Source organism: Mesoplodon bidens (assembly GCF_964165515.1).
Source record: "Mesoplodon bidens genome assembly, chromosome: 16".
Lineage (NCBI taxonomy): Eukaryota > Metazoa > Chordata > Mammalia > Artiodactyla > Ziphiidae > Mesoplodon > Mesoplodon bidens.
The window spans coordinates 44,078,983-44,151,071 of NC_138173.1; the positions used below are offsets into that span (position 1 = coordinate 44,078,983).

At 40.5% G+C, this 72,089-nt stretch overlaps 1 protein-coding gene across 1 annotated transcript; it reads right to left on the minus strand.

The window, feature by feature from the left end:
• Positions 1–20,442: 20,442 nt before the first annotated feature.
• YWHAZ (tyrosine 3-monooxygenase/tryptophan 5-monooxygenase activation protein zeta) lies at positions 20,443–53,887 on the minus strand. The gene is made up of 6 exons (XM_081258820.1): positions 53,531–53,887; positions 50,372–50,676; positions 27,486–27,609; positions 26,526–26,689; positions 26,351–26,446; positions 20,443–22,508 (listed from the first exon to the last, which is right to left on the minus strand). Exons 2-6 carry the CDS (start codon positions 50,663–50,665, stop codon positions 22,449–22,451), a joined length of 738 nt encoding a protein of 245 aa, XP_081114946.1. The 5' UTR covers positions 50,666–50,676; positions 53,531–53,887; the 3' UTR covers positions 20,443–22,448.
• Between the last annotated feature and the right edge of the window lie 18,202 nt (positions 53,888–72,089).

Genomic DNA, 72,089 nt, shown 5'->3' on the forward strand with positions numbered 1-72,089 from the left:
CTATGTAGTGAATCAAATTGATGGTGAAGACAAGAGCAATAGCCATCTATTGGCTCTTTATTGCATGTTGAACACTGTTCTGGGGCTTTACAAAATATAAACTCATTAAATCCTCACAAACAACCCTACAAAGTCAGTGCTATGATTATCATGCCCATTTTACAGGTGAGGAAACTGAGGCCCAGAGATGTGAAGTAATCTACCAAGATTGTACTGCTGGGATGCAGTAGAGCCAAGACTGCCTCCCAGGAAGTCTGCCCCAGACCTCACAGGATCATCAGGTCACAAATACTGCATAATCCACACTGGTTTTTCATTGTTCTTCCAGAAGACATCTCGCTGTTCAGTTGAGCATTGATTCTCAAGTCTGTCATAATCCAGGGTGAGGAATGTTGGAAACAACTTCCTTTGGGACTAATTTCCTCTTTGAAATGAATTGGGGAAGTTAGCTCCTCACACAGCCTCGCTTGCATTCCAATATTCTCTTCTGAGGAGGAAAGGGACTCCTACTGAGGGAGCAGAGAGAGTTCTAGCACTTGTGAGCCAGGCGGTGCCCTGCTTCCTGCCACAATGTGGGGGTGCAAGTGGGAGGGGTGTCAAAATCTGAACACACGACGGGAGGGCATCCTTCAGCTGGAGGTCTCCTACAGGGCTCAGAAGACCGAGTCTCAGAGATGTGGAAATAGATCAAGACTCTTAACCTTTGAGGGGTCAAGCACCCCCTTGAGAATCTAAAGAAAGCTGCAGCCTCTCTCCTCATAAAAATGCACAAGCACAACTCTAAATAAAATCCCATAAAATTTGGGGGAGGATGGATCTCCTGAAATGCATCACTGAACCTCAAGTTAAGAAGCTGTGCCACAGAAAATAGACTAGCCAGGCACTTTAATAATCATCCCTCCAAACTCATCTCGGCTTATTAATTTGTAATGTAACGCCCTGGAAATCTCTCTGTAATACTGAAATTCATTATGATCACTTATCTTGCTCTGCCCTTGAGACACTTGTGAAATTAGCTGCAGAGAACTATTCGGATGGGCAGGCACCGTTTCTCACCTGACCTGGCATTATATGAGGAGTTATGCCTCATATAATGTACTCCAGCCTTGCCAGTCTGGAGTACAGAATAAGGTTGTATCTCTTTGAAAATTCAAATACAATGACTCAGCCCTCATCTTGATTACGACAGAAACTCTGTTCTTATTATAAGCTTCTCCTCCCCTAAATAATTTCTGACAACCCTGAGACATGGTTACATAGTCTGTGATCAATCCTTCTGGCTGCTTCTGAAGACCACTCCACCATCCTTTGGGGTCGTTGCTGTGATGCTCAATACATGAAGTGTTCCACGCACCCGAACAAGTCAGCAGATCAATGAGTTCTCTTCAAACCCCTGCATTTGAGAAGTCACCAATGTCCCACCCTGCAGTGATGGCAGCAAGGCCAGCAGCAGTCTTGCTAAGGTTTCCACTGACCAGTTCTTCCAGCTAACACATTTCTTCATGCATTACTGAAGTGGTGGATAGTAAAGACATTCATTGCCTCGGGATTTACAGGAACGCAGTTGCTTATGAACTCTCTAGTTCGGTAACATACGTACACGTATAAACTCAATGTATTTACTTATGCATTAAACCATTCTAGTGATAAAGAAATGATCTGTAATAGATTTCAAGCCAGCAAACATTATATACATTCCCTCTAGCTCTTCCCAGCAGGACAATTCTAGCCCACAGATTAAGTAGAAAGAGATCAGGGGTCAAGACAGGAAAGGCTTGGTCCTAAGGTATCTCCCACTCTTCCCCAGGGCCTGAGTGTAACAAGTGTAGCACTAGTTAGATAATAGTCTCACTCTCCATTATGAATTTGTTGAACTATACAGCTATTTTCTCAAGGACTCACAGGTTACTCACAGCTGGAGCCTGGGAAGATTAATGGAGGATTGGGGGAGGAGTTTCCAAGCAAAGCTGGGGAAACATGGCAGGATGTTGTGGGTAGCCAGAGAGCAATGAATATCCAGGGAGTGACATTTCCATTAGACACGTATGTTGGAAAAAGGAGAGAGATAGGATGTCTAAGACAAACTTCACCTGAATTTTAATTAGACCCAAGGCCATTACTACATATCCCCACCCACCCAAGAGGTGCCTAAGCTAATGAATGCCTATTTCTCCATGGGTCAGATGAAGCTTCTTTCCCCACAGCTTGATGTCATTTAGATTCTGCCTGATTCCTTCTTCACACTGGACCTGTAATAAATTCCAATTTGCAAAGTCATTCTACAGTCCCTTGCAAAACAAACCACTCCAAAACTTAGTGGCTTAAAACAACAACCATAACTCTCTCAAAGTATTTGGGCCATATACCCTGAAGCTAGAGACAAAAGTTACCTGTAAACATTGAACACAGGTCAGTAGTTTTGTTTTGCTTTTTTTCTGCCGAGGTATGGTTTAACACTTTTGAAACGCCTTTCTATATATTCTAGGGTTAAGAAGATAAGACACTATGTCATGGATAATAGGACCCAGGTTTTTCACTGTTGGAAAAGGAAATTATCAGTATAGAAAGTGAGAGAGTTAGAATAAAGCCCTATGGTATTGGCTTAGAATGGGAGGTATCAGTATGAACGTGTGGTTTGAACTAATGGTTTTAAGATAGATAGATATAGATAGATAGATAGATAGATAGTTATAAAAGTGTGGAGATATATATCTCTATCTATCTATATATTTAAATATATATTTGTGCATGTGTATATGTACATATATTTCTGACTTCTTTCCACTAAGAAGGCCAAAAAGTGATGACACTCAGTAGCAATGAGCATGCTTAGCACCCAGATCATGGTTTCTAAATACCTTTCCCCACTAAAAAGCATTGGGGCTCCTTAGGAAAATGGTTGAATTCAAGGCTGGGGTAGGGATGGTACAAGATGAGCCTGGAACATTTTGTGCCAAAAAAGTATAGAAGGGCTCAAAAAATGATAGAACAGGGCTTCCCTGGTGGCGCAGTGGTTGGGAGTCCGCCTGCCGATGCAGGGGACACGGGTTCGTGCCCCGGTCCGGGAAGATCCCACATGCCGCGGAGCGGCTGGGCCCGTGAGCCATGGCCGCTGAGCCTGTGCGTCCGGAGCCTATGCTCCGCAACGGGAGAGGCCACAACAGTGAGAGGCCCGCGTACCGCAAAAAAAAAAAAAAAATGATAGAACATATGAAAGTGCATAGAGCCAGGTGAAGAGGCCCCTAAATGCCAAATCTTGGACAATTTAAGCATCAGAATAAATCATGATAATAACCAGTTATAACCCACTGAACCAAATGCAAATAAATTAGTGAAAACTGATATAAATAAATAAATGGGAGAGAAGAGCTCTTTGTTACGCTGGAATAAATTAAACACAGAAGGAATGATGAAAATAGACAATTGTCATTTGGCAATCATCATGGTAATAACTGATTCATCAATTCATCAATGGATACTAAAGCTAGTGGATCAAAGTATCGTGATAGGGCTTCCCTGGTGGCACAGTGGTTGAGAGTCCGCCTGCCAATGCAGGGGACACGGGCTCGTGCCCCGGTCTGGGAAGATCCCACATGCCGCGGAGCGGCTGGGCCCGTGAGCCATGGCCGCTGAGCCTGTGCGTCTGAAGCCTGTGCTCCGCAACGGGAGAGACCACAACAGTGAGAGAGGCCCGCGTACCGCAAAAAAAAAAATCAAAAAATAAACTCTCTTCCCCTGCTACAGTGATCTTGGAAGCACATATTGGTATAGAGGTGCCTTAAGACCAGCGCACCCTGGAAAGAAGAACCAACTCACGGAGAACAGCTGCCCTGGAGAATCACTGGACCCACAGTTCTACTATGGAATTGCTGGACTTTTTGCATGAGTGAGAAATAAACTGTAGTGGTATTAAGCAGCTGAGATTTGGGAGTCTTTGTTACTGCAGCATAAAATAGCCTATACTTTCTGATACAAGTAAATATTATTACCCTAATTTAGAGATAAAGAAATGGTAGAATTGACATGCAGTGATAAAAATGTAAAATTCAAAGATCCTTAAGGATTTTCATGTCTCCCTCCCATAACTTATAATGGCTGCTCTTTTTTCTTTTTCTTCTATCTCTTTTAAACCTTCTCAACATCCCAACTCCTACCAAAATTCCATCTCCTTCTTCCTCTGGTCCCCATTTTACTAGGATAAGATCTTTGCAGGCAGAGACTGTGTCTCACAATGTTGTGCACACAGCAGATGCTCAAAAAGATTAGTTTAATTGAATCACTTCCAATAATATCACGTGTGCATTATCTTTTGAGATACAAAACAACCCATTCTCTGATGATTTTCTTAAGTGGAAGCCAAACATTTTGAGAAAAATAAAATCTTTATTACACATTAAAAATTATTATTTATTAGCAAACATTTATTGGACGCCAGGCACTGTGTTATGCATTTTACATAAACTGTCTCATTTGACCCTGGTGTGGTAGATAGTCTCCAGAGGTGGTTGCCATCCAGTCCTCTCTTTCCTGTGTGCACATCAACTCCTCCCACCAAGAGGTGGAGTCCGTTTCCCCTCCCCTGACACCTGGGATGGCCATGTGACTTGCTTTGACCAATAAACTAATGTGGAAATGACACTGTGCTAGTTCTGGCTCTAACTTTTAAGAGAACTGGCAGCTTCCACTTTCACTCAGAAGAAACCAGGAACCACACTGCAAGGAAGCTCGGGCTAGAACACTGAACAATGAGAGACCATGTGGAGAGAGGCCACTGTGAGGAGCTCTGAGGCACCCCACATGTGAGTGAGGCCTTCTTGCACCTTCCAGCTGAGTCAAATGGCAAGCCAAAGGCAGCTGTGAGAGTGATCCCAACTGATGCCTTGAGAGCAGAAGAACCACCCAGCTGAGCCTCTCCCGAATTCCTTACCCACAGAATTATAAGAAAGAAATTGCTGTTCTAAGTCACTGTTTTGGGGAGGTTGCTATGCAACAGTGGTTAATGGTAACACATGATACTACCCTTAAAACATAAGTGCTATGGAGGCTGGGAAGGGTTAAGCCTCTTCCCCTGAGGTCACACATTTAATAAGTGGCAGAGCCAGGATGAGAACCCAGTTTCGTCTGACTCTAAAGCCCAAACTCCTAGCCATACCCTATATTGCCTCTAAAGTCAATTCATTAGTTTAGAAACTTAGAAATATATTATGTATAACTTGACATTTTCACTGACTCAACACAATTAGTAGACAAGGAAATTCAAACTTTCCACAAGTTATTATTTAGTGACCTCTTCTAGTGGTGACACATCAGAAACATCATGTTTGTCACCCTCTTCCTCATAGCCTTAAGAAAATGAAAGAATGCATCATGGCTGTCCTTTCCACCACTGATGGTGATGTGCTCCAAGGCCTCTGGGGTGAATAAGTCTGTCGGATTAAAGTGTGCTGTGTGACACAAGGCGTGCATATTGATTATAAAGACAACCATGATTTTTCTCAAGTTAATTTTAACTGCATGTTCACACAGTACATAGTTATTGAGTGTGGAAGGTTGAGTTTTCTGAAGTTGGCCAGATCATTCCACATGCTCTTCTGCAATGAGAACTTGCCATCCTTCATCAACTGGTAGAGTCTATTTCTCCACTCCTTTGGCCTGGAAAGACTCCATGCCTGTTTTGATCAATGTTATACAGTGGAAATGACCCAGTGCCAGTTCTTGTTGTAGCCCTTAATTGGCTTGGCATCTTCTACATCCTGCCTCTTGGAAGCCAGTTGCCATGTAAGAAATGCTGCTACCCCAAGACCACCATGCTGTAAGAAGGACCATGCATGCATAGGACCTGGAGGATGAGACACTACATGGGGAGAGAGAGACCAAGGAGTGTTGAACGGGCCAGACATGTGAGTGAAAAGCCCTTTCAGGAGTGGGTCCTCCAGCTGCCCAAGACGACATTGTGTGGAACAGAGATAAACCATTCAGTGAACCCACCCCGAATTCCTGACCTACAAAATCATGAGCAAAATAAAAATGATTGTTTTAAGCCATTAAATGTTGGGGCATTTTGGTTCCTAGCTATAGATCACCAGAACACTGAAGAATAAATGTTTGAAAGTGAAAGTGACCAACAATTGTTTCTTTAATCACCCTGTATTTAGGATATAAGTCGTATGTTGCAGACTTCTACAGACTATGAGTTCCAAAGAGATCAGATTAACGCCAATCTCCAAAATACAGTGGTCCTGAGCCCCCAGCTGCTTGACTGCAAGCCCACAGGCCTTGTCCCCGCCCTCACTCTGTTCAATTCTCCCAGTTACTTGTAGGAGCCCCTATGTGCCCTCAAACCAGACTGTCTGTTGGTGGCAGTCACCACGGACTGTCCAATGTTACTCCTCTTATGCTCCAAATCCCACTCATTTCTGTTCACTGCCTGAGATGCCACTGAAAGCTGTCTCACCATTGCCACTGTTGACTGGCCTTGTCACAGTTGCTGCCCCAGGTGCAGTCTTGGCCCCTGATCCCTGGTGTGAGATGAGCCCGGAGTCTCACGAGGTCTCTGGTGAAGCCAGTTCCTTCAGTGCTGGTCCTCGCCCCCTAACAAAGGCTCTGTCCTGCCAGGTGGGAAACAGCCGGCCCATGGTTGATCCCTTCCTCCTGGCCCTGCTCCTCTCCAGCGGCCGCTACACAGTCTACGCAACCCACTCCTCTTCTCCACCACTTATACAACCAGAGGCTCCCGGGCAATCAGGGTGTACAAAGGAGCCATCAGAAGGAAGCCTGTAGTCCTTCTTCCCAGCTGCCCGGCCAAGATGCCCTGTTTGTACAATTCACAAGGATCTTGGGGGAAAAGAAGAGCAACAAACAAGCAAAAACCTATAAATGTTCCTACACACAAAGGCTTTTTTTTTTTTTTTTTTTGCGGTACGCGGGCCTCTCACTGCTGTGGCCTCTCCCGTTGCAAAGCACAGGTTCCGGACGCGCAGGCTCAGCGGCCATGGCTCACGGGCCCAGCCGCTCCGCGGCATGTGGGATCTTCCCAGACCGGGGCACGAACCCGTGTGCCCTGCATCGGCAGGCGGACTCTCAACCACTGCGCCACCAGGGAAGCCCACACAAAGCCTTTTTAAGTGTGATGAAGAATTGGAAGAATTCTTAACTACATCTTTCCTCTTAGACTCTTGCATCTCTGCATGTGTAGGATGACAGCATATAGATGTGGAAAACTAAAAAATCTGAAAGGTGTCCACACCAGATGATGAGGAGCAGCCTCAGAGAAAGAGTAGAAAAAGAAAATGAAAATGAAAGGCTGAGAAAGGAAGGGAGGAGAAACGGGGTAGGCATCCAGGCTGGAGCTTAATAATGAATGGTGTTCGCTGGCTCCCCGGGGAAGCCCTGGAGCCTCTACTGCTGATATAATTGAATTATTAATAGGAAATATATGACGCTCTGGCCCAAGCTGACAGCTGGAAGACAAGCTGACAGCAATTTACATTGATTTTGCCCCCAATAAAGTGGAGGCTTTTTTTTTTTTTTTTTTCCGGTACGCAGTCCTCTCACTGTTGTGGCCTCTCCGGTTGCGGAGCACAGGCTCCAGACACACAGGCTCAGCGGCCATGGCTCACGGGCCTAGCCGCTCCGCGGCATGTGGGATCTTCCCAGACCGGGGCATGAACCCGTGTCCCCTGCATCGGCAGGCAGACTCTCAACCACTGCGCCACCAGGGAATCCCGTGGAGGCATTTCTGATCTTCAGAGATGCTCAAGGCCCCTGTGGGCAGAGATGGTGAGGAGATCCAGGTTTTCAAAGGATCTCTCTGAAGAGAGATTTTTGGCCACAAATTCTTTGACACTCCTCCCATAGTTGATGTCTGTGTCTAGTCCCCTCGAGTTCAGACAGGCTCCGTACATGCATACAATGGAAACTTATTCAGCTATAAAAAGTGAAGTACTGATATCTGCTGCAATGTGGATGAACCTTGAAAACATCATGCTAAGTGAAAGAAGCTTAGACAGAAAAAGCCACGTATGCTATGATTACATGAATATGAAGTGTCCAGGTTAGGTAAATCCATAGAGACAAAAAGCAGATTGGTGGTTGCCAGGGGCTAGAGGGAGAAGGAAATGGGGAGCAACTGCTTAATGGACACGCTATTTCCTTTTGGGGGTGATGAAAATTGTTTAGAACTAAATAGAGGTTAGAACTAAATCGAGGTGGTATTTGCACAACATTGTGAATGTACTAAATGCCACTGAACTGTTCACTATAAAATGATTAACATTGTGTTACGTGAATTTCACATAAATACAAAAAATAAAGGTAGTTGCTTTTGTGGAGCATAAAAAAGTATTTCTCATAATTTGGGGACTTTTCTCCCTCATTGTAGAGAGCTTCGAAGGATATTTTGCATTTGTCAAAAATCACACATACTGGCCTGCCACGGAGGACTGAGTGCAGAATAAGAGAATAAGCCTTTTTCTTGTGGGGGAGGGGGGGCTATTTATTTATTTATTTATTTGGCTGTGCTGGGTCTTAGTTGCAGCATGAGGGATATTCATTGCCGTGTGCAGGATCTTTTGTTATGGCATGTGGGATCTAGTTCCCTGACCAGGGATCAAACCCACGCCCCCTGCATTGGGAGCGTAGAGTCTTAGCCACTGGACCACCAGGGAAGTCCTGAGAATAAGCCATTTTCTTTGACAAACTTGGCAGCATTTCCAAAATGATAAAATGGTTTTAATCACATTACGAATTGGAATATACCCAGACTACTGCTTTAGTATGTATATTCCTAGTAGTGTAATATCTTATATGTAGGAAAAAATCCACTAATGTGAGCACTTAGAATTTGTAGACCCCACTTAAAATTCTGTAGAGAATTGTTCTCTTATCAGGAGCATATTGATTAAAGGGTAACATTTTGAGGACTAGACGTCCCACATGTTAATGCTGGGGGTGCGGGAAGGAGTGGCTAACAGAAGCAGGGAAGGATGAAGCTTGCTTCTGGGGCTGGAGTGTTTCCTTTAGCATTCCTGGTGGTACCAAGAAATGGTGAGTCGGGTGGGAATCACTGGGAATGCTTTGGCAGTACGATGGATGAGTGGAGGAGGAACTCTGGGGAATGGGGACAGCGTGGAGCTCAGAGGCCTGACTATTATGGTTTTGTGTGGGGTTACAGCCCGGGAGAGCAACCAGGGAGACAAGTGCTGCTTTGAGACGGCAGTGCCGCCCTAGTTCCTTGGGAGCTGATGTCCTTTAAAACCTTGCCCTAGATTCGCTGAGCAGTCAGTCCTTGGAGCAAGGTGAGGGCTCTCAGAGGTGGCATTTAAAAAGCCTTCTTCAAGGATCGACTTAGCATTTGGGGGGGGGGTCATCACAACCTATTTCATTAAGGTGGAGATAAATACAAGGATTCAGATTACGAGCACAGGAAATACCCCAATTCAGGGTCAGGAGACCCGACTTACGGTCTCAGTCATGTCACCAACTGCATGACGTCAGGCAGGTCACTGAACTTCTCTATTGCCCGCTTCTGTCAAGTGAGAGGCAGCCCCAGAAGCCCTCCCCAGCAGTCGGTTCTAAGTCGGTATCATTCTAGAAGAATACAAACATATAGTTACACTGACCAGCTCATCTCTAAGCTAGAAGCCTGGGGATGAATATGTTTTATAAACTATAAAAGCCATGCGAAGGTAAGGAATTTTTTTCTGGAGGCTGAAAACACTAAGGTATATTTAATTCTCTCAATCAACAATCATACATAGGGCAACAAATACTTAGTGAGCTCTGTGCTGGGTGCTGAGAATACAAGGAAATGTAGAACAAGCCCCTGACCTGGAGGAGCCTAGAGTCAAGAGAGGAGACAGCCAAGGGCAGTGACTGTTGGGACGGGGGTTTGGCGGGGGGGGGGGGGGGTCCTTGCACAAGGAGGCATTCAATCTGAGTCTCAAAGAATAATATTGTAGCCAGGGTGCATTTGTCTTCAAGGAATAGAAATCTCTTCAAATTAGGAATTGAGAGATCTCCTGGAACCTAAGCCAGGAAATGAGTTATGTAGCCCAGGGTCATTAATCTGGAACAGGACACGGGAAAGGGTAGAGGAGACACAGAGGCTCCCTGCCCCTCCCTTCCTCTCTCTCTCTCTTTCATTCCCCCTCTCTCTCTCTCATTCCTTCCCCCCCTCTCTCTCATTTCTGATTCCCTCTGTGTGTCTCTTCCTTTTTCTCTGTAGATCAGCTTCTCTGCTGGCTCATCAGTTTATAAGTGATCCCCAAATGGCTGCCATAGGCTCCAAGCCCAGAATCCAAATAAACTTCTAGTACCATTTTTTTAGTATATGTGCTGCTGAAGCGAGCACAGTACCATTTTTGATTTGCTTTGTTTTTGTTTATTTATCACTACCTGGCCACAGTGTACAGAAGCTGATTGATCCAGCTCAATTCTCCAATCCAGGACACCCAACTCACTAGCCAGCCAATGGTCAGCTGTTTGGGGCTCAGCTGACCATCTCTGGTCCAATCAACAGAGTGTGTACTATCGGGAACTCTCTCTTCCAAGGGCCAGGCAAGCTACAGCGGAGTAGATGGCTTGTTTGTTGATGTTGTTGAATCTGGTGGAGAAGAGGTAGGAAGAGAGATGGAAAGGGCAAGGGAGTAGCATGTGTGAAGGACCGTAGGTCCATCTTGGCATAATGAGGCATCTTGACAGGCTCCGTAAAGGACACCTCCATCCAGAGGTACTATTTGAACAACAACAGCTTAACTGGAAAGGCTTGGGCACCAGCCCATCAGAACGGGCAGCGGCTGCTGACAGCCAGAATGGCATTAACGGCTGAGTATCAGGCCTGCCTTTATGTATTATAAAAGCTTTTCAAGCATCTCCATTCTCACTAAGGGGTGTGGCCCTCTCTTATCAGGCTCCCCTGACCTCACTTTCTCTTTTATCAAATGGACAGTTCTCAGACCAGGGAGAAGAGTCAGCTCTGTGGGCTGGGTCCAGGCTGGGCTTCACTTCCAGGCCACCTGTGGAGTGGATGGCACAGTTGTCCCTTCTGCCTTGCTGCTTGGGTTTTAGGGGACTTGATCCGCCTGAGGGAGTTTAGGAGCTGCTTTTCCCTTTCTCAGCCTTTCTGAGGAGAAGGAGGAGGAAGCTAAATGTTTGAGCCCCATTGGAGGCTGCAGAGAATTCTGGAAGAGTGAATACTAAAAACAGGAGAAGTTTCTGAAAAGGGTTTCTCAGCCAGCAGTACTTTAGCCCTGGCTGGGGCGAGTCACTGCCATTCTGTGTGTACGAATGACTCATCTGAGTGACTCTCTCCCTTGCCAGAGGGGCCACTGGTACTTATGGAGCACCACCTATGTGCCAGACATTGAGCTACATGTGATGTGTATCATCTCATTCAATCATCCCCACACCTTGCAAGGATTCGATCCCAGACTGTCTCCACAGCCCACACTCAGATTCACTGCATGAACTTTTGCATCCCAACCATCCTTAGAGCCCACCTATTTCATATGAAGCTCTGGGTACTGTCAGAAAAAACAACCAACATTTGGAAATAAGGCAGATAAGGTGGACGGCACATCCTTTCCATATCATAGCAGGAAAAGACCACTCAAGAGTGTCTGGAATTACCCTGCCCAATGCAATAGCCACTAGCCATTGTGGCTAGTGAACTTCTGAGTGGTTGCCTCTGAATTGAAACATGCTGTAAGTGGAAAATCTACACTTGATTTCATAGACTCAGCATGGAAAAAAATTGTAACATAGCTTATTAATAATTTTCATGTTGATTACATGTTGAAGTGATAATATTTTAGATATATTGGGTTAAATAAAATTTATTATTAAAATTAATTTCACCTGCTTTTTTAATATGGCGACTCAAAAATTTAAAATTATGTATGTGGTTTGTATTTTATTTCTATTGTAAGCACTGGTCCAGTGAAATGTACTTAGTACATCTCATTGTTTCCTATTGATTAGAAGTCCCAGACTTAGTGAAGTTACTTGTTAATTTATAAATTTTGTCCAGAGGCTTCCCTGGTGGTGCAATGGTTGGTGGTGCAGTGATTAAGAATCCACCTGCCAACGCAGGGGACACGGGTTCGAGCCCTGGTCTGGGAAGATCCCACATGCCACGGAGCAACAAAGCCCATGCGCCACAACTACTGAGCCTCCACTCTACAGCCCGCGAGCCACGACTACTGAGCCTGTGTGCCACTACTACTGAAGCCCGTGCCTAGAGCCCGTGCTCCACAGCAAGAGAAGCCACCGCGATGAGAAGCCTGTGCACCGCAACAAAGAGTAGCCCCTGCTCGCCGCAACTAGAGAAAGCCCGCACGCAGCAACGAAGACCCAACGCAGCCAAATATAAATAAATAAATGAATTATAAATTTTGTCCAGTAAAGAGGCAGATAATTTCTGTTGAGTGGAATAACTCTTAAGGTTTAATTGGTTTTATATCTAACCCAGCCATTGTGTCCTAACATTTTGCTATTAAATTTCGTTGTTAAATCCTAACATCTTGGCTTCTCACATATTGCTTCCCTCATTAATTAATGAGTTTCAAAGAATCCTTGACACGTTCATGACACATTTGTTTGACAGTTGTGATTTTTACTTTTGAGACAAACACTGTCTAATAGAAATAGAATGCAAGCCACATATGTAATTTAAAATTTTCTAGTAGTCACATTAAAAAGTAAAATTAGGGCTTCCCTGGTGGCGCAGTGGCTGAGAGTCTGCCTGCCGATGCAGGGGACATGGGTTTGTGCCCTGGTCCAGGAAGATCCCACATGCCGTGAAGCGGCTGGGCCCATGAGCCATGGCTGCTGAGCCTGCGCGTCTGGAGCCTGTGCTCCACAACGGGAGAGGCCACAACAGTGAGAGGCCCGCATACCGCAAAAAAAAAAAAAGTAAAATTAATTTTTAAAATATATGCCTTTTAATTCTATATGCACCAAACATTATCATTTCTACCTATAATCAAGATAAAAACATCTTGATTGATAAAAACATTATCAATGAGATGTTTTACATTCTTTTTTCATACTAAGCCTCAGAAATCCAGCACAGCTCAGTCTGGACCAGACACATTTCAAGTTCTTCACAGTCACCTGTGGCGAGTGGCTCCTGCATTGGACAGTGCGGGTTTTGACTTTATCCTTAGAAGTAAAGAATATGACCAACAAATAAAGGCAGCTTGAGACATCTGGGGTCCATGTGTGAGCTGGAAGGCAGTTGTCTCTATAAAGACAACCAGAGGCCTGGGCGGAGCGGAGCTATACCTGAAAGTGTGTCCCAGTGCTCACATCACTTCAGTGGGACTCCTGAAAAAAGGGCACAACCTGAAACTAATGAGAAAACATCAGGGAAAAATAAAGGAAACAATAAAAAAAAGAAACATTCTATAAATTAATTGGTCTGTACTCTTCAAAATGCCATGAAGACAAAAACCGAGAAATTGTTCCAGATTAAAGGAAACTAAAGAGACATAACTAAATACATACAACTGAAGATCCTGGATTGGACCTGAGACCCAGACAAAAAGTTTCTTTCTTCTGCCACAAAGGTCATTTGTAGGATAACTGGTAGATTTGAATAAGGTCTGCAGATTAGATATTAGTATCACATCAGTGTAAATTTTCTGGTTTTGATAATTATATAGTTTCATATGAGACTATCTTTTTTTTTTTTTTTTTTGGCTGCACTGAGCACCTTGCAGTATCTTAGTTCCCGGACCAGGGACCCAGCAGTGAAAGTGCTGAGTCCTAACCACTGGACTGCTGGGGAATTCCTGAGACTATCTTTTTTTAAAGAAATAAACACTCAAGCATATAGAGGTAAAAAGGCATCATATCTCTCAAATTTACTCTCAAATGATTCAGAAAAAAATATTCAGGAAGAAAAATGTGGTAATATATTGACATTTGGAAAATCTAGGTGAAAGGTACAAAAAAATTCTTTGTACTATTTTTGCAACTTTTTTGTAAGTCTAAAATTTTAAAAAGACTATTTCACGTTTGCTACTCTAGTTAAGAATATGCAACCAAAAAAGGCCTTTAACTCCAAATCACCTGAAGTTCCACAATGTTGAGTCTATTTCTTTGATGAGAGGCCACTCTCAAGTTTTGCTAAATGATACAATCAAGATTTTAAAAATAAGATACAATATATAATATATAAATGTTTGTTTTCTTAATAAAAGACAAGACTTTATTCTCAGGAAAAAATAGTTGCTATTTTGTGTCATTAGGCAGAAAAGATTTTATTTCCTGGGAAAAGTAAAATTCCTCATTGTTAGTGTTTTGCTTTAAAGTTCCTTGAAAGAAAGAAAAAAAATGAAACAAAAATATCAAGTAGGAAATAGGAACATGTTTTCTTAGTTTACTGAGCTGGGTTTTAGTTCTAAATTAGATTAACAGCCAGATTACTCAATTACCTGTTCATTTTTTTCAGTGTCTTTTTAATTTTTTTCATTTTGGTTTCTATTCTTTCTTTCACCTTCTTAATATATCAAACACATTTTATAACTTCTTTCAGATGGCTCTTTCACTCAAGCTCTCGGTGTGCTAATCCTTTGTCTTTTGCAGACTCACCCTTGTCATTTTTCACTGAGCTGAGATTGTTTTGTAAGTGGTGATGAAGATCTAATTGCACTTCCTGTTAAAGCTCCTTTCCTTTGTGGTCCACTGCTGGAGGGACTTGTGGGCAGCTTCATTCTCCATGTCCTCACCTGGCCCACTCCTCCCTCAGCCACTGGCTGCACTGGCTCCACCGCGGTTGCCTTGGGTGGGGGGCGGAAAAGTCTCACAGGATGGAACCTGAAGGAAACTGGGCACTGCTCTCCTCTCACCATGACAGTTGTTACAGCCAACTTTCTTAGTCACTTGCGGATTCTTTGGAGACAAGTCACAGGTTACATCTTGAGCACTCTCCCCATCGGCTGCTGCTGCTCTGCCCCTCAGACTATGGTACAGGGATCCTATCCAGGCAGCCCTTTTAGGCCAAGTTCCTTGTCTTGATCCTGGCTTCCTGGAAACACGTCTACATTCTTCGCCTCCGCAAACCCTGAGAGAGCGGATGATTTCTTAATGCAGTTACTTCTCACGGCTCTGCCATCAGCATTGCCAGCTAGACACTATCTCGACTTGAGAATTTCCAATGAGCCTAGCTTCACTCTGTGTCATATATTAGACTCCAGAATAGTTAGTGAAGTGCCCCCCTCCTCTCCTCCACTGAGCAGGCAGGTGATGGTGGAGGGACATGCCCAGCACTCTAAAGCATTCTCCAAAGAAATTGTCTCATTTCCAATTTTTCTGGCTCTTCTACTTTGATCCTTCATAAGACCCTCCAAGTACGGACTGAAGTCACCAAAAATGACTTTCTGGACACCTCTCTTGCAAATCCTGGGAAAGAAAAGAAAATAAAGGACCAACAACCATGTCCATTTGACCTAGTACTGTTTATGGATCATATAAGTAGATTTTGTACTTTAAACTCAAGTCAGTAGACTTTCCCTACAGAAACCAATTAAGAACTCTTGAATCCAAGAGAAGATGAGGAAAAAATATTGAAAAATTTAAGACCTGGCTATACAAAGGGTATGATAGGAGATGCCTCAGTGATTCAGGACTGAATGCAGTATGTTTCCTCTAAAGGTTAAGAAGTGAGGAACCTTAGGCTGAATCTGCTGAAGTGGTTTGGCTGGTATGACAAAATTCCTCAGGCCTCACAAGGACGTACTCAGAACATGCTACCAGAAGTTCTTGAAGACTTTCCTCTTTCGAGACCCTTCACTTTTCACTTGCTTCAGTGTTTCCTAATACAGCCTTCCCAGCTCATTCATTCTTCTGCCTAAATCTCTGGTTCTTGCTTCCTGCTCCTGCGGAGTTAAATGGAAAGGATCGTAGGACAGTTTTAGGGTGTAATGTATGGGGTGGCAATTTTTAAGTCTCTATTGACAGTTTCACATGCTGTTTCATCAAACTTGCTATTTTTCATATTTTAAAACTGTGCCAATCTTTTTACCATTCAAGCAAGCCTTTGACTAATGAATTTATTGGCCTACTGTACTGTTTCCATTTAGTTCCTTTCCTTTCTGTGACTTCTCATGCCCAGAACTGGATTAATCATAATCCTTGTTTGACCCGTTCTTGAATGGATCTCTTTCTAATGAGTATTTGTGAACCCAACCGCCCTGCTCCCAAGCTGATAACTTACTTACCTTGTCTTCCTGTCCTAGCCTGCCCCCCTGCTTCTTCTCCAGTTAACCTCTATTCTAAATTTTGTACTTGTCATTCATATCCTTGGCAAAGGAAAGTTTTGTCACATATATGTATGCCTAAGCGTAAGATCTGCTCATTTTTGAACTTTATATTGTACTGTTTTATGTAGTTTACTGGGGCTATTTTTTCCCTCAATATTGTTATTAAAATTCAACCATGTTCCTGACTGGACTATAGTTGACTTATTTTCACAAATGAAGACGATGTCATCAGGAAAATATCCATTTCCTTTCAATGAACATTTGGATGTCTCCAATTTTTTCTAATTCAAATTGTGCAGCTCTGAATAATCTTTTTAAATTTCCTGAGGGCACACATGCAAGTATTTTAAATACTTAAAAAAGATATGCTCATCAGAGAATTGCTCAGTTGTAGGGATGTGGAATGTTCAACTTCACAATACCACATTGTTTTCCAAAGGGATGTACTAATTTAAACTCCCATCAGCAATGTATGAGAGATCTCCATCCACATCATCTCTAATGTCTGGTATGGCCAGACTTTCAAACTATACTAATCAAGATTAATTGTGGTCTTGGTTTGCATTTTCCTGGTTAAGCCTCTTTTCATTTATTTATTGATCAGATATCTCTTCTATAAAAATGCACTTTCAAAATCTTTGTCCATTTTTCTATTTTATTATAATTCTTTATATATTTAAACCAATTTTTTGTCCATTAGGTTTTTTCTCAGGTGCTTCTTTCCACTTCCAGATATAAAAATTTCTATGCAGTTGAATTTATATTAACGTTCATATATTAAGATTCTGAATTTACATCTAATTTTTCTAGTTAGGTTTTCTGTGTCCATCTTAAGAGATCTTTCCTTACAAACTTCAAGGTCAGCAAGTTATTCACTTACATCTTAACATTCTAAAGTTTGTTCTTAAATCTTTCATTTTTCTTAATTTGATTTTTCCCACGCCTCGTGACTTGCGGGATCTTAGTTCCCCAACCAGGGATTAAATCCGTGCCCTTGGCAGTGAGTCCTAACCACTTGACTGCCAGGGAATTCCCTGGATTTGATTTTTATGCATGGCAGGAGTTAAGGAAAATAGTAGAAATGGCATTCATTAAAAATACAGGGGCTTCCCTGGTGGCGCAGTGGTTGAGAATCTGCCTGCTAATGCAGGGGACACGGGTTCGAGCCCTGGTCTGGGAGGATCCCACATGCCGCGGAGCAACTAGGCCCGTGAGCCACAACTACTGAGCCTGCGCGTCTGGAGCCTGTGCTCCGCAACAAGAGGCCGCGATAGTGAGAGGCCCGTGCACCATGATGAAGAGTGGCCCCCGCTCGCTGCAACTAGAGAAAGCCCTTGCACAGAAACAAAGACCCAACACAGCAAAAAATAAATTTTAAAAATACAATCAAAACCCCCCATAAAATCATGTGTTACCTTTCTTCTCTTGACACACTAGAAGTTCTAAAGTACCTACCTGTTTCCAAACTAAACCAGGATCATTAATGTGAAAAACCTTTTGTGACAGGTAAAACTTTATCATTATCTCTGCTTGGGAAACATGATCTGCTGAGCAGATCCACAAACTTTAGTTTTGCAGACTGAAGTTCTCAAGTTTAGAAACAGCTTTTATTTTTGGGGGGTGGGGGCCGCCATGGTTTTACATGCCCTTGTTTTCCCAAACGTTACACATTCCCTCTCCTCCTACAGATTTCAGCAATGTGGACACTAAGTTATTACAGCTCATGAAGTAAACACATATCCCTGGGCTTTAGAAATTAGAATCCCAGAGACTGGGTGCTGGGAATAAGCACTTTAGCCCTGATTTGATCAAGAGCATTAAAAGTGAAAGCCACTTGCCTCTTACTTAGAAAGCAGAGCCTATTTCTTCTTCCTACACGCTCTCACAGAGTTCCTCACCTGTGAGCGCACGGAAGTCATCTTTAAATTCTCCTATCTTGATGCCTTGGTTCATACTCCATCGGATACCATCCATTCTGCAAGTCTGACTCAAACATAAATCTTCTCTGACAAGTCCTTCTTAATCACTCAGAACAGTGACTGGCCCTAACCAAACTCCGATAATAAAAAAAAAATGTAAGCCCCTACTGAAATACTGATAGGTTTCAGTTCTTGAATTGGAAATAAATTTACTACTGACAAGTCTTTGATTAACATTAGTTAAGTTTGGTCTTTCAGAAATTTTATGGAATGGACTTATGAGAAAAAAAGTACTCATCACCAACGGAGTCCCTGGCATCACCTAGGATTGATAATAGCTGTGCCTAAATATATGCATTCAATATATCCTTGGTTTCTGCATCCAAAAGACACATATGCTTGCTTAACCAGCAGGATGGTTGGATATTCTTACAAACTGAGTAATTATGGTACACAGGTCAGAAGCATATGTCTTCCAAATAGTTGGTCTACCATCAAGTTTTCAAATACTTGGGGGTTGACCGTCATACATAAAGTAGACTTCAAAGGATCCAGGTGAGTAGCATAACCAGACTTGGATGTACACAAGCAACATTTTTAAGGTTAGTTTTCAGACTTTTAAAGCAGATCTACCACTGTGATGGGTTCTTGAATACCATTTTGTCATCCAAGAATATCAGTTTCCTTAGAGGCCTGTTGTAAAGTTTCTAAAGAAACAAAAAACAAAAATCCTACAAAGACCCAGCAGTATCTTATGTTTAGGTCTCTAGTCTATTAAAAGGAACTAGAATTAATCGAGATTGGGATTGCTATAGGTCACACTAAAAATAACAGCAAAGTACTTTACAGATGCAATTTCACATTCAGAAAAGTATCCAAGTCCAGCCATTTTCCAAGGGCCCCGTCTAAGCCACCACCTTAAGACTGTAGATATTTCAATTCCACCACTGTAATTTCCTATATGGTATGTAACAAAATATAGTAAAGCAATTTATTTAGTGATTCCTTCACCTCTTCCCACAGGAAGGTATGTATCTCTGAGCACCAGTTAAAGTTCCTCACACACTGCAGGCTCTCGTGCAGTGACTATGATGTACTTGAATCCAAATAAACTGCCATTCTCTCCTAATGGAGAGATAAACCATTTAAATGATGCCACCACCGCTCGCTGAAAAGTGTCAAATTCTTAGATCTACATTCAGAGCCTACTGAAGATTTTTAAACATCTCACCATTGTTAGAGTTCCCAAATTATTCAATCAAGTTGAGACCTGACCTCAAATAATCTAAGATTGCAGATTACAAATTGGCTTTAACTAGTTTTAAAATATGCACTGGGCCATGGCAGGATTGGTGACTATTTTTAGGGAAGACAGGAAAAGAACTGAGCTCCTACAGTTACTAAACCACTTGACATTACATTCTTTTAATTCTTTTACTCCCCCACCCCTATTTCTATCTTCATCGCACAAAAAACTAACCGTTATTAACTGGAAAAGCCAAGACCATAGGCCAAAGTGGCAGCAAAATCCATCCTTTTAACTGATCACACTCCTGCCCACTCTCAAGGCACAACTCTGAAGTGGACATATACATTTAACAACTCCAATACTACACACACACACCAAATACATTACATTGCTGGAGTCTCCAAATTCCTGAAACTGTTGACAGAAACAGACATGAAGCCTGAATTTGGGGCAATTTAATAAATGTTATAAAAAATTTACTATTCAAATCTCAAGGCAAAAAAAAATCTCAGGTTGAAATCTTCCTTTATCTACTGGGCACTACTATGTAGAAACCTATTAACAGCTAATATTAATGAAGTATTATCACAATTTATTTCAGAATCAAACTAGTAGATGAGACTGAGGCACATAAATAGGCAAATGAGACAAGCTTTAGATTTTATTTATAATTTACTTGAATAAAACCCATCTCCTCAGTCTAACTTCATTCTCCGTAGCTATAAAATGATTATTTCATGTCCTTGGCCTGGGGGTCAGGAGAAACCAATAGAAAAAGAAAAGAGCTGTGCGTGAAGATGCATTATGATGTTGTCCCAAATGCATAAGAGATCTTTTTCTCCTTGAAAGAAAGACCCCAAGGCCTCCATTGCACTTTTATTTGAATGTAACATTTGGGACAATTGTCCCAAAGGGCTATTTCCCAATTTAATCTGAGGTCATAATAAAACAAGCAACAAAACAGTATTCGGGATTTCAGTTCTCACCCTTATCATCAAGACTCACTGCCTCCCATCATCAGTATTTATTGAGCATTTACAGTGTACTAGGCACAATAGAACATACAGAAAACATTGTCCCTGCTCTCGAGGAGCTTACATTCTAAAAGAAAAAAAAAATACACCTCTTTTAAAATGGTATTTTTGTTTGGTGTTTTCTGCAAGGTACTGAGGAAATAGCTTGTAGGGTGAGCTTTGGGTATAACTTAGCCCCATCATTATTCAAAGAGGGGAAGAGGAAGGATTTTAAAGGCAAAGACAATGACAGACCATTCAGGATAGGTAGGGTTTACAGGGAGATAAACACAATCTCATCAACTAGGGAGAGATTTGCTGCAGTGTATAGGATGAGGGAAATAGTTTGTGGGATGCAAGCAAAGGAAGCAGGGTATCCTTAGGCATTGAGTGGAGCCAGAAAGATCATGCGGCCTTTTCCCCAAGAACATGGCCACCAAGTAGGAACGGTTGGTGACAAGACACAAGGCTTAAAAAAGGTAATCCTGTGCACCTGACAAATAGAAAGAATAAAAGATCAAAATTGAAGGCAGGCTATAAGAGTATCAAGAAATTCTTAAAAACAAAAGTGATTTGGAAGCACGAAACTTACAGTTAATGCTACCCAATGTTATGATGGGCCAAGAACATTGCGGCTTCCTAAGTTAGAAAATGCCATATACCAAAATTTTAAATGGAACACATTACTTTTTTTTTTCATTCAATCCCCCTGTCTCTGGAAAAAAAAAATTTTTTTTTCGGGGTGGGGGAGTAGGGACATGGCTGGGAACAGTAGTAGTTATCTTAGTAGTATTTTGTTGTTATGATAAACTTTGTATTCAAACTTAGTAAAAGCCCATTAGCTGCCAAGAGGGAATAAGGAATAAATTTCCAAAAATGTACAATTTTCTTTAGAGAAGTTTCAGAACCAAAAGACTAATTTACATGAAAAGCTGTAGAGAAAGTAGTTGAAAAGTCCATTCATAAAACTTTTATTCCACTTACATGAACTTAATACACGTGTTCTTAACAATTATGCTTGGATTGTTCATGAAAATTTCATAAGACATTAAACAAAGCTAGCCATCATCTCAAGTTATTTCCCTGTTAACTATTTTTACAGCACATGCATGTTAGGCAAGTATCAAAAAAAAAAAAAAAAAAAAACCCAAAAAACAAAATAAAAACAAAACAAAAAAAACCCACAAAAGCAAAAAAAAAAAAAACCTAAAAAATGTTAAATACATGGGTTTTTTGTTTTACTGCTGTGCTTGATATACATGAAGTAATGAATATCAAGCAATTCATTTTTACTGCATCTTTACTTGTACATTTGTTCTTAGGTTGCCTAAAACATTTAAATACAAATAAAATGAGTGTAGCAAAAATAATGAAAGCAAACAGCAGTTAACTTTACAAATAATGGAATGTGAACCGTTTCTGCCCTTATCCAGAGTAAATTGGGTCACAACTAAAGGAACACTTCTGTAGCTGTAGTCAATGGTGTGCACATTGAGACTTGAGTATTCCACAGATAACACATGGTTTAACATGTAATATCTATGGGATATCTATTTCTACTATAGCCTTATAAGTGCTCCAAACCTTAAAGTACCCACAGCTACTACACCTGTGACTGGAACCAATTATCCCTTTTATTCCCCACCAGGACAAACCAATACAAGGCAGTTTTCCTTGCTTAGACATGGAAGCAGTTTTAACCCTGGCCCTTGTGAAGCCACAGTGTACCAAAAGTACTCTGCCAGACATTTATAACTTGTATAACAATTCCACATCCCCGTATTGGCCACCTCAGGATGAGAACAGGTAACTCCCTAAATGTCAACTGGCTCTACTCCCCTAACCTTAAACATAAAACCACATGGGAAATACAGAAATTCAAATAGAAGGAACATAAACCTGTCATAAGTCGTAAACAAAAAACTATGTGTGGGACAGCATGGATGACAAATGGTCTACTGTGTAAATTTTAGAATGAGGCAGACAAAAGTTGGAAGGCCTTTTAATTTTCCCCTCCTTCTCCTGCTTCAGCTTCGTCTCCTTGGGTATCCGATGTCCACAACTAGTTAAAAGAGGAGGGGGGGAGAGAGAAATTTTAGTGTATTTCAGTTTAAAAAAAACCTTAATATATATGCCAAAGTACCAGAATCTAAGCAGTTTTTGTTGGAAGGCTTTCTTTAAAAAATTGCAGCATTTAAGATAGCTTCAAGATGTAAAACGCCTCCAGGGAATTATATTCAATATCCTGTGATAAACCACAATGGAAAATAATATGAAAAAGAATGTATATGTGTATAACTGAATCCCTTTGCTCTATAGCAGAAATTAACACAACATTGTAAATCAACTATACTTCAATACAATAAATTTTTAAAAAGATATAAAAGACCTCAATATAATACATTTATTTCCTCCCTAATCATTCTGTAAGCATAGTAAGTACACAGCAGAGTTGTCTTCAAATAACAAAGTCAGATACAGGAAATTCTTGGTTATTCATAGAAGGTGAAGAAAAAGTAGAAAAAATCATAGAAATGCTACAGTTCTAAAAATATCAATAGCTATCAGAATAGTAGATTGTCCCAAATAGCCCCAGTGAGAGACGGATGTATAAGTTTAGTGCAACTGAACCAGAATCATCAAATTCAGCCCATGCTCAAGGAGCTCAGGCTGACTACTTTCCCCTGGTAGACTTAGACTTTAGACTGCCACTCTAAAGAGAATACCACACTCTATGAAATTCAAGAGTCAGGATCAAGTCAGAACTAAAATACAAATTTAACTAACATTTTTAGTTTACAAAAAAACAAAAAACTACCTTTGTGAATTTGTCTGATTCAAAATTAATAGATGAACACAAAACAGTATGGTCAGAACCAAATCTTCGAAGAGGTAAAAACTGAATTGTCCCATAGTAGTAGGCCTATGGTGTCTATTAATTTTTAGATTAATGTTACAGTTTTTCAGCAATTTCAAAAGATGATTTCAAAATTATCTCAGCTGTTTCAAATATTTTTTTACAAGTCTTAGCACTCTATAATGATTTTTAGAGGCAATTATAAAAGGATTGTTTCAAGATACCTTAAATTTTATATTGCTTACACACTGCAGAATGAAGGGGGGAAAAGCTCAATATTTTTCTATCCCCCAAATCACCCCTTAGTTTTATTTATTTATTAACCAAATATGTTACCGGCCTGGAAAGGAGACTTCTTTGAACATCATACAGTTAGCTGAATGACCTCTAGAAGTCTGTAAGCTTCTATTAAACTGGTGGTCTCGTAAGACAAGATGAAATTATTTTATCATCTCTTTCCAGTTCTTTCATGGATCCTTGTTTTTTCCATATAAACATTAAAAATTTGATGAAGGATATTTATATTTCTCTTCCTAGGGTTATGTGTTGACAACACTGGTCAACCAGATCCAGACTCAGATACTAGATAGTTTTGACAAAATTTCTTTACTTGACAGATAAGTGATCCAATCAACCTATAATGGTAACAGGCAATATGACAAGAGCTCAGAGAAGGCACATAGTAAATAGTGACGGAATCAGAATCAGAACCTTGGTTTTCTTCTTACTCAGCTGTTGTAATACGCTCTTCATGCTATACTGATACCAAGATTCAGCTGGAAGTGTATATTTCAGATCAGGCCTCCTCAAAAAGTGATGACAAAACAACTCAGTAGTGACTAGGTCTCAAGTTCTACCTTTTAGAACTATCTCATCATTTCAAACCAGAAAAATTTGAAAAATTCTTAATATTAAAATTAGCTAACAAACTGAAGTGCTTCTTTCATTTGATACACATAAAATGATTCACTCTTTAAGGAACTATACCTTATCCTCTTGACTAAAATAATCTCCAGAGTGTGTAGGTAGCCTCCAATTATACTTTCTAAAATAATTTTCAGTGTTTAATAATAAACAAGTACATAATAACGTTCAAAAAACTGCTGAGAATATAACTGGTTCAGAAAATTGGCAATGGGTTAGATAAAATAAAGCTGAGAAAAGTTAAATGTATACAATGATGATGTACAGTCCCCAAAACAAATGCCCCAAAGCTAATAAAAACCAGTAGCACTAAACTATAATCTTCATTCCTAGCTCTTTATCTGGCACACAGAAGATACTTGATACTTTTTTCATCCAAGCCTCAAAACTTCAAATTTAATATTTATGTGAAGGAGAAGAATGTGAAAACCTATGGGACCAAAGAGACATATCTACCAACTGCAATATGTAGACTATTGGGATCCCAGTGCAAATAAAAAACTGTTGGAAGAAAAAAAAAGACAATACAAAGAAACACAAAAAGACAACTGGAAATTGAATGCTAGAAATTTAATATTATTAAGGAATTAACTATATATTCTTTCAGTGTGATACTGGCATTGTGGTTTTTTTTTTTTTAAGTCTGCAGTATACCAAGGACAATCATGACCTGCCACAGTAAGTCTTTTTTTTTTTTTTTTAACTAAGAGACTAGGCAAAATAGATGTCCACTTGGACTCCGTAGAGTATCTGAAATTTTGTAATTAAAGTTATTAATGCCCTACCATAGCTACATAAATATAGAAGCAACTTTATGGTCACCATTTTTAATGGAATTTAAATATGAAGAGAGGGCTTCCCTGGTGGCGCAGTGGTTAAGAATCCTCCTGCCAATGGAGGGGACACGGGTTCAATCCCTGGTCTGGGAACATCCCATATGCCTTGGAGCAACTAAGCCTGAGCACCACAACTACTGAGCCTGCGCTCTAGAGCCCGCGAGCCACAACTACTGAGCCCGTGTGCTGTAACTACTGAAGCCCAAGTACCTAGAGCCCGTGCTCCGCAACAAGAGAAGCCACCGCAATGAGAAGCCCACGCACCGCAACTAAGAGTAGCCCCACTTGCTGCAACTAGAGAAAGCTCGCGCGCAGCAACGAAGACCCAATGCAGCCATAAATAAATAAATAAATAAGAAGAGAACTTAAGGGGCTTCCCTGGCGGTGCAGTGGTTAAGACTCCATGCTCCCAATGCAGGGCACCCAGGTTCGATCCCTAGTCAAGGAACTAGGTCCCACATGCATGCCACAACTAGGAGTTTGAGAGCCACAACTAAGGAGCCCGCCTGCTGCAACTAAGACTCAGAACAACCAAATAAATAAATAAAAATTATTTTTAAAAAAAGAACTTAAGTATGTTTTTGATATTAAAAGCAAAACTCTTCTGTGACTAAAATGGAAAAAAAAGAATCAACTATATTGAAATGAAAAATAAAATGGCTTATATAATTGAAAGTTCAAAACCATGAATTACAAAGTCATTTTAAAAACCAGAATTTTAACAATGGGTATATGTAACTAATGAAAGGATACATTTTTAGTCCTTAGTCTAATATTTCAGTTTCTGTAAGATGGTTTTCTTCAGAGTTTTAAAAGCAGATAGGCTCTTATATTAAAAAAAAAGAAAAAAAAGACCAAAAAAAAGGGAATATAAAAATAAACTGAGTCACACGAATTTTTTGTTTCCAGTGCATATAAGTTATGTTTACACCATACTGTAGTCTATTAAGTATGCAACAGCATTATGTCTTTAAAAAAAAAAATGTACATATCTTGTTAAAAAATACTTTATTGCTAAAAAATGCTAATCATCAACTGAGCCTTCAGCAGTGGAAATTTTTGCTGGTGTAGGGTTCGAAACACTGAAAATTACCAAAATATGAACTCAAGAGACATGAAATGAGCAAACACTTTTGAGAAAAACAGCACCCACAGACTTGCCCAACACAGGGTTGTAACAAACCTTCAATGTGTAAAACTCGTAGTATCTGCAAAGCACAATAAAACAGAGGTATGCCTATAATCTCTTCGCCATGTTAACCGCTCATGATGCTGGTATATACTTACTGTCAAGTTGTCTCTCAGTAACTGCATTATTAGTGTGCTGTCTTTGTATGACTCTTCACTTAATGTATCAAGTTCAGCAATGGCTTCATCAAATGCCTGTGATAAAAAAAATACATTTCAATGCTCAAATAATAATGATTACTAAATTTCCACATAACAGGTAAAAAATACATACTGTTTTTGCAAGAGAGCAGGCTTTCTCAGGGGAGTTCAGAATCTCATAATAGAACACAGAGAAGTTAAGGGCCAGACCCAATCTGATAGGATGTGTTGGCTGCATTTCCTTTTTGCTGATTTCAAAAGCTTCTTGGTATGCTTGCTGTGACTGATCCACAATCCCTGGATAATAAAATACACCAAAATGTATCAATAAAAGTTTGCACTTCACCTTCACCCCCCAAACCAAACCTTTACTATCCAATTATAAACTCTGAAATATTAAGCTGTAGCAACCTTAACTGATTAAGGCTCCTACATTTAAAAGAAAAAAAAAAAGAAAAGAAAAAAAAAAAGAAAAGCTTCTCCTGGAAAACTACACTAGCCATCGATCAATGTCAAGACAAAATAACTCTAACCATCTCAGTATTATTTTTAATAATTAGTTTGTACTGCTCTACAGTTATACTATAACCACTATTAAAATTGTGAGGAAACATTCCTATACATAAAATTGGCTTGTTAGCAAGCATACATTTCAGAATACCAATTATTCGGCAGTAGATATATAGTTGACCCTTGAACAACAAGGGGTTTAGGGATGCCAACTCTTCATGCAGTCGAAAATCTGAGTATAATTTTGTAGGCGGCCCTTCATGTCCAACCTTGGATCATGTAGTACTGTAGTATTTACAGAAAAAAATCTCTGTGTAAATGGACCTGTGCAGCTTAAATCTGTGTTCCTCAAGGGTCAACTGTTTAGTTGAAGGAAGGACGGGGTGGGGGAGGTAAGAGGGGAGGGGAGGGGAGGGAAGGAAGAAAGAAAGAGAGAGAGAGAGAGAGAGCGCAAAGTCCATTATTACTCTTCATTTAGTGCTCTGAGCAATTAAAAAACAACAAAACAATTCTCTACACTCCAGAAGGGACTCCTTCCGTACTGTCATTTTCTAAGCGTCCAGCTCAGGCTGAAGCAGCATACCTTTCTTGTCGTCACCAGCAGCAACCTCAGCCAAATAGCGGTAGTAGTCTCCTTTCATTTTCAAATAGAAGACTTTGCTCTCTGCTTGTGAAGCATTGGGAATCAAGAACTTTTCCAAAAGAGACTTGGGAAGAAAAGAAACAGTCACAATAAGACTAAAATGTTTACAAAACTAAAAGAATCTGCATTTTTTAAAAGCATACTATAGCCTAAGTTATAAAACTTTAATACCCAGTCATTGCCAACAATACAATTTTTGAATGCCGTAGGCTCGTAAATTTGTGGTTTAAGAGCAGAATGCTTTGGACAGCAATACTTAAAATCTGAAATTAGTGTTCAGCTTATTATTTAAGGATGATAATTTAAATATTGGCCTCTCCCCCACAGTGCTTTCAATTTACATGCTGATAAAGACTGCATGTTTCAATGAATGTGAAACCATGATAGCTCGTAATATTATATGTGTTATTACTATATTATTTAACAAAATGGCAAACTTCATTTTCAAGGTAGTCATGACACTAGAATGCAAAGAACATAAGAGATTAACTTTTTGGTACTATGGAGGAATATATGACTTAAGCAGAAACCGATAGTATAATAGACACTACCAGAGTCCATGACAGAGGAAGCAGAACAAAAGAACAAAACGTCATTTATAAGACTACAATTAAAGTAATACCTCACAACAGGTAAAAAGCTGTTCAAAGTAAAAGTTTTATTTATCCTAACTAAATTAAGACACTGGTAGGAGTATGAGAATTAAAGACCTGAAGAGTACACCTTTAGTTTCATTAAAGTGATTTTCAGCTAATAAGATACATATTTACCGATCACCCCAAATGGGTTAAACTTCATTCTACGTAATTCCGTTCAAAACTATAACAATCTGGGCTTCCCCGGTGGCGCAGTGGTTGAGAGTCCGCCTGCCAATGCAGGGGACATGGGTTCGTGCCCCGGTCCGGGAAGATCCCACATGCCGCGGAGCGGGCCCGTGAGCCATGGCCGCTAAGCCTGCGCGTCTGGAGCCTGTGCTCCACAACAGGAAAGGCCACAACAGTGAGAGGCCCGCATACCGCAAAAAGAAAAAAAAAAAAAACTATAACAATCTAACTAAGTAAATCCTAACATGCTAACAATTATATTCTACAATGGACTTCAAGAAAAACTTGATTTCACTGTATTAGGGGGATAAGGCACAATAAACTAGTAATTTTTTTTTAAGGGGGAGAAAGATAATATTCCAGTAGTAGAATTAGGCAATTTTTTTTTTTTTTTAATACTCCACTTCTTCCTACTAAATACACTCTAGGAATCAAGGTGAAAGTCAATTTTCAACTGGGCTTAGCCGGGCAAACAAGTCTCAATTTTTACAAGGAAAAAGGGTATCTAATTCTTGGTTTCTATTCTTCTGGTAGTAACCAAGTAGTTTAAATAGCACCTACTTATATGCCAAACAGGCTGAAAAATGCTTTTAAATAATAACTCTAACTTTGTAGGTCTACCTCATTATGTTCCAAATGGTGAGTGGGAGAGTAAGCTTTAACCTGGCTTCTCCCCCTTTCTGCAACTTAAGCATCAGATACTCAGATGAAGTGGGTAGTTCCAAGTTGGCAGTAGGAGCAGGTTGCAATGCATTACATACAGGAAAGGGTTGGAGATGAGAGAATTCAACTTGAAATAATGTTTCCTGTGATTATTAACTGATATTTGAAACCATTGGCCTGAAATCAGAAGACCACTTTGGTTAGAATACAAAATTCTTATTACACCACACCCAGATTTTCACATTCAAAGATCTCTCAGCTGCAAAAGTGTTTTGGAATTCATTCATTCACTGATTCATTTAAACTTTGAGGCAGCTTCTAGTGTGAAATCTCAACCAAACTATAAATAAAGGAACTCTCTGGGCTTGGAAGACCACTGCTTCCTCCGAAGAAGGAATGCCTATAACCTAAGACTTGGCAAAATTCAAACTTCCCATCATTTTGTCCTTTAAACACCATCATCCTCTTTGAGGCATGAACACTCTGTGAACACTATAGCTGCTCTTTGGGGATCTGCGGATCTGCCAAAACAGCAAAAGATAGTTCCATTTAGTATAGTAAGTGTTTTTTTTTTTTTTTAACTTAAGAAACAAATGACCGGGCTTTTTCAAGTTTTGTATCTTAATACAAAATGCATTATTCATTCCACTATGGGAGACGGTATAGCATAATGGCTTTGGATTCAGAAGTCTAGGTTTAACCTGTGGCACTCCACACTTGAAATTCCACTTCTGACTGGCTAGGCTAAAAGTAAGACTATGAAGTCTAACTAAGGAAAAAGTGTATTGAGATTAACCAGAATTCACAAATCACTTCAAATTAAATAGCGGGAAAAAATATATATAAATCTAAAGAAGGTTCCATATACAATTCGATTGTGAACTGCTCTCTGGCTCATTTATGTATATTTAAGATTGACAAAGAATATTTTCAAATGAAAGAAGTGACAACAAGTAAAAGCCTAACCATGAAATCAATTCTCTACCTAGGCATTTCTATTTCATATTTTACTGCTTCAACGTATTTTTTACATTCACTTATTCTTCAATACTTAAATGGTACTGTGCTAGGCACTGAGAATAGTGAGCAAGACAGTCTCTAAGTCTGAGGATAAAATGTCTAGCAGGGAGGACAACAGAAACAGAATAACACTACCTCGTCATGTCCTTCACTTTTCAATGACTTTTATCTAACCCACTGTATATATGTAAAGATGAGGGCCACAAACATGTGCAGTTAGTTAAGGGTGAATCACTTAAAATGTAAAACTTTAAAGTATACATCTGAAAACTTGCAGAAGTTATTTAGGCAAGGTGTCAATAAATGTCATAAGAAATTGTAACTCATCTTTTATGAGTAATAACTTCTATATCTCTAAAAACTGTTGTTTTACATTTGGGTAACTCACACTGAGAATTTTTAAATTAGCAATTAAGCACCTCTTCCCTCAAGGTGAACACTGAATTTAGCCATAACATCTGATTAAAACAATAACAACAGCAAAAACTACTTTAAAGCTATTAACCAGAACCTACAAGTAACAAGAAGGCAAGATACCAGTAGTCAGGCTGTTTATTGGCCTAATGATAGACTAGAAGTACCAAGGATCAACAGTGGCGAATGTTTCTGGTAAAATGCTGACTACAAGAAGTTGAAAAAGCAAACTCATCACATTGTACCCATTAAATAAATATGTGCAGTTCTTTGTATGTCAATTATACCTCAATAAAGCTGTTAAAAATAAAAAGTTGAGAAAGGATAAATGACAAACTTTTAAAATAAAAGAAGTTGAGAAAGGGATAAATGACAAACTTTTAAAATCTTCTGATGACATAAAGGTAAGAACCATTAAGATTTAAAAAACAAAAAGCAAGAAAGACTGGATTAAAGATTAAATTTGGTTCAAAAAGCTAACTATGAAAGAACAGAATGTCCTCCACCAATTCCCCTACCATCCCTGTTCATGTATGCCACTCCTCCTGTCAAGAGGTGGAATTCATTTCCTTTCTCCTGAGTCCGAGTTAACTTTGTTGTCTTGCTTTAACCAACAGAATGCGGTGAAAATGACTCCTGTTCCAGATCTAGGCCTAACCCTTAAGAGGACTAGCAACTTCCCCTTTTGCCCTCTTGGAGCCCTAAGACAGCATTAAAAAACAAAACAAAACAAAACTATCTTGCTGGAGAGAAAGGTCAAGTCAGCCCCAGTCGTGGAACATGTTTAGTGAAGCCATTTGGATATTTCAGCCCCAGCTAAAGACAGCAATGAGTGACCACAGCCAACACCATGTGAAAAACTGTCCAAAAGAATCCAGACAAGCCACAGAGTTACAAAAAAGAATAAATCAGTTTCAGTTTTGATCGGTTTGTTATGCAGCAATAGACAACTGAGAAAAATAATAAAAACATCATTTTCAATAATAAACATGCCATTTTTGACACTTAATCACTTTACATGGATTAATTTGATCCTTCCATAACCTTACCTATGAGGTACAAACTACAATTATTGCCATCTCATAGAAGACAAACAAATGGTGCCGAGCTCAAAAACCACAGCTCAGTTGTGAAGGTACAACTCCAACTAGGCAATCTGACCTGTTCTACAACATTATTCTACGTTTTCTCTATCTCAACAGGATGATATGCCTACTAAGAAGGAGAATATGATTCTAAGATATTAATTAGAAATCAAAATGAAGGATGATGATTCAGTTCTACACTGTGCTGAGGAAACCAAATCTAGAGTATATTGTTCCTTTAAAAATAGGGACTTCCCTGGCAGTCCAGTGGTTAAGACTCCGTGCTTCCACTGCAGGGGGGGCACGGGTTCAATCCCTGGTCAGGGAACTAAGATCCCACGTGCTGCATGGCTCACCGCCCCGAGCCCCCGCCAAAAGTATCAAGTTAGGCTTTGAAAAACTGGAGAGTATCCAGGAAAGCAAGCAAGAGTGTTGATGAAAACTGGAAACAGTCATGAAAACTGAAAGAATATGACATGAATGGCTCCAGAAGACAAGACTAGTTAAATTTGGGCAGAGGCATATTTCTGCACAGTATGAGAAAACTTACGAAACAAATTTGGAACAGGCCACCTCGTCAGACAGTAAGTTCTACTCTTCTTACAGAGATTTTCAGGAGAAATGAGAAAAATCACTATTTTTTAGAGGAGATTCACAAATAAGATGTAGTCTCATTCAACTCTAAGATATGGAGGACATAGAGTTCACTGAATTAAGTTAATTGTAACACTACAGAGGTGATTAAGTATGTTAATTTATCAAACTAACCAAAGAGAATTAAAAGTTCAATTTTCCGGATTTAAAAGTCAGAGGAGAAAGGCAAATGTAGGGAGAAGACCATGATGGAAATAAAAACAGAGGGGAAAAAAAGGAAGCAGCACTTATCAGAAAGCAGCAGTGACAAGGAAAACTGGAGAAGAGAAAATGAAGAGAGGAAAGAACTAATAGCTATTTTCAACATACAAAAACTTCAGAAAATACCCTGCGTGAAGTATATACAACTTCCTATATTTCATTCATGTGTAGTAGTAAAGTGAAGGTGATGACAACTGTGGGACATTGTGAGAATCTAAATTTAAAAGGAGACGTAGCATTCATATAAGGAAAGAAGCAAATGAGGTGTCACAATTTCTACTTATAAAACAATGGTTAGGCTGACTACTGATGAACCTTCCACTTGTAAAATTCTCCATATAACACTGACTTTCTAATCTAAATGTAATTTATAACAGAAAAGGATTTTCAGGTCAAACACAAACTTTAATAACATCTTACACTCAAGCACTTAACTGAGACTACAATGTTAATATTGAGCTGATCTCCATTTTAGCCAGTCAGAGAAAAAAATAACATAAAGGAGCATGTAGTCTAAAGTTAGTACCCACTGCCCGCATGTACATTCCATTGGTAAAAACAGTCACTTGCCTGCATTTAAGAGGGACACTGGGAAATCTGGTCCAGCTGTGTGCACAGGAATTAGAGGGGAGCCTCAGTTTTAGTAAACAGATAGCAGTTTCTGTCACACAACTGATGAAGCATTTTTTCTTAGTTACTGGTATTGATTATGAATTATTAATATGAAATTGAAAAGAACTAGTGAAAATGGAAAAATGGTGTGAATTTTTTGTAGAAAAAATTAAAAAGCTAAATCTTTTTATAATCACTACCTATATGATTTTAAAAAATTTTTCACATCAGCATTATATGCTAAATATGAATGTTAAAATGTTATCAAATAATAGGGAGTAGTTACTTGTCTGAAGAGCAGTTGTACTATATGTAGTGTCAAAACGGATCTTGCCGAAATAGATTTTGATTTAGAGATTCACAGTAGTTCCCCTCAAGCAGTTTTTAAAAATGTTTTTAATGACAGCTACTGTCTTTTAAAGATAACCATGGCCATTTAAAAATACCTAAAATTAATCTGCTGAATTCGAGTTAATGCACATTCTGACTTTATACAGTAGTCATCCCCACTTAACGTTATGTGGGATTGAAAGCATGAAGCCCACATCTGAAATGTCTCTGAAATGTTCCTTTAAAAATAGGGACTTCCCTGGCAGTCCAGTGGTTAAGACTCCGTGCTTCCACTGCAGGGGGGGGCATGGGTTCAATCCAGAGCTAAATACATGCTATAGTTCTGGAGAGGGTGCTGAACCTTAACCTAATCAATGGATAAATTATGTGGAGCTTGACATTTTAGAGTTAAAAGATTTTTTTTTTCCTCTACAGCACCATGTACAATTAACCTCTTAGGCTGTAAGAACACTTAAGATATGGGGTCAAGTAATGATTTTTTCCCCCAAGCCAGTCAATTTACCCAGGGCAGAATATATTAACAATAGTTTCTAGCACGTGCTTGATCCAAAGATGGTCTACATAACATCAATGCTTTGACTCTGGAGTGGATTAACATTAAGGAACCACACAAACTGACAGGTTACCTAGTTCTGACTGCCCCTCTTGAGGTAGGCTCAACCTGCCCCCACTAGGAATTTCAATAAACATTGAATTCTAACTGTGGTCAAATATTTCTAACAGAAAGTTTGTAAACTGAAAATCTATCTCTATTCTAGTGATATACCTCTCTCACTGTCCTTTAATATGATTACAGCTGGAAATTAAGAAGAGTATAAAATATCAAATCTGTAGGAACAATCAAGACTAGAAACTATCTAAAACACCAAAACTGCAGCCTGAGCTGGTGGCAAGGCCCTAATCTCTGGGCACCCAAGCATTTCTTGGAGCAACAGCTTGGTGTAATAGAAACAGTATAAACTAAAATCAGGCAGACCTTAAATCCCACTCTCATCAATTTTGAGATCTCAGGCAAGTTAATCTCTCAGAGCCTTAGTTTTCTCATCTATTAAAGAATTAAATGAAATTTTATTTTATAAAATGATTTTTTTTAATAAAAAATATTTACAAATGATTAAAATGAAAATCTACTTCAAAAGGCCACTACGACGAGGTCTAAATGAGAGTATAGTTTATATAAACAGGAAAGCACCAATCACAGCTCCTAAAAGAGTAGGTACTCTACTCAGTTAGATGCAAATGTAAGACATGGGGATCTTGACATCCAAAAAACCTGCTTTAGTGCACTTGTACTCTCAACTTTAGTACTTCAGTTCAGGTTCAGTAATCAAAAATTTGTGTATCTAATAAGAGTGGTGAAATAATGCACAAAAAACCTTTCATTTAAAAACACAGGATTAAAGAGGGCGGGGACATGCTGAGCTCTGGGCTTCCCCACCTGGTTTTGTGGCACCTCCTGAAGGTTCTGGTGAAGGAATAAACTGAAGTAATTACAGCAAAACAAAAACAAAAACAAAAACAAACCCACAGGATTAAATTATATCAAAGTACATAAGATAAAGGAAACATTTTCTGTTAGTACTTGTTCTTTTTACAGCAGACTTGTAAAAGGCACAAGCTTACACTGCTTACTACCTATGTTCAAATGCCAGTTCACTGCTTACTAGCTATGTCAACTTGACGAAGTTCTGAAATTTCTCTGGCCTCAGGTTTCTCATCTGTAAAAGAGACAGAAAATAGGTGTGACCTCATGAATCCCCCCCAGCAGGACTCCCAGGGGTCCACAGATCACTCTTAAGAACTGCTGACTGACTTAATCTGTACCATTCACCTTTCAATATACCCAGCTCTAACAATATGCTCTCCCTCAAGCCAATTCTCAAAAATATTCAGTTTAGTCTACATTTTCTGTACCTCCCAGGTCTGAAGAGCTTTCAACTGAAGGAAAAACAAAAGGAAATATCCTAATTTCTGTCAATATCAACAATGGACTAGCTAGATACATTGTTACACTCATCAAACACTATACCAACATTAAAAAGAATGCGGTACTGTACGTGTCAGTATGGAATGAAGCATAAGATATACATCAAAGTGTTGTGTGTGGGTTCAACTTACAGAATAGTTTGTATAAGATCCTACCTGTGTATATTCTTCAAGGACAGTTTGCGTGGGCACTGCAAGTTCCCAGGAGGATACAAAAAAGATTAGACATTACCTCTGAGGAAGTGGGATGACATCAGAAGAGTTTTGTTTTTTGAACTTTATATCCTATGCTCTGCAACATGTTATCCAGAGCAAGTGTAATTTAAAAGAATTATGATTTTGCACCTTTGACTTTTCACATATGTATTCTTAATCTACTTATAGGCTCCTTAAAGACAAACGTTTTGCACATATTAGGGACTCAAACATCAAATCCCCAGGCCGAATTTGTAGAGTAATTTGAAGAGCTTCATTTAAATGTAGCAGAGGAAACTTAGAACAATCTTAAAGGAGAAAAGCCTAACATCGAGAAGACTATCAAAAGTCCATCACCTTAACAAACTTCTAAATATATAGTTAAGATAAAATGTAGTAAAAATTATTGAGGTTGATATTGTAGGTTAGATAATGAATATTTTGCTCAAAAAGGAACAATGTTCTGCTTCTTTAAAGACCTAGAAATTGCTCAAAAATGACAGGTGTTTGGGTGCTGTACTAAGCACATATATTCAGAAACAGCAGCCAAAGGGCAGCCAAAGCATATCCTAATATGCTTTCAGGACCCTTGGATAAGCGCCAGGTACTATGTAATGCCTCTGGAGGGGGCAACTAAGGGAGACAAACAACTACAAAGCTTCACCAGAGATAGGGTGGGAGGACAGTTCGAAGCAGCAAGGTAGAGTAAATTTGTTTGCAAGTCAGGACACCTAGATTTTGGTACTACAACTCTGCCACCAAGAGGAGTGATGGGAGTTTCAAATACAAAATCATGACACCTCCTCATTCGATCTTCTTGTGTTTCACAGTAGCATTCATTTCAAAACCTTCCTTCCAAATTTCACCCCAGGAAAGCTTCTCTAACGCACTGAACATGTCCCGCCCCCCACCACTATTCCTCACTTGTCCTTTCCTTTTTTCTTTTCTTTCTTTTTTTTTGTTTTGTTTTGTTTTGGGTTTTTTTTGGGGGGGGGCGGTTTTTTGCGGTACGCGGGCCTCTCACTGTTGTGGCCTCTCCCATTGCGGAGCACAGGCTCCGGACGCGCAGGCTCAGCGGCCATGGCTCACGGGCCCAGCCGCTCCGCGGCATGTGGGATCTTCCCGGACCGGGGCACGAACCCGTGTCCCCTGCATCGGCAGGCGGACTCTCAACCACTGTGCCACCAGGGAAGCCCCTCCTTTTTTTCTTAAATGGGAATCAGACAATGTAGAGAGTAAGGGTCCTTAGACTAAACTTTAAAAAATTAACAAGAACTCATTGTAAACCGTTTATATATTTATTTCAGCCCTAAAGAAAGACCACCTGTCACTATGCACTCAAATTAAATCACTGGGCTAACATGCCACGGAGCGGCTGGGCCCGTGAGTCATGGACGCTGAGCCTGCGCGTCCGGAGCCTGTGCTCCTCAACGGGAGAGGCCACAGCAGTGAGAGGCCCGCGTACCGCAAAAAAAAAAAAAAAAAAAAAAAAATCACTGGGCTAGTGGCTGTGATTTAGCTTGTCAATTAGAATACATGAAGCCAATTAATGAAAATGTATTTCAAAGGAAAATCACAAGTTATAGAGCTGGGATTTCTTCCCCCTTTCAAAACAGTAATCCATTCATTATAAAATTACATAACCCATTTTAAAAGGACTTTGGCAAACTATATTTAGTTCTAACCTTTGATAAAGTATTCATACTTATGGGGCACCTATCTTAAAAAAAATGATACTTTTGCACCACAGGGTGTTTTCAGAAGTCCTCCCTGCTGTTTAGATTAGAAAATATAATGTCCTATCTAAAGATAATGGTTCGGTAACAGAACAACATGTGTCTCCTAATATGATGCACCAAGGAGGGCACAATATCATTTCCAGGAATTCTTCCCCAAAATGCACAATCTGAGTTTACTCATGAGGGATCACCAGACAAATCCAAATTGAGGGATATTCTACAAAACAACTGGCCAGTTCTCTTGAAAAAAGTGGCAAAAGGCAACGACTGAAAAACTGATCCAGATTAAAGAAGAGTAAGGAGACATGACAATGAAATGCAAACTGTGATCCTGGATTGAATTCTGGACCAGAATTAGGCAATTATAGTGGTATAATTTGTAAGTGCTATAGGTTATATAATAGTTTATTTTATCCATTATTTTATTAATTTATTGATTTTGATTATACTGTAGTTACACATGTTAACATTTGGGGAATCAGGTAAAGGATATATGGGAAAATTTGAACTTATTTCAAAATAAAAAGTTAAAAAACAAATGGTTAGAAAGGCAGTTTAATTACCATATGTAGAAGAAGCTATTTTCACTTTTGGTTACTTAATATTACACTTATATAAAAGTAAGTTTTAAAGAAAAACCTTCTTAATAGTGACTATTTCTGGGGGACTTCCCTGGTGGGGCAGTGGTTAAGAATCCGCCTGCCAGTGCAGGGGACATGGGTTCAAGCCCTGGTCCGGGAAGATCCCCACATGCGGCAGAGCAACTAAGCCCGTGTGCCGTAACTACTGAGCCTGCGCTCTAGAGCCCACTGAGCCACAACTACTGAGCCCGCACGCCTAGAGTCCATGCTCCACAAGAGAAGCCACCGCAATAAGAAGACCGTGCACCGCAACGAAAAGTAGCCCCCGCTCGCCGTAACTAGAGAAAGCCGGTGCACAGCAACGAAGACGCAGTGCAGCCAAAAATAAATAAATAGTTTTTTTAAAAAGTGATTTAAAAAAAGTGACTATTTCTGGAAGACGGCATTATCAGTGAGTTTTGCTCTCCACTCTTATACCCTTTATGTGCTCATCTATGTTTTTCAAATTTCCTTATTGGGCTGGTAAAACTTGTATTTAGGAGAAAAAAAGTCACAAAAATAAGTGATGCATTTGCGAATAAAAATGAGAGGTGGAGAGGAGGTTCCCACTTTGTCTTGGAGAGTATTCCAACAATTGGTTATACTGTTAAATTTAATTTCCATTAATTAATATACATTAAAAAGTCACTAAGCAAACAGTAAATAGTCCCAGAATAATAAAGCAAAAGAATCAACCTCTAATGAGACATTTACGGACTGCAATTTGAAAACATAGCTGGGCAAGTGTCTCCTTTGACTTGATTTCACCAGATGTGTGTTGTGCATGGGGAAGACCAAGCCTCTACAACCCATTGCTCTGTTTTAGACTGTACTATCATGGCCCTCTTCCCTGAACACAAAGGAAAAGAGGCCAGGATAGAGATAGTACGCTTTCATACACAAAAAATGCCGATGGCTAAAAGGGAAAAGGTGCCAAGAACTTGAAGCACAAGGCCCTCAAGTGTGATTCTTGCTATTTTCATTTAAGTATAGAACCCTAAAATATAGTCTAAAACGAAAGCCATCACTTTTAATGAAATTAAACAAAGTGGTAATTTTTCCAGTTACAAGATGGGATTTAACCTTCTCTAAAAAACACTTCTAACTTCTCTAATGTCCAACTCATTAAACAATTCAAATAACATGAAATTCCAATGCAACAAAAATTGGGCACTCCTCGTAAATTAAATGCAACAGTATCTCTCCTGGATTAACAAACATGCATACAGGTCACACAATTGGACAAAGTCTTATTTTGCTTCAGCTTCTTGATCTGTGAAAATGAAAAAGCTAGGGTAGATGCTCCTTCAAGCCCCAAATCCAATGATTCTGTAAAATTCACCTCCCAATTTATTTTATTATTCAATTAAAAAACTCAAAAGGCCCATAAATGTCATTTTAAATAATATCCTCAAAACAAAGTTTAATTCAAATTCTATAGCACAACGTAGAAGTTCACAATTCTGGTCCTGCACAATTCCCTTGTACACAGAGAATTTTCCCAAAACTTTCACTTTATTCTGTAGAGCCACTGAGACTTTTATCATTCCTAAAGTCTCAAAATTCTAAAAGGCAAGCAGCTATTTTCGTTGCAACGAAGGCCCATCAATTTAGAAATTATTCTCTTACTCCCTCTTGTGGCTGCATTGCTTTCCTTTCTTTCAATTGCAACTCCACCAGTTACTTCCAAAAGTGCTCCACCAAAACTGCTAATGAATTAGATGGTACGTATTTGAAGACTTTCTGTGCGATGCTGGCACACAGTAAAATTTTAGGTGTTCTATAAATGACACAGTCACACAGATATGAAGGGACAGAGCTTCTTCACTTCAAGGATGGAATCATAGAGGACTCTGACCAGTCACTTAACTGAATGCATTTTCCACTAATAAGAAATAGATGGCAAATCTGCACCATCTAACTTTTAAAATAGTAACAAGGAATTTCATAAAGCCAAGATATATTATTCTCTGGTGTTTAAGGAATGTTGAAACCAGCCTAAAATTCCATTTTAATTCCTGTTAAAAAGCCAGAGTAGTTGGCTCCCTGATTCTTACCAAAAATGAAACAAAAGATAACCACATAAAAACTCAATGCTGATAGAAAGCCTGGAGTGTTCTAAAATGGTTTTTTTTTGAAAATCAGTATTTTAGTCATATTTGAAATGTACCTCCTAAAGATTAAAAGATGGTGAAAAGTACCAAAAAGAAATTATTGAGCATTGAGTGATAACTGCTAAAACTGTCTGACACTAGGGGGCTTTCCTTCTCCCCTTCCCCAGAGCCCTTCTCAGAGGTAGCATTAATGCTGACCTACTTGGGCTGAAGTTTCTCACCAATCAAGGCCCCATTTCCCAATATTTCCATCACAAAGCATTTTTTGTTTTAAAAACCTCATTTTTTATAGTGTTTCTTTAAACTTGCACATGCACACTGTGTGTTATGTATAATTCCTTAGTGGGACCAGATTATCAGCCACTTTTAAAAAAGAAGGTTGAAGACCAGCTCTTCTGAATTTGACCAACACACAGTACTTTCCCCTCTAGGTTGCTGAGATTCTTTTTATGAGTAGAGGCTTTTTATATTTATTATGTTTTTCTTTATGCACAGGGCTTATAAAGTAGCAAGTAATCAATAAATATTAAATTTAAAGTTTAAGCAGTTTATTAAAATTCTCTTAAACTTAATCCAAAATTAATAAATCAAGCCACAATGAAGTGATATCAAAGAAGCACAAAAGAAGGTAAGCAGTATACTTGCTACCTACTATTACCACGGGGATGTATTAACTCTATATAAAATATCCTAGAGGTAGATGCTATTATTACTTCCATTTTGCAGATGTGGAAATAAGAGTCACAGAGATGTAATACCTGCCCAGAGTCATAAAATGAATTAAAAAAATTCAAACACCAGGGCTTCCCTGGTGGCGCAGTGGTTGAGAGTCCACCTGCCGATGCAGGGGACCCGGGTTCGTGCCCCGGTCCGGGAAGATCCCACATGCCGGGGAGCAGCTGGGCCCGTGAGCCATGGCCGCTGAGCCTGCGCGTCCGGAGCCTGTGCTCCGCAACGGGGAGAGGCCACAACAGTGAGAGGCCCACGTACCGCAAAAAAAAAAAAAAAAAAAAAAAAAAAAAAAAATCAAACACCAAAAGTCTGCGTAGTCTGTGCTAGGTTGTATCACCCCTTTAAAGTAAAGCAGCACACATTATAGTTTATTTTTTAGAAATATTACATAAGATTATTCTTCAAGTCTTATCCTTATGATCCAATTAAATTTAAGTCTGATAATCCTCTTATCAGATGGAAACTATCAAATGGGAAACTGAAGGGAAGTCATTACTGTTAACAAAGTGTTATGATCCGTTTGATGTCATATTTCCAAACATCTTCTAAACACCACAGTAAAATACTCATCAAATTATTGACTTGAGAATTTGCTTGTTCTAAGAATACTACTGCCTACCTATACACTGTCCTCAACTGTCAATTTCCCAGAATCACATTTTAAAGGTAATGTGTTTTGAGTAGGATTTTCATCACGTGTCCCTTGGTTGAATGTGATCCAAGTATTCCTTTGAAATTCTGGGCAATGGTGTTTAATGTATGTTGTTTTAAGGAGCAAAAATAATTATGAGCTGACAATTCATGAGTCTTGGATCAACAAGAGAAGTAGGTCTTTCTCAGAAAAGCATTTGTATTTAATCACTTAGATGAGAAACATTCAACTCACCACTGGGTTCCTTGGTAATACCGCTAATTTAAAAAAAACTCGTAGATCCTGGAACTTGTTTGCGAGATGGAAGTTAACCTCCACTAAAACATTTCTAACTTCTCTAATGATGTCCAACTCATTAAGCAATTCAAATAAATGAAATTCCAATACTACAAAAATTGCACGTTGGGCTTCCCTGGTGGCGCAGTGGTTGAGAGTCTGCCTGCCGATGCAGGGGACGCGGGTTCGTGCCCCGGTCCGGGAGGATCCCGCGTGCCGCGGAGCGGCTGGGCCTGTGAGCCATGGCCGCTGGGCCTGCGTGTCCGGAGCCTGTGCTCCGCAACGGGAGGGACCACAGCAGTGAGAGGCCCGCGTACCGCAGAAGAAAAAAAAAAAAAATTGCACCTTTTCTAGGTTTTAAAAGAATGAACATGCAGGGCTTCCGTGGTGGCGCAGTGGCTGAGAGTCCGCCTGCCGATGCAGGGGAGGCGGGTTCGTGCCCCAGTCCGGGAGGATCCCACATGCCGCGGAGCGGCTAGGCCCGTGAGCCATGGCAGCTGAGCCTGCGCGTCCGGAGCCTGTGCTCCGCAGCGGGAGAGGCCACAGTGGTGAGAGGCCCGCGTACCGCAAAAAAAAAAAAAAAAAAAAAAAAGGAAAAAGAAAAAGAATGAACATGCATACAAGTCAACCAATTGGACAAAGTCTTAGTTTGACTTACTTAACTCTACAGATTAACATTTGACTGACTGTCCTTACATTCTTACTTTGCCATCCTACCTGTAGCTAATACCACTGTAACCGTATTTTTATTTGGGGGAGAATGGAAGAAAACTCACAAATTCTGTCGAAAGAAAGAAAAAGCTTATATGCTGAAACCTTTTAGTTATCTATTCCAATACAAACAAACATGAATGTGCCATACAACAGGACCATACTGGTAGAAGTCAGATATATTCCACCATGCTTTGCTGCCCCCAAGATCCACACTATAGCAAACTAACGCCAACAGAAAAACATTAGTGAAATCTGCCAAGATATAAGACTATTTTATACTACATCACTACTTATGTCACATTATACCTTACCAGAAAATGCAAAACTATATCAGTGACAAATGATAACTGCTACTGCATAGCAATTTTTACAGATACAAGTTTTTCATCATTATAGGGAAATGCTCACTACAGAATAAAGGAGAATGACCCATTGCAAAGAAATGTACTTAGTACAATGGGAACTGATAAGAATGTGGTGGCTAAACATGCCATTTCTCCCAAGCCAAATTCAAATTTGTGCCAACTAAATATTAAGCGTATCATTCCTTCAGCGTACTTTACATATTAAATACCACAAATGTCAATGGTCCTGTTTTTAAGGGGAATAAAGAAATAGAGCCAATCTTCTAAAGTTCAAAAACAACATGGACTTCAAAATTAAAATAAGTTACAAATCAGAGTAATGAAACTCTCAGGAAACCCTCGGGCCATAAAGATGGGAATTAGCAATGGCTTGTGTCAGGGAAAGTAATAAGACCAAAGTAGAGCTGAAGGCTTTATAGAGGGTATTCTGGCAAAGATGGAGCAAATGAACAGAAGGAAAGCACTGTTTTATAAAAAGGTAAGAAGAGGGCTTCCCTGGTGGCGCAGTGGTTGAGCGTCCGCCTGCCAATGCAGGGGACACGGGTTCGTGCCCCGTCTGGGAAGATCCCACATGCTGCGGAGCGGCTGGGCCTGTGAGCCATGGCCGTTGAGCCTGCGCGTCCGGAGCCTGTGCTCCGCAACGGGGAGAGGCCACAACAGTGAGAGGCCCGCATACCGCAAAAAAAAAAAAAAAGGGTAAGAAGAGTAAGAGCTGTCTGTATATAAGCACAGAACTGGGAAAAGAACAGTAAAGATAGCAAGTCCGAGTGAATGACCACCACTAGCTGTAAAAGGTTTACAATTTATTTTCTGTCCATTAAAATTAGGTCAAGTTTACCCTTCCTCACACCATCACTTTCTTGCCAATATGCTTCTGAGTGGGAGAGTAATGGGTAGAACTACTACTAACTAGTACAATGGCAATGACAAAGAATCCTGGGTACTACCCATGGGAGTGCATCATACAAATGAGTATCAACAATGTAAAGGGTTGAGAACCTATGATGTAGGCAACACAGCAATAACTTGCAATCAGAAAATGAAGTTCAGTCCAAGATGTCATTTTGATTAAGTCTAGAAAATGTGCTAAAAATTAAGAGGTTAGAAAGGACAAGTAGTTTCAAAAGGAAGATGAACTCTTGCTTGTAGCACGCTGAAATTGACAGCAATTCTAAATCCTCTAAAGGGCAGTGTTTATTCTCAATGTAAAACCATAATAAAGAAAAGAGCTATGGAAACCAGGATGAAATTACAAGAGGAATATCTCAGGAATTCTAGGAAAAAAATTCTAATGCTTATTAGAATTGCAATGGACTACATTAAGTTTTTAACTTAGCTGACATCAGAACATCCATAATTTTGACTTTTAAAAAATTTCTCATACACATACATGTTCTTCAATATAAATGTGTCAAAGATCACCTATTTTGGAATAAAAAACTTGTGGTCAAATTAATCTAAATGGTCCAATAACATTTAATTTAATATTATAAATGAAGAACTATTTCACATACTGGGCTCCCTCTATGTGGTAGAACCAGTCATCAGATATGAAAATAGGTAATATATTCATGGGGGAAAAAAAAAACCCTATGTCTTTCATAGATTAAAGCCCCAATTCCAAAAAAACCCCAAGGTTAATATATGAATGATGATAAACTATGATGGAGGGCACTGAGAATCTATTTCTGACATTAGTAAAAGGAGAAAGTTAGTCCAAAGAACAGAACTGGATGATCGGAAATCAAAAAAAAAGGTCAAATCAAAAGCTCTGGTTTTCTTTATAAGAGTAGAATTATTTTTGCATGTCTATCAACACACCTTGTTGCTGGCAAAATCTGGTGTCACTTCCTTTGCCTGAAGTTTTCATACGGCCATTAAGTCCCACATTCCTTAATTTATAACATAGTAGACCCTTCATGATCTAACCTGTACCCCTCTCTCTCCCCCTAATCTCCTGCAAAATTATTGGAAAAGGCTTTTAAATAAAGCAATGTTCCCACCTACTGTTCTGATAGAATGAACCATCACTTAATTTGCTGGATTAACCAAATCCTACTTACCTAATAGACTGGCTTTACATTAGGCCTTTCATTCCTAAGTAAACAACAATCATGCCCACGACTTTGAGCTAAATACTTCAGATAGGTTTTTCGGCTACTCTCCGGAACTCCCTTCAGCTTCTATCAGCAGTTACATCCTTATTAAGAGTCCCATATTTGTTCCCCGAACTATGCCATTATATTTGGCTATAATTACTTAAAATAGTATGTTACTTAAATGTTATGAAATATAAGTATGAAAAGAAGTGTTCCTATGAAAACTAAGCTGAATGCGCCGAACGACTAGTTTTTAAAGGAGAGTCACACACTCACTCACACACACACACGCACACCACTTGGGTTATTCAAACAACTAAAAGATTAGAAAAATTGCATATTTCTAGGATTATGAACCGATTACTCTTCTAGCTTTTAAGTTCTCACTCTGCTATGCAAACTCAAACAGCATTTTGTAAAGGATGCATCTATTTTAGGGGTGTCTAGTAAATTATTTCCAAACTGTGCATCTATGCATATTCAAAGAAAAGGTCTTAGCTCCACATTAGCAATGGGCAAATGAACATACACATCTGTTTTAACTGAAAATAAATGTTTAGACCAAGTATGAACACATACTTGAACCACTTTCCAATTAACCAACTAACTTGGGTCTTCCTACTGTACCACTATTGAGGTGTTACCAGTAAGATTTCTTTACTGATAAAGTTGGGTTTTTAGGAAAAAAAAATGAAAAGCAAAATTACTCTCCATACGCTATTACAACTCTAAGGTAGCTTTATTTTCCCTCCTTTCTAATTCAAAAGCCTCTGCTAGGGCTGAATACAATTTCTTCCTCTTTCTTGGGCAGATTAGATGCATAAGTGTGCACGTTCCTCCTCTACTTTAAGATTTTCCTCAGGTTTTTTGCTTTAAGTCCAATTTTGAATCCTTTCATCTTTTCCTCTTAGTTCACTTTTAAGTATCTTCACAGCTCATCGAATCACTAAACATCTCCAGGTCATCTATATGTCCTCTTAGAACAGGCAGGAAAGACTTCATTCTTATCTAAGTATTGCTGTGCCCAAAAAGGACAGGTAACCTGTTGCTCTTGATCAAGTTGTTATTCTTCCCCTTCCCACCAAATGGCAAACATCTACCTCTCCTTTCTTTGTTCCTTTATTTACTTTCATTTACACTTCACACACCTCAGACTTCCCAAATATACAAAATACCTCACCAGGGTCAATGTTTAATGGTTATCATGAAAACTCTTTTAAAAAGACTACTGAATTTTATTCCCAAAAAGACTATCCAATGTACTCCTTCCTGGAAGGGACTGTTGCTGTCTGCTATGTCACATAAGGTCTTTGTACTCTGAAACATACCAAAAGCAGTTATTGACAAAAACATGTAAATATATACAGTGGTGAAAATGAATATAACGCTGCAGAATTCTTCTGAGAAGCCCTTATTCCAATAAGTGAACTGCCTAGTAATTTTCAACTTAAAATTCTGTATAGCAGTTTTAAAGCCTAAGACACATATTAACACATTATTGACCGGGGATTTCTGCAGAAACTAACGCCTGTGGCCAAAATATGTCTCTGGTCAAAAATGTGTTAACATATTCAGACTAGGAAGGACCCCAAAGCTGCCTGGTTTCCTAGCTTGCTCCTGCTTAATGGCAGTTCTATGAGCTAGAGATAAAACCCAGAGCCCAGCAACCACACCTTAAAAACCACACCTTAAAAATGTAGAGAAGCATAATAAAATGGAATGCAGTTAACTGAATCACACAACTACTGTGGCCAACTGTCACAAATGGCAGACTTACGATTTTACTGATTTGAGAAAGGAAGCCATTCTTTACCTTATACCAGTGGCTTTCAATTTTTAAATGAAACCTTTGAAAATCTGCTGGCCAGTACGGGCCCTCTGCCCTAGAAACATACACCATTTTTCAGGCTTCTTGGATCTTTTAATTCCCATTCTTGGACCCCCGAGTTGAGAGACCTCTATATTATCAGAGACAGGTTTGTACTACTGACACTGCTTTCAACAGAAGCCCAAAACGGAGATAAATTGGGGCACTAAGAGCACCTGATTTTCTTTCTCCACAACAATCCTATGGGGTAGATATTATTCCCATTTAATTGAGCTCAGTTTTCTCTGAGGGATGAAAGATTTCTTTAGGCCACTCGGCTATTCAAGGGTAAAAAGTTGGTTTGACTCAAAACCTGGAGCTCTTTTTACGACACTACATTCTTCTTTGAGTTTGAATTAGGTTCAATCTAGTATGCATATCCTCATTTCATTTTCCATTTCATCATGTTCAAGATAAACTACCCAATTTTTTGGCTTCTTGTGAGTTTAGGCAGAAGAGGTGTTGATTCCCTCCCCCACGAACACGAGAGCTTTTGGTCTAAGATCTGGTAGAAAAGGCAGACTACATTAGTTCACAATTTAACGACACAAGGAAGAAACCTGCAAATTTTTTGGCATAAAGAGAAGTCCGTGTTGTGAAGAATAAAGCCAGTGACCATTTTCCACAGTAATGATCTAAAACTTCTGTCCAAAGTAACATGTTCCCTGCTCTTTCTCTGCTTAAGTAAATGGTATAAATTAAGCAAACACTTGATAAAGTGCACATAACCAGAATGGCGGTAACCTAATAATGGACTAAAGAGCTCTTCAGAAGAACTCTGAACCGTGGAGGTTAGTTCCCACTAGTAGGAAGAAAGAGAATATTTTCTTAGCCAGTATGATACAGGTACTCAATAGAACAATTAAGTCTGGTTCATCACTGATGCCACCAGCCAATGTTACTTCTGAAAAGGAATTACCTGCTTGTTTTCCTCAAATTAAAAGTCAAAGTTCAGGGCTTCCCTGGTGGCGCAGTGGTTGAGAATCTGCCTGCCAATGCAGGGGACACAGGTTCGAGCCTTGGTCTGGGAAGATCCCACATGCCGCGGAGCAACTAGCCCCGTGAGCCACAATTACTGAGCCTGCGCGTCTGGAGCCTGTGCTCCGCAACAAGAGAGGCCGCGATACTGAGAGGCCCGCGCACCGCGATGAGGAGGGGCCCCCGCTTGCCGCAACTACAGAAAGCCCTGGCACAGAAACGAAGAGCCAATGCAGCCATAAATAAATAAATAAATAAATAAAATTAAAAAAAAAAAAAAAAAAAAAAAGTCAAAGTTCAGAAAAAAACTAGAGTAATAAAAATTATAACTGGTTATATTTTGATAAGTAAGATACTGAGATATAATTAAGCACACTTTCATTAATCATCAAGTAAATCAGTTCAAACAATTTTTTTCTCTAGGAGAAATAACAGTTCTGCTATATTTTACTCTTCCATTTTACTAAAAAGGGGAAAAGGAATTTTATGCAAGATGTTTCCAGAGTCAACATGACCTGCCTGAAAAAAGATGACAGGGAAAGAAAGAAGCCTGCCTGTAACAAATCACAGTATCTGTAAATATCGAATGTTCCCAAGTTGAAACAGAAAAGCCCTTGGAAAATTAGCAGTGCTGCTGACCTAGTTCTATTATCCTCTTTTCCAAAAGAAGCCTTTTTGCTCATTTACTTAACAAATACTTGAGTATCTACTATATGTTAGGAGGCACGAGCCATGCAAAGATCACTAATGGAGCTTTACTTTCGAAAAGACTAAGGCTGGAAGCAAAAGCTTGTTTAGGATTCTCTGAGCCTTTTGTATAATAAAGGAATTAAACTTTCATTTATCTATACTTTCGAAGTGGAAATTTCGTTTAGGCTCGGTAAGAAGCCAGTGCCATTCTGAAGGAGAACATGGGTAGTGACCAGTATGAAACCCCCTTAATAATCATATCAACAAGGAGAAGCTAGTTAGAGATTAATCCAGTTATTCTCACCCACGGATCCTATTTTTTTCCTTGTTAAGGAAACCAAAGGGAAGTAAAGTTTAAAATGCTATAGTCTTTTCCTAGGAAAATCCTCACAGTGACAGGACCTTTTACTTCTTGTGTGGAAAACATGCAAATACCTACCTGGAATCTCAAATAAGCTGTAAGTAGAGGGTAAATGTTACTGCGTCCCCCATTTATTCCTAAAATTGACTTTTGTCTTAAGGGAAATTATAACTTGTAGCAAACTCTTTGAAACCAAAATAAAAATTATTTGCTCTATTAGGTATAATAATTGGAGGAAAAACATCAGAGCGAACAAAACTCAGTAACGTACACAGGTACTAATCACTAAACAGAGCAAGATGGGAAAAGCCCGACATGTTTTTTATTATAGGAAAACATCGTATTTTCAGATTTTAAATATTCTTATTACCTTAGCAAACCACAAGATGAGCATTTGTCATTTAGTAGCAATAAAAGCCAGAACTCCCTTCTCATCTTAGAAATGAATGATAGCTATCAATGTAAAGATTTCAAGTAAGCAATCAAAAACAAACCACACACAAGACAGATACCATATAAGAAGACTGTGCGCCCACGTTAAGATAAAAATTGTTCTTTAAAAAGATAGCCTAAAGAAAATTATCATTTAAGAAAAATACTCATAATTTAGAAACTGAAGATATTCCACTAGTCTCAGACTAGTATAAAGGAATCATAATACCATTATAACTTTAACAAAAACTCCAAACCCACAACATGAGAAATAATCCTATATCGCTCATTATAGTAGTTCTTCCGTAAACAAGGTTCAAATAATTAAGTAGCGCAGCTGGATTTTCAGAAGAATTGGGATACTGCATCTCTCTATTATTCCAAAAACTCCTGGTTCATTAAAAGGGGAAAGTATTAGTGTATATAGGTTGTTATATGCTAAATGGTTGGATCTTCTACCAATTTATCCTCAGATTTAAACTTTTCTGCTACAGAAAATCATCATTTGTAAGAAAATTTTAAAATTAACCAAAATGTAATGTTCACTTCTTTTAAGCTATTTAGAGAAGCAGTGCTTCAACAAGTAGATACTGAATACTTAAAATACTTCTTGAATGAACCTGGAAAAATCAAGCTTGAGTTTTTCATAATCTTTTATTGTGGTTGTCAGTGTTCAAAGTTGAGACCTCCAACACTTACACGCAGGAAGAGGCAAAAGCAACTGTGAAGCCAGCTTTCTGCAAGGCTGACTCATTACATTAACATTATAGTGGCTAATCCAGGGAAGGCTACTATGTCTACAGCGAGTCTCCTATTACATCTTACCTAAAACAGGGTATGTAAAATTCCTGCATCCATATATGTACTTTAAAGAAAATCAGCTCTAGAACTACTACAAATATTCTAACCATAACTGAAACGATATACTATTACTTTACCTTTTCAATTAGAAAAACACTACTATCTATTTGAACTGATTGATAATCATCTTTGCATTTAACTTATACAACTGTTTTAACATCTTTTAGTAATGACACCCTGAAAGACTTGGAAATCTAGAACACCCCATTTTGAAAAGGAAAAGAAAAACCAAAGAAAAAAAAAGGTGAGAGTAACCTAACTGATATGCATTACAGGAACTCTATATCATAGCGACGCTAAACTGAATGGTTTGATTCTCACCAGTACATCATTGCAGATATCTCTTAGCTCGGTCTCAATTTTCTCCCTGTATTCTCGAGCCATCTGCTGTTTTTTCTCAGCACCTTCCGTCTTTTGCTCAATACTTGAGACGACCCTCCAAGATGACCTACGGGCTCCTACAACATTTTTATAAGCAACTGAGAGAAGATTCCTCTCCTCATTGGATAATTCAGCTCCTTGCTCAGTTACAGACTTCATGCAGGCCGCCATGTCGTCATACCGCTCAGCCTGCTCGGCCAGTTTGGCCTTCTGCACCAGCTCATTTTTATCCATGACTGGATGTTCTGCCGAAAAAAAAAAAAAAAGTAGCATTTAGATATTTTTTTCCATTAAAACAAACAGACTGAAAATTACACCTTTTGTAAACAAGATATGTTAACACCTCAAACCTAATTACCTATGGAAGATTCTTTACACGAGAAATTTAATGCAGCCTCACAAAAAAATGCTAAGAAAAAAAAACTGGCATGCTCAGCATGCAGAGGGTACATTTAAAGCCATTAACACTGGTTTAGCAAAACTAAAATTGCATTACCTCATCTTTGTTCAGAAGATCCTAATTTCACATAAGGTTAAAGCACATTTCACCAAGAGGCGGCCTTAAAAACCAACCGTTATCTTACTTGGTCAAAATCTCAACTCGTTTCAAATATCACTAAATAATCCAAAATTAAGCAGCTTTTAGTGAAAACACCACCTATGAAGAACATTACACTATCACACTCCCAGAATCACGATACCTGTCAGTTGAATGCAATTCACGTCCTTTTACTTTGTTAATAGCTACTCTTGTCAGGAGTGTTTAAATTTTAGTTGGTATCCCCCCCAACCCCAAGTCCACTGATCTTTGCAACAGCTAATCGTAGCATGCTAATTTTCTGGGAGAAATGACCAAACTGCTTGTTTTAATATATTGTGAATGTAAAACCACCACCAAGGATCAGTACATAACTGACCCTAAGGCTTCATTTATCTGTACCTTGTTATATGCACAGTCTTAAAAAAATAACACCCATGAATCCTGGAACTTCGATTCTTACTATCTGCGAGCACTAAAATGTATATATTAAGTGCTTCCCGGTGTCACCAGTGTTTCTGATGTCACTGTGCAGTTTAAATGCAGAATTACTGCATTGTTCCTAGTAGTCAAAATTTAATTGAATACATTATCACCCGAGCTGCCCTTATATCGTAACTTCCTAATTCTTTCTCATTTTAAAGCTCCTCCGACTTTTCAATTTCCCCCGTTTTACTATTCCTTAAGATATCCTTTTGAAAGGTCCTAAAACAGCACAGAAAGATACTAACCCATACAGTGATCCCACAGGGTACAGGATTTATGATGAACAGAAGAGTCACTGTCATTCACTACGGGAAATGACTCCCTTTCTTTACCTTCCCAGGGAAATCCCACAATACTTTTTTTTCAAAAAACCAAATCGGCACAGGTCCTCTGTGTTTGAACAAGTAATTAGCGAGCTTGAATGGGAACTAGACTGTTTCAATGCGAAAACTAAAATTTGTGATCGCATAACCTCCCCATCCCCCTCTTCTTGAAATTACTAATTTCTCCCCTAGGAACTCAAAAATGCTCTCGGACTAACGCTGCTTCTAATGAAAATTATCTAAGACCAGTACAAAGGTTTCTCTCCCCAACCCCTCGGGTACAAGCGGGAAATGGATTAGGTTTCTCAGAATAACCAGCGCTCCAAGGACTGGCCGCACCCATTTAACCCTTAACCGGCCTAAGACGTCGAGGTGGGTGAAAGGAAAACGGGCCGACTGCGACTTTAAAGTGCAAACCCTCCCGTCCGCGCCATCCGCAACCCCCCCTCCTTGGCTCCGCCCAAGCTGGTGCCTCCGCACGGTCCCCGAGTCTCCCTCTTTGTCATGGCGGATCTGTGTCAAGGAGCCCAACCTACTGCCGAGTGTTAATTCCCCCACTGGGGCCGGAGGGAGGAGCCGCGCGCCCCCGCCCGAGCCGGGGAGGGGGAGCCGCCCGCGCCGAGGGCACCGACGCCAGCGCCGCCCGCAGAAACGGAACCAGACGGGCCGGCCGCGGACACACCCCACTCTCCCACCGGCGTCCGTCCGCCACCGGCCACCGCGGGTGCTCACTTAGTCTACGGGGATCCGACAGCTGCGGCAGGTGGGGGAGGGGCGAGCCACACCCAGGCGAGCAGGGCCACCGCCGGCTGTTATGCTCTGGCTCACCCGCCCCGCAGAGCGGGGTCCCCGTCTACACACCCAGACCAGGACCCTTCAGTTCCAGCCCCCGCGGGAGCGAGCGAGACGCGCGGCCCACCGTCTTCCCCATCCTCATCCCTACCTGGGCTTCCAGCCCCCCTCCACCCGGACACAGAAAGCCAGCCCATCCCCCACCCCGCCAGGAATATTCAAGTCCCCGCCCCCCGCGGAACCCAGGAAATTCGGCTATGGGTCGCGGGCGAGCCCCACCCCGGAGCCGGCTCGCCCGAAGTGCGGCCTCTCCCAGGTCTACCTGGCGGGCGCTTCCGGGCCGCCTCGGCTCGCAGCCCGGTGCCCGGGCCTCCCGCCGCGCCGCCGCCCGGGTGGGGGAGGGCTGGGTGCCGCCACCGCAGCGCGGGGCGCGGAGGCTGCGCCGAGAAGCGGGCGGGAGAGGCAGGGGAGGGGGGGTGGCGGGGAGGGGGCGGCCTCACCTGCGCCACTGCAATGCCCGCAGCCGCCGAGTCATTATCTCGGGCGGAAGCGGGCAGCGGGGCGGCGCTGAAGAGGGAGCTTCGGGGGCGCGGGTGGGAACAGATTGCAGCCGGCGGTGCCTCGGCCGGCCGGGAGCCGGCGACCGGGCGGGTCCCGGGGATCTGGCGTGTGGGCGCCCTTCCCACCAAGGGGGACGGGACCGGGGCCGGGCGCTCATCGCGGCCGAGGCGTCGATGCGGAAGCAAGTAGCCCGAAGCAGCCGCGAGCCGCCCGCCCGAATCCAGCGGAAGAGAAGCCGCCGCCCGTCTCCGCCTGAGGAGACTCCGCCTCAGCCAAGCGCTGCTCCCGCCGGGCGAGTGGGGCTGAAGGGATGCGGAGCGGGGACGGCCCCCGCGCTTTCGGAAGGCTGGCCTAGGACAGGAAGGAGCCAGGCGAGGCGGCGGCGGCCGGGTCCCTTACCTGTGTCCGGAGTGGGTGGCGACGGACGAACGGGGCTCAGCGGTCTCTGGGCGGCAGCGGCGAGGCTGAGACTCTGTCCCTGGATCTCGCTGCTCACAGGCTACAGCCACTCCGCAGACACGGGGTTTCCTCCAATCACCAGCTCCGGCAGCAGGGGCGCCACACGCACGATGACGTCAAACGCTGCTATGGCAACCGTTGATTGGTGCCCACAGCTCAGGGGGCCCAGAGCAACCGCCGCTCCCCAGCGCGGGGCCGTCCTGCCCGCCCGCACTAGAGGGCGAGCGGAGGAGCGCGCGTCGTCTCCGCTCCCAACATTCCTCCCCAGCCCGCTCGACTTCCAGCTTTTCTACTCCTGTCCTGAGTGCGCCTGAACAGGAAGCTCTTTTTTTTTTTTCCTCCTGGCCACCAATACCCCCACCCCTTACTCGCCTTCCCTTCGGATCCCCCCGCTACCTCCGCCGGCTCACTCTTCTAAACCAGCCAGGAGGAAATTTTTCCCCACCCCCACCGTAGCTTTTCGTGCAATCCTTCTGCGCCTGCGCCAGTTACTCCCTCTAGAAGGGGCTCCCGTTCAGCAACATCCGGGACCTTTCACATCCTCCCCCACCGCCACCTCCCAGCCGCCTGGCCCGCCCAGCCGTCCGTGTTTCGCGGTGGTAGCTGCCCCCGGGGCCATCCGAGGGGCGGGATTACGAGAGCGGCTCCGCGGCGCTAGCATTATGATCTGGACTTGGGGTGGTGGGAGGGCGCGGTCAGCGGGTCGGAGAGGGGCGTGGTGGCGCGCTAGCCCGCTAGCCCGCCGCTCCCCCACGCCGGGCGGGGCGGCCGGGGCGCGCGGCCCCTCCCTTTCTCCCTTCCGCCGCCGCGGCTTTACCTGCTGGCTCGGGGAAGGCAGCCGGAGGCCTTTTAAGGCTCGGCGTACAGTGAGGCGTCCGGTCCCAGAGGGTGGGCTGAGCGACGGGCTGGTTTTCCAATCGGGATTTGGGGATCAGCGCGCAGTGACAGCTGCGAGGGGACAATGGGTGGGCGCGAAGTGGGGCTGAGGTGGGGCGGGCGGGCGGAGCTGAGGCCTGGAAGGAGGCTCTCAGAAAGCCTACAACCTCCGAGGGGAAAAGACAGCTTCCTTAGATGGAGGCTTTGAGGTGGCCGTGGAGGCCTTAACAAGAAGGGAGGCAAAGAAAGAGGTTTGACCGTATTGCCTCGTTTCTCGTAGGTTACCTTTTTCTGTCCAAATAAAGCTTTCACTTAAAGACCACATGCTGCAATGGTTTAAAACGTAATGATGATTACGTATTTTCTCCTGAAGCAAGGTTTTAGGGACTCGGGGGTTCCCGGGGCCCGGATTGACCCAGCTGGCGGTGGGCCGCAGGCAGGGCGAGGAGCAAGGACCGGGGAGCCAGGAAGAGAGGAAAAAGAAGGGCGGAAATTGCAGGTGCCGCATTAACGTGCCAACCTAAAACGGTAGGGCCTCCACCCAGTCTATTTAAGGAAGTTCTAAGAGATGCATTCACAGTGTGAAATGTCCCTGATCCGTCTTCCTTTAAATGTATTAGAGCTTAGAAAATATTAGTGCCTGGTTGACCTGCAAAACCAGTTGCAAAAATCGTCTGGAGTTTATAGAACTCAGAGCTCTTCCTACTACCTACGTGTAAACTCCATCTTGGCCTCACTGACTTTTCCAACATCTCTTTACTGAGCACCTACTAGGGCCCTGCTTTAGGCACAGCTGACAAAGGAGCCTCACAGGAGTGGAGCCTCACAGGAGTTCAGCCTCAAGTTCCGCAGAGGATTGAACTTACCGATAGCAGACACATAAAATGTTTCCTCCCTCGTCCAGCACCTGGTTCTTCCGAGCACCTTGTCTTGTTCTGTATGATGGATACAATGTCTGTGCCACAAGACTGTTCTACAAATGACGTTTTGCCTGAAGTTCCAACTGGCATTTAGATAGTAAAAGATAAACCAGGAAGAGAGTTTTCCAGTGACGGGTTCAATTTCAGTGTTTTTTACTTTCCCCATCGGAACAGAGTCATAGTAGGCTGAATGGATGAACAAATTGATCAGGGTTTTGTTTCTGGGATATTAAAGTCGCCTTTCTTTGACTCCCAAGCAAATTCTTTTAGGGAGTGACTCACTTAAAATGACTAATATTTCAAAAGATTTCTTAAAAAAAAATTTTTTTTGTCTCCAGTTTTGTGCTAGGCACCAGAAATTTGACAGAAGATACTAAGTTTAAAAAATCTTTCTTAAAAGGAAATCGATGGGAGTTCCTGGTGGCCTAGTGGTTAGGATTCCAGGCTTTCACTGCCGTGACCTGGGTTCAATCCCTGGTCAGGGAGCTGAGATCCTGTAAACCACGTGCCCCCCCACCCCCCAAAAAAACCTGATGTTTCTTTAATATCTCAAATACATGTCTAGATAGAATATATGCCCTTTGTTTTAGAGGAAGTTTAGGGATTTCTCTGCATAAATAAGTTGTGGATTTACCTTAGGAAACAGCTAAGTTAGGTTTTTGCCTCCTCCTTTAAATAACAAGGCTTTTTTGGTGCAACGACAGGCGCTATTAGGTTTTACATACTCAGATCAACATGCTCATGGAATAAAGTGTAATGAGGTTGCAAGGGAGCAAGGCTAGGGAATGTCATGAAAGCCCCAATTGATAAGTATTTTGAGGAACAGGAATAATATATGGCAAGGATCATTGAAAATGAAGAAATAGAACCTATGAACTTGAACTCTAGGACAATTACTAGAGACTTTCAGTAGTAGCCTAACCTGTTTTTATTTTCTTCACTGCTCAACTCTGTTGCCTCTGTCAAGTTGCTTAACCTTCTGTGCCTTTCTTTCCCCAGCAATAAAATACTGGTAATAAAAACACTTAACTCATTAAATGGTGTTGAGGATTAAATGAAGACATATATAGGGGACTTCCCTGGTGGTCCACTGGCTAAGACTCTGCACTCCCAGTGCTGGGGGCCTGGGTTTGATCCCTGGTCAGGGAACTAGATCCCACATGCTGCAACTAAAGATACCGCATGCCACAACTAAGACCCGGTGCAGCCCAATGCATAAATAAATATTTTTAAAAATAAATAAATGAAGATATATATATACACATATATTTATATATACATATATAAATGTATAATAAAGGTATAAGTATCTTATATAAGCAATTATATGAGTATCTTAAAATGTGAAAGATATACATATGTATAATATAATAATGTATAAGTGATCTATATCTTATATATTATAGATATATATTATACTTATACTTAATTATCCTTATTATAATATATACAATATTATGTATTTTATATACATAGTGCCTAGCAGCATTCCCTGCTAACTTAGCTATTATTATTCATTTGTAGATGGATATATCTGATGTCTCTGCTCTTCAAAGGATTGTGAATATATAATGAAACCATATATTTAAAACGTCTTTGAAAAGTATGAGGTATAAAGGTGTTCACTCTGGAAATGCAACTTTATTAGTCTGTTAGCGCAAAGGAGCCGTAAGTGGTAGGACAGTGACTATTGCTCCATTCCTGTACAAGAGACTGCAAAGGTCTCCTCAGATCTATGTTATACATTAAAATGGGAAAGCGTTCAGGTGAATTAGTGTAAGTCCATCGTTTTAATTGGAAAAACATCTCACAGGACGGACTCTATTGATGATGTGGCAGTTACATGATCTTTTAATCACAATTAATCACAATTCAGTCAGGTTATAATCTCACTTCAACATTATGCTTTAATTGGAGAAATGCAGCATAGTGCAGTGGGCTTTGGAGTCAGAATGGGATACAAATTTTCGTTTGTCATTCAGAGCTACATGACCTTAGGCTACTAAATTGGACATACTAATATCCAATTCCATCAGATTATCGCAAGGATAAGTAAGAGATAAAGTAAGAAGAGAGCTACACATAGCACTCTATATCACAATTATCTATTGTTGGAATAACAACCTAGAGTTTGTGGTAGAGGCAGACTAGTTATTCACCAAACCTATTTTTCTCTCTCAGAGCCTCAGCTGGACTCCATTGCCCAGTCTCCCTTGCAATTGGGTGTGGCCACGAGCCTGAGCAGTAACTAACAGGATGTGACCAAAGTGATGTGCTTCACCTGTGGCCTTGGTCCATAAAAACCTCCCTGTTTGAACCTCTATTAGGTCCCTTAATGCACCTCTCTTTGCCACCTGAAATGGAGAGGATTTCAAGGCTTTAGAGGAGAGGGACCGTAAAATGAAAGGAGCCTGAGTCCCTGAAAGTCTATGAAAGTCGGCCTTGAACATTTTGGACTTTATTGAGGAATATCTTCTCTTTTTTAAGCCACTGAGATTTAGGATTTATCTGTTATAAGAGCTAGCACTGTAATGTCTGTAGATGTCATTGGCAAATCCAAAGCATGGTAAAGATTTTTTTTTAAGACAAAATGGGAAAGAAAAAAGGGGGTTGTGAGGGAGAAGAAGTGAGAGAGTAAGAAAAGGGAACCTGATCTTGTGATAAAAGGTATTTTATGTGTTTGCGACTAATCTATTGACTTTTAGCATGACCTTAGGAAAGTAACATTTACTCAATTCTAAATCAATCTAAGGGACTTCCCTGGTGGCACAGTGGTTAAGAATCCGCCTGCCAATGCAGGGGGCACAGGTTCGAGCCCTGGTCCAGGAAGATCCCACATGCCGTTGAGCAACTAAGCCTGTGCGCCATAACTACTGAGCCTGCGCTCTAGAGCCCACGAACCACAACTACTGAGCCCTCGCACCTAGAGCTCGTGCTCCACAACGAGAGAAGCCAACGCAATGAGAAGCCTGCACACCACAATGAAGAGTAGCTCCCACTTGTTGCAACTAGAAGAAAGCCCGCGCACAGCAATGAAGACCCAACACAGCCAAAGATAATAAATAAATTAAAAATAAATTAATCTAAGAGTCTCACTAAGTTACTTTTTAATTTACTATTTACTTGATGCCATCCTCATTCTTTTGTCTACTACTTTAGCCTTATTTTTCTAAAAAAACCTTTCAGTCCATACCTTTTAACTGTATCCCCACATCCCAGACTCTAGCCCTGTGTTCTGTGATACTTTGGTCACAGACTGGGTTTTTTGCATGCTGATTAAGAAAACAAAAATGTAAACCAATAAGAAAGCCAAGTCAACTGTGAACTCTCATTTCATACCTTCATCAGGCACTTAACTAGGGCCCACTGGTCAGAGATTATGCTGCACTGGAGGGGTAAAAATGCATGGATCATGCTCCCTCCCTGAAGGAGCACACAGTCTAGGGACAGAGCCAAACACCAAATGCAATTACAGTGAAGCACAGTGAAGTAAGGGCCTGTAAAGGTAAGCAGATTGTGTTTTGAGAAATCATAGCTGTGAGCACTGTCCATGGAGAAGTGAGGAACTTTCCCCGAAAAACTCATATTCATCCTATAAATTACTGATTTGATCATCAGCAGAGTCAATTTTGCTTTTTTGCCTCCAATGGCATTTTTAATTCCACAGTGAAATTTTTAGCTTCCTTACATTTTTACCTTACCAGTGACTGATAGATACCATATCTCCCCACATCCTATTAAGTACACAAAGAGACATTTTCTAAAGTTTTCTTTTCCTATAGTAAATCATCTTCAGTTGTATACTCTTCTTTGGAGTCTTCAGATAGCACTCTGTTTCCTTGTGCTATAGAGTTTTTTTCGATCCTATGTTGGGGTGGTGATTGTTTTCCTATTACATGTCAATAAGGGAAGTTCCTTCCAGTCTCAGAGTTGGCCAACTGGCAGATGAAATTTCCTCTGCTTCTCTTTACCATCCTCTTGAAAACAGCTCTAAAGTGGTAGGGAGAGTGCAGGAATACACTCACCTACCCAAATGCTGGAAGCCTGCAGACATTTACATTTATCACGTGTTGAGCAACCGCCATGACAGGATCTTCCCCTGACCCATTGTTCAGATGTCTGCAAGGAGGAGAATTTATGTTGACAAGAATCAGAGGCTATCTGGGGTTCTTCTTTAATCAGCTGTGATACATGGAAAAACTACAATCTTGAATGCTGAAGGCTGTCAGCATGCTTCCCCACGGTTCTTTATCTGCAGCCCCTTATGCCAGGGGTCTATCCATCACATTCTGTAACCAGCCACCCCTGCCTCCCTAGTCCTCTGTAATGCTACTGTGCCTTCTCCTGGGATTTGGAGATTCTGACTGAATAACAGTGTGAAGGCTTAACTTCTTCATACCCATTTTGCTCTTCTTTCTCAGAGGATAAAATATTCATGATAGGGCTTCCCTGGTGGCGCAGTGGTTGAGAGTCTGCCTGCCAATGCAGGGGACACGGGTTCGTGCCCCGGTCCGGGAAGATCCCACATGCCGTGGAGCAGCTGGGCCCGTGAGCCATGGCCGCTGAGCCTGCGCGTCCAGAGCCTGTGCTCCGCAACGGGAGAGGCGACAACAGTGAGAGGCCGGCGTACCGCAAAAAAAAAAAATATATATATATTCATGATAAAGTTTCTTGGTTTAGTTTCCTCTGCACTGTAGTCAGTGGAAATGCCCCTTGCAAATGGCTGACTCTAATTTTTCAAAAATTTTTCATGATATTTTAATGGAAAAATGGGAACCATTGTAGCAAAGATTGTAGCTTGGCACCATTTTAACATCTTCACCTTTAAGTCTCCTGTTGCAGTCTCCAGTAGAATTTATTTTAGGTTCACAGCAAAATTGAGAGGAAGGTACAGACATTTTCATATAGCCCCAGCACCCTCTTATGCATAGCTTCCCCTATTTTTGACATCTCCCACCAGAGTGGGATATTTGTTAAAACTGATAAAATTGATTTGTTAAAATTGAGTGGTATTTTGTTAAAATACATTTACAAATCATTATCACCCAAAGTTCAAAGTTTACCTTTGGGTTCACTCTGGGTGTTGTCCATTCGATGGGTTTGAGCAAATGTATGATGATATATATCCATCATTAAAGTGTCATATGGGGTAGTTTCACTAAAAACTGTAGTTTCACCTAAAAATTCTCTGCTCCATCTATTCATCTCTCCCTCCAACCCGTGGTAACCATTGATCATTTTACTGTCTCCATAGTTTTCCCTTTCCCAGAATGTCATATAGTTGGAATTATACAGTAGCACTTTTTCACATTGGCTTCTTTCACTGAGTGATATACATTTAAGATTCCTCCATATCTTTTCATGGCTTTCCTCCATGGATTTTCTTTTCTTTTTTTTGGCCATTCCCATGGCATGTGGGATCCTAGTTCCCTGACCAGGGATTGAACCCTCGCCCACTGCAATGGAAGCATGGAGTCTTAACCACTGGCGCACCAGGGAAGTTCCCTGGATTTTCTTTTCTTTTCTTTTTTCGGGCTGAATAATATTTAATTATCTGGATATACCACAAAACCGTGATACACCCATTCACCTACGAAAGGACATCTCTGTTGCTTCCAGGTTTGGATAATTATGAATAAAGCTGCTATAAACATTCATGCGCAGGTTTTTGTGCAGACATTAGTTTTCACCTCCTTTGAGTAAACACCAAGGAGTGCCATTGCTGGATTGTATGGTCAAAGTATGTTTAGTTTTGTAAGAAGCCACTAAACTGTCTTCCAAGCGACTATACCATTTTGCACTCCTGCCAGCAATGAATGATAGTTCCTGTTGCTCTACGTCCTTATCAGCATTTGATGCTGTCAGTGTTCTAGATTTTGGCCATTTTAGTAGGTGGGTAGTGTTATCTCATTGTTCTTTGAATTTGCGTTTCCCCGATGACATATGATATGGAGCATCTTTCCATATGCTTATTTGCCATCTGTATATCTCCTCTGATGAGGTACCTGTTAAGGTCTTTGGTCAATTTTTTAATACAGTTGTCTTCTCATTGTTGAGTTTTAAGAGTTCTTTGTATATTTTGGATAACAGTCCTTTATCAGTCATTTGCAAATATTTCCTCCCAGTCTGTGGCTTGTCTTCTCATCCTCTTGATCACTTATATTTTTTAATATATTATATTTTTATATTTTGTAAGCAAAGGTAAAAACTTTAATTTGGTGTTAAGCATTAAAATAACTTTTGGAAGTTACCATTGAGATTAGTGGCGCAGAAATGAAGGTGCTGGTTTATGATATTTACCAGAAATGTCTTCTGAATTCAGAAATCATTTCATATGAGAGGTACTCATATGTACAAAGCAAAATGAAAAAAGGTACAGGTACCACCATGTCTGATCATCTTTTGGAGATTGCCACCATTTGATGATGGTTTGAGCCAGATGAAAGCAGCTGGGAACTCACAGTTTCAAAAGTGCATCATTTACAATTCAAAAGCAATCATGGAGTGGAAAGGTCAGAAGAAAAATTTGTCCCCTTCTGGCCTGTATTTCAGTCCTGAGTACCCAAGAATAAGCAAAGGGAACATGTGGAATTCATTAAGGGTTGAAAATACAATAAGAATGCATATATATCAGAAGACTTAAAATAAAAATTCCCCCCTTTAGGCATCTGGAAAAGGCATCAAGGGCAATGTGAATTTCTGGCAGTTTTCCCAGGACCTGATATAAATTTTTCTGGACCTAACAACAGAATTTCTGTATTCTAGTTTCCCTGCTCTTTCCTCTGGGGCAATTGCTCTCAACTTGAAATTATTTTTAGGAGGAGTTCACACACTTTCTTAACCATGAAATCCTCAGGAATCCCTGAAATATTTCAATATTTCAGCGACTAGATAGGAAATTTATCTCTATAGGACATGAGATGGTTATTTTGGGCAGTCAGATGTGTGTTTTTGACATGACTAACTTTCATACAGTTAACCCCTCACTTATTTGTTAAACATTGATTTTTCAGTCAGGTTAGTATAGTCAGCAGGCTTCAGGCTTGGTCAGTTAAAAAATGAATAAGTAACAACTGCAGGAACATTTAAATTGGTAAGGGACCAGTAGAAGGAAAGGGCACATGTGTTGAACTGTTTCTCTAAACCACCATTGGCCAAAAGATCTATCTAAGCAACTTATAAGATGAGGTCACCTTCCTTTTGTGACTTTCCTATCACAGCTTTGCAGCTAGCAATAGCTTATGCATGCAAGTGGCATAAATAAATCAAAGCGTATCTGCTAGGCAGCGGCTATATATATGAGAAGGTAGGGATTAGAAACAGTACAAAGATCAAGCTTTAGAAAGAACAATCAACCCTGAGCTGCTGACAAAGAAGACTTGATTGTTTTATTAGAGTAAGTTGAGAGTCAGAGGTCAGGGAGAAGTGAGAGTTGTACTTGACTGAGAATAGAGGGAAATATAAATGCAGGAAAAGCGCCAACATCTGCTGTAGAGAGACGGAGAATGGAGAGTGCATTCTAGGACAGGCCTTCTGTATGGTACCCTACTGTTCTCCTTTGCTGAAACATCTCAAGGGCCTTTTTGGAAGGGCAAGTAAATAATACCAGAACCAGGGGATTCTGGAATGTCAGTGAAACACTCAACATCATCATGGATTGTCTTCATTGTCTTTAGGAAAACAGAACAACATCAACGGATCTGGGTTCTGGAAAGACCACATTTATTCTTTCATTCTGAACAGATGTTTACTGAATAGCTACTTAAATACCACATGTAACAGGTGCTGAGAGTGGAAAGATGGAAACTTCTAGACCACAATAGAGTCATATTTTGGTGAGAAAGACAAATATATTAGCCACCTCTTTGTAGGTAATTGATAAAGACTGGTTGAATGGAGGAATAATAAATAAATAAATGGATTTTTAAAAGAGAATAGCATTTTGGAGATTACTAATATTGCTACATATGAATAATAACATGAATAAATGAAATTCACCAATAAACACATTCTCAGTATTTATTTAAACCCAGAAATACTAGGAAGTATTTCTTTATTAAGAAAAACTGAGTAAATTTACTTTATGTTCATTTCTCTGCAGAGGACCCCAGGAGAGGTTTGGTTAGTGATGAAACAAGGTAGGGGAATCAAAGGAGAAGAGAAACAAGTCCTGGATAATCCAGTTACATATAAATATTGAAAATAAAAAGGACCTTGTCATTTTAAAAATATTTACTTTATTCAGGGGACAGACTCAAGACATAAACTTAAAAATCGCTATTAGAATTAAAATATCACCTTCAAGTCTATTTCTGAAAAGTATACAAATAAACAAAGGATTATATTATAACAAAAAAAACCTAATATTCTTTAAAAGCCAAAATTTAATCCCTTGTTGGTTAAATCAATTTTATAGAACTTTTTTTTTAACTTCAGACTATACTACAAAGCTACAGTAATCAAGACAATATGGTACTGGCACAAAAGCAGAAACATAGATCAATGGAACAGGATAGAAAGCCCAGATATAAACCCACGCACCTATGGTCAACTAATCTATGACAAAGGAGGCAAGGATATACAATGGAGAAAAGACTTTCTTTTCAATAAGTGGTGCTGGGAAAACTGGACAGCTACATGTAAAAGAATGAAATTAGAACACTCCCTAACACCATACACAAAAATAAACTCAAAATGGATTAGAGACCTAAATGTAAGGCTGGGCACTATAAAACTCTTAGAGGAAAACATAGGAAGAACACTCTTTGACATAAATCACAGCAAGATATGTTTTGATCCACCTCCTAAAGTAATGGAAATAAAACCAAAAATAAACAAATGGGACCTAATAAAACTTCAAAGCTTTTGTACAGCAAAGGAAACCATAAACAAGACGAAAAGACAGCCCTCAGAATGGGAGAAAATATTTGCAAAGGAATCATCAGACAAAAGATTAATCTCCAAAATATATAAACAGCTCATGCAGCTCAATATTAAGAAAACAAACAACCCAATCCAAAAATGGGCAGAAGACCTAAATAGACATTTCTCCATAGAAGACATACAGATGGCCAAGAAGCACATGAAAAGCTGCTCAACATCACTAATTATTAGAGAAATGCAAATCAAAACTACAGTGAGGTATCACCTCACACCAGTTGGAATAGGCATCATCAGAAAATCTACAAACAACAAATGCTGGAGAGGATATGGAGAAAAGGGAACCCTCTTGCACTGCTGGTGGGAATGTAAATTGATACAGCCACTATGGAGAACAGTATGGAGGTTTCTTATAAAATTCAAAATAGAACTACCATATGACCCAGCAATCACACTACTGGGCATATACCCAGAGAAAACCATAATTCAAAAAGAGTCATGCGGGCTTCCCTGGTGGCGCACTGGTTGAGAGTCTGCCGGCCGATGCAGGGGACACGGGTTCATGCCCCGGTCTGGGAAGATCCCACATGATGCGGAGCGGCTAGGCCCGTGAGCCATAGCGGCTGAGCCTGCGCATCGGGAGCCTGTGCTCTGCAGCAGGAGAGGCCACAACAGTGAGAGGCCCGCGTACCACAAAAAAATAAATAAATAAAAATAAAACAAAAAGAGTCATGCACCCCAATGTTCATTGCAGCACTATTCACAATAGCCAGGTCATGGAATCAACCTAAATACCCACTGACAGAAGAACGGATAAAGAAGATGTGGTACATATATACAATGGAATATTACTCAGCCATAAAAAGGAATGAAATTGGATCATTTGTAGAGATGTGGATGCATCTAGAGACTGAGTGAAGTAAGTCAGAAAGAGAAAAACAAATATCGTATATTAACACATATATGTGGAACCTAGAAAAATGGTACAGATGAACTGGTTTGCAGGACAGAAATTGAGACACAGATGTAGAGAACAAACGTATGGACACTATGGGGGGAAAGCGGTGGGGGGTGGGGGTGGGGGTGAGATGAATTGGGAGATTGAGATTGACATGTATACACTGATGTGTATAAAATGGTTGACTAATAAGAAAATAAATAAATAAATAAATAAACATGAAAAAAAACAACAACAACCAGGTATTGTTAAAGAAACTACAGATCAATAGTAAGGGTTTTGTTTTTTTTGTTTTGTTTTGTTTTTTTGCTACTAATAATGAGGGATTTTTTTTTTCCCTTGAGTGTGTCTTTATCTTAATGATTTAGCATCTAGCACAGTTTCTTGAAAAAAAAAGTATGTTTATTGATGAGCCAATTAATGAGTGTTGGGTGTTTTTTTTAATTGAAATTTTTATTGAGATAATATTAGATTAACATACAGTTTTAAGAAATAATACAGAGAGATCCCTTGCACCCTTTATCCAGTTCCCCCAATGATAACATGTTATAAAACTATAGTATAATATATTGAGTACCATATTGACACTGATACAAGCTGCAGATCTTATTCAGGTTTTCCAGCTTTACTTGTACTCATTTGTGTGTGTGTATGTTAATTCTATACCATTTATCACATACGTGGTTTCCTCTGTCTACCCCTAAAGTTAAGTTACAGAACAGTTCCATCACAGGAGGGATCCTGTTGCACTTTTATAACTACATCCATTTCTCTCCTGTATCCCCACCTCCTTTTTCACCCCTGACAACCACTAATCTGTTCTCCATTACTAAAATTTTGTCATTTCAAAGTGTTACATAAATGGAATCATATAGTATGAAGTTGTTGGGAATTAGCTTTTTTTTCACTTAGCATAATCTTGAGATAATTCCCTTGAGATGCATCCAAGCTGTTACAAGTATCAATAGTTCATTCCTTTTCATCGCTGAGTAGTATTTCATGGTATGGGTGTACCAGAGTTTGTTTGACCATACATCTGTTGAAGAACATCTGGGCCATTTCCAGTGTTTGGTTTTTTTTTTTTTAACATCTTTATTGGGGTATAATTGCTTTACAGTGGTGTGTTAGTTTCTGCTTTATAACAAAGTGAATCAGTTATACATATATATATGTTCCCATATCTCTTCCCTCTTGCGTCTCCCTGCCTCCCACCCTCCCTAGAGCGTTGGGTGTTTTATATTTTTATAGAAAAGTCATATTTTTTGTTCATACTTTTCAAGAAGAGAGAGGCTTGAGAACCATTGAAGAAACAAATGTAAATGTGGCCTGTGGAAGAGTCTGCAAGTTTTCTCCAATACATCATCTTGCTTTCTTCTAGAAACAGTAATAGAAATTCTGATATTCTGCTGGGCACAATGTTCCCTGGAAAAAAGACCACATTTCTTACCACCCACCCAACTGGGTGGGCCTTGTAATGGCCAAGACATGTAAGGAGATGTTTGATGTGAGACTTGTGGGAAGTATCCAGAAAGGGAAAGGATACTCACTGCTTTGTCCCTTCCCCTTCCTGCTGGCCAGAGTGTGGACATAGTGAGGGCTAGGTAAGCCAACCTGGACTGAGGCAGAATACCAAGAAAAGTGGAGCAGCCAAGCAGAAGGAGCGTGGGGCTCTCACAACTTCTCGAAACTGCTGTACTAACACTAACCTGCTTTTTTGTTGTTGTTTTTGTTAATGAGATTAAGCCCCTGCTAATTCAGAGTGTTTATCATTTGTAGCCAAAAGATTGGGATTGACATATATACACTAATATGTATAAAATGGGTAACTAATAAGAACCTGCTGTATAAAAAAATAAATTAAAAAAAAAAGTAATCCTAGGGACTTCACTGGTGGTGCAGTGGTTAAGAATCTGCCTGCCAATGCAGGGGTCACGGGTTCGAGCTCTGGTCCGGGAAGATCCCACATGCCATGGAGCAACTAAGCCTGTGAGTCACAACTACTGAGCTTGTGCTCTAGAGCCCACGAGCCACAACTACTGAAGCCCGCACGCCTAGAGCCCATGCTCCACAACAAGAGAAGCCACTGCAATGAGAAGCCCATGCACCACAACAAAAAGTAACCCCCGCTTGCCACAACTAGAGAAAGCCCATGCACAGCAACAAATTAATTGGACACCTAATAGGTGCCAAATTGTGTGCTCAGTGCTTTATATATAATTCTCACAAAACTAACATGAGGTAGGTTTCCTTATTCTTATTTTTTTTTTAAACAGGAGAAAAGCATACAAATTTTGTTGAATACTTACATGTACACGGGAGCCCTCACAAGAGAATGGTGACCTGAAGAAATGACCAGAGCAGGACGCTTTGATACCAGGAAAATTTTAATAGCCTGGTTTTCCATTTGTTGTCAGGCAATCCACTTGTTGTCTGATGTGCAAGTTGACAGGTGCAACTGCAAAGTCTCTGCTGAGGGGTGGTGTTTTTGATGGGCTTGCGACTCACCCCGGGGACACAGACACTGGTTCAGGCATACTGGAGAGCATTCAGCCACATGAACAGCCCTGGGGCCTGACATCTTGGATCATCTCCTTATTCTTATTTTACAATAATAGAGACCCAAATAGAGACCCACAAAGGGGAAGTAATTTGCTCAGTATTCTTTAGTTAGTCGAGGGGCAGAGCTTGAATTCAAACCAAAGCCGGATTCTGACGCTGGTATTTTAACCACTGCAATCTCTTGCCTCCCATCTTTATTTTTGTTTGCATTCTAAGCGTTACCTAATCTATACTTCACCTTACCTTAAACCCCTCAGCTATGTTTGCAGATATCATTGCAGATATTATTCATCTAAGTTATTGGAATTGTAGCACATATAAACTTGAAAAATATGTTATCTGTTTAGCATTTCTGAGTTTTCTCCCTGACAGGCTCTGAGATCTAGAAGCTGACTTCTTCCAACTCATTATTCCATTCAGTTAAAAATATCCAAAAATTCCCAAGGACTAGTGTAGAGAATGAATATTGTATTTGTTGGTATAACCCTGATTTTTAATTAACATATTGAAAGGAAATGTATGAATTTGAGTATTACCCTTGTAACTTTTTCTTATTTCTTCTTTTCTCTTTCACCTTTAAGCGCTTTAAAATTTTAATTTTCAAACTACAATTTTGATCACTGTTTTAAAAATTAAAATTCCCTGCAATACCTCTTAGTAGTTCCCCTTTTCCATTTTAATCTGGCTTCTGTCTGGGAATAGATGATCCTTATTCTATGACCTGAAGGTCGAAGAATTCCAAACCTGTAGTAGAGGCAGGGAATTATAGAAACAGAACCCTCCCCTGCTTCTAAGTTGTACGTGTGTGTGTGCGCGCAAGTGTGTGTGTGCGCAGGTGTGTGTGTGTGTGTAGCTCAATTCTGGTTTGAAAGCACGCTTTTAAGGCTTTTCATACTGGGAGGTTACAGAGGTTTGGCATTAACAGGTAGTATTTATTTATTTATTTATTTTAATTTTGGGGGGCTGCGTTGGGTCTTCTTTGCTGAGCGCGGGCTTTCTCCAGTTGCGGTGAGCGGGGGCTACTCTTCGTTGCGGTGCCTGGGCTTCTCATTGCGGTGGCTTCTCTTGTTGTGGAGCACAGGCTCTAGGTGCGTGGGTTTCAGTAGTTGTGGCGCGTGGGCTCAGTAGTTGTGGCTCGCGGGCTCTAGAGCACAGGCTCAGTAGTTGTGGTGCATGGGCTTAGTTGCTCCATGGCGTGTGGGATCTTCCCGGACCGGGGCATGAACCCGTGTCCCCTGCATCGGCAGGTGGACTCTCAACCACTGCGCCACCAGGGAAGCCCTGTCAGGGTTCTCTTTAACCTCTTCCTATAGATCTGACCAAGCACCAAGAGTTGCCAAAACTAAATGTCTCTAAAATGTCTGTCAGATTCTCCCATTCCTTCCCTCCTGGGCGGACAGACACCTGTTGCTCAGAGACCTCTTCAAGAAATGACTGGCTGCCCAGCCACAGGGTGTGTGATTGTCCAACAGCCTGCAGCCGTCAGCTCCCTCAGGATCTGCTTCAGCTCTTCAAGTCAAGGTCACAGTCTTCTGGGGGGATCCCCAGCCAAGGGCTGAGTAAGATGGCGGTGCTAGCCTAGCCATGTCCCCTCAACACAAGACTTCTCTGCCAGGCAATCCCTGTGACTGATCTCCTCGTGGGGCTGGCAGACTTTGTCAAGTCTGATGGCCTTCAGACCACTCTGCCTGCCCACTTCTGCTTTCTCCCCATCTCCTTTTATAGGTCTTACCTCCCAGTAGACCTTCTGTACCCCTCACTCTTTCTCAGCATCTACTTCCCGAAGAACCTAACCTGCAATGGTGGCTCCCTTCCCCTAACCTGAGGTATGTCAGATTCCACTGCTAGACGTGCTGTGGAGTTTGCAAAAGTCTCCCAAGATCCCGCACCCACCCCAGTGATGCTGATATTTCCCCCTGGGAACAGAAAGTACTGTTGACTTTTTACCTAGAGAGGAGACATGTAAAGGAAAACCCAAAAGATGTGCTCAACACTTGAATAACCAACATGTGACCAAAATGAAAAATGGGTACAAATCACCCGGCTTGGGTTCAATATTGGAATTTTTTTCTTTCTTCTGTTCTTCATTTTTTGCAGGTTCTTTTTCATTTTTTCCAATAAAACTATTCACCACAGGCTCATCTTAGAATGTCTCCATAATGCATTTAAACTCACTGATTTACAAATTTTGAATTTACATTTCCCTTTTCTCAGAAAGTAGCTATCAAGTTAAGTAGCTATAATATGCTTGAAATAATTGTTCTTCAATATTGTAGGGGACACATAGTGATAGATTTGCTTTTGCTTTTCTTTTCTTTTCTTTTCTATAGCTGAAAATACTTGAAAGAACTGAAGAAACACTGAAACTTGACTTAAAAGAGGTCAAGAGGCTCTCAAATGAGGAATGAGAATCCAAAACAATCCATCATTTTATGTTGTGAAAATAGTAACAACGCAGCCAGTTTTGCACAGAGGGTGAATGAGACATGGTGAACAAACCTTTTGCATATGACACACATGTAAAATGATGTTGAGATGGTGGAGCAGACTTGATTTGCCCCATTTGGTGAAAGAGGGGAACTGACCACGTTTTTCTTTCACTTTTTAATTGTTTTAAGTAGCTATTATTTTCACACGACTCAAAATGCAAAAAGTACAAGATGCGTGAGCAGTCCCCCGTCCACCCCGTCCCATCCCAGGGGAGCACTTTGAGCCCTCCTTGGCCTTTGAGCCACCACATCAGTCATTCACTCATTCCACAAACATTTATTGAGCACCTACCTGGTGTGAGGCACCATTTGCAGGTGTAAGGATACAGCAGAGTATCAACAACGTCCCTGCCCTTCTGTAAATGACATTTTAGCAATGCAGAGACCCACGCTGAAGACAAACAGAATATACAGTCTATCTGATGGTGATCATTGTTATACAGGATGAGGAGGAGCAGATTGCAGGGACGCCGGGGGTACTATCGATAAAAATTGGTCTTGGAAGGCCTTTTTGATAAGGAGATATTTAAGCAGATACCTGGAGGAAGTAAGGAGGCAAGCTGCATGGCTCTGTTGAGGAGGTTTCCAGGCTAGAGGGAACAGGAAGTAAACAGGTGGATTTGAGGAAGGCTGGTGTCCTGTACTGCTCTACTTTAAGAGTAACTTTTAGGAAATATACTCAATATTTTGTAATAACCTATAAGGGAAAAGGATCTGAAAAAATGTATATATATAACTGAATCACTTTACTGTACACCTGAGACTAATAAATACAACACTGAAAATCAACTATACTTAAAAAAAAAAAAAAGAAGAAAGAAAGGAAAAAGAGTAACTTCTGTTCCTCTTCCAAAGGGAGATTTATGGGACAAATCACCTTTTCAATATTTTATTTAAAGCCAGAGGTTGAACTTGACTTGGTCATGGTGTTGTCTTTTTCTTCACACCTAGCCACAATATGTATTAATTGGGCCATTTACTTATAAGAAAGAATTGTTTTATGTATAGATGTACTTGGCTTAACTAAGCTCTTATTTTTTTTTTTTTTTGGAAAAAAATAAGTTATGTGTTGATTGGATTTTTGTAAGTCAAATATCTTAAAAAACATTGTAAAATTTTGTACCTGCCCTGAACCCAACCAGTATTGTACTTCTAACCTCTCTTCAATGAGTACTTCAGAGCAACGGTTCTTCAGTAGGGATGATTTTGCACCCCAGGGCACATTTGGCCATGTCTGGAGGCATTTTTAGTTGTGACAGTTGCGTTGGAGGGAGGAGTTTCCACTGGCACCTAGTGGGTAGAGACTGGGGATTCTGCTAAACATCCTACAGCAATGAACAGGATTGCCCCCAAACAAAAACTTTTCTAGCTCCAAATAACAAGAGTGCCAAGGTTGAGAAACCCTGCTCTAGGATCATAAGCTTAAGCTAAAACTTAAGGAGAGTGGAGAGGCCTGTGGCACATGCATTCTGACCAGGTTAAAGCAGATGGTGTGAGGCCATGTTTTCTGTTGCTCTTACTCTAGTTCACTCATTTGTTCAACAAATACTTGCTAAGTGCTGGTATTTGTTAAATGTTACTGTGTACAAATTACTTCAAAACTTAGTAGCTTAAAACCACAATGATGTGAATGTGGTCACAGTTTCTTTTTTTTTTTTTTTTTACAACTGTTCTGTGACTTTTTATTTTATTTTATTATTTTTTAACATCTTTATTGGAGTATAATTGCTTTACAATGGTGTGTTAGTTTCTGCTTTATAACAAAGTGAATCAGCTATATGTACACATATATACCCAGATCCCCTCCCTTTTGCGTC

Excerpts from the sequence above, each read along its gene's own strand:
- YWHAZ (XM_081258820.1), bottom strand. The coding sequence starts at position 50,665 with ATGGATAAAAATGAGCTGGTGCAGAAGGCCAAACTGGCCGAGCAGGCT. Across the intron at positions 26,690-27,485 it reads TGCTGGTGACGACAAGAAAG|GGATTGTGGATCAGTCACAG; the intron begins GTATGCTGCTTC and ends TTTATTATCCAG. Across the intron at positions 22,509-26,350 it reads TACTGAGAGACAACTTGACA|TTGTGGACATCGGATACCCA; the intron begins GTAAGTATATAC and ends TCTTTTAACTAG.